This window comes from Hevea brasiliensis, chromosome 8, assembly GCF_030052815.1.
Source record: "Hevea brasiliensis isolate MT/VB/25A 57/8 chromosome 8, ASM3005281v1, whole genome shotgun sequence".
In the NCBI taxonomy this organism is placed as follows: domain Eukaryota; kingdom Viridiplantae; phylum Streptophyta; class Magnoliopsida; order Malpighiales; family Euphorbiaceae; genus Hevea; species Hevea brasiliensis.
In genome coordinates, this window is record NC_079500.1 from 1,890,245 (window position 1) to 1,952,443 (window position 62,199).

The 62,199-nt window shown below is 32.6% G+C and overlaps 5 protein-coding genes, 1 long non-coding RNA gene and 2 other non-coding genes across 17 annotated transcripts; 5 read left to right on the plus strand and 3 right to left on the minus strand.

Annotated features, from left to right (window-relative positions):
* Positions 1–954: 954 nt before the first annotated feature.
* LOC110635738 (E3 ubiquitin-protein ligase BIG BROTHER-like) lies at positions 955–5,877 on the plus strand. The gene is made up of 8 exons (XM_058150913.1): positions 955–1,251; positions 1,850–2,307; positions 2,838–3,066; positions 3,441–3,475; positions 3,680–3,733; positions 4,856–4,983; positions 5,345–5,453; positions 5,556–5,877. Exons 2-8 carry the CDS (start codon positions 2,167–2,169, stop codon positions 5,604–5,606), a joined length of 747 nt encoding a protein of 248 aa, XP_058006896.1. The 5' UTR covers positions 955–1,251; positions 1,850–2,166; the 3' UTR covers positions 5,607–5,877.
* A 100-nt stretch (positions 5,878–5,977) lies between these two features.
* On the plus strand, positions 5,978–9,480 carry LOC110635737 (uncharacterized). The gene is made up of 6 exons (XM_058150912.1): positions 5,978–6,789; positions 6,889–6,944; positions 7,265–7,317; positions 7,445–7,963; positions 8,346–8,520; positions 9,039–9,480. The coding sequence occupies exons 1-6, from the start codon at positions 6,642–6,644 to the stop codon at positions 9,189–9,191; spliced, it is 1,104 nt and encodes a 367-aa protein (XP_058006895.1). The 5' UTR covers positions 5,978–6,641; the 3' UTR covers positions 9,192–9,480.
* A 1,215-nt stretch (positions 9,481–10,695) lies between these two features.
* Positions 10,696–11,516, minus strand: LOC110635707 (uncharacterized). Its single transcript, XM_021785136.2, has one exon. It carries the CDS (start codon positions 11,139–11,141, stop codon positions 10,935–10,937), a length of 207 nt encoding a protein of 68 aa, XP_021640828.1. The 5' UTR covers positions 11,142–11,516; the 3' UTR covers positions 10,696–10,934.
* Positions 11,517–20,218: 8,702 nt separating this feature from the next.
* LOC110635702 (uncharacterized) lies at positions 20,219–25,772 on the plus strand. 10 transcript variants are annotated; one of them, XR_009150450.1, is made up of 7 exons: positions 20,223–22,203; positions 22,296–22,543; positions 22,663–22,858; positions 23,059–24,152; positions 24,507–24,621; positions 24,867–25,021; positions 25,106–25,772. It is a non-coding gene; the product is annotated as an uncharacterized LOC110635702 (long non-coding RNA). The 10 variants fall into 10 exon arrangements; XR_009150453.1 differs by having other exon boundaries at positions 20,223–21,905; XR_009150452.1 differs by having other exon boundaries at positions 20,224–22,203; positions 22,345–22,543.
* A 3,874-nt stretch (positions 25,773–29,646) lies between these two features.
* On the plus strand, positions 29,647–33,568 carry LOC110635714 (transcription factor MYB83-like). Its single transcript, XM_021785143.2, has 2 exons — positions 29,647–30,108; positions 32,257–33,568. The coding sequence occupies exons 1-2, from the start codon at positions 29,825–29,827 to the stop codon at positions 33,029–33,031; spliced, it is 1,059 nt and encodes a 352-aa protein (XP_021640835.2). The 5' UTR covers positions 29,647–29,824; the 3' UTR covers positions 33,032–33,568.
* Positions 33,569–34,590: 1,022 nt separating this feature from the next.
* TRNAS-GCU (transfer RNA serine (anticodon GCU)) lies at positions 34,591–34,672 on the minus strand. Its single transcript has one exon. It is a non-coding gene; the product is annotated as a tRNA-Ser (tRNA).
* A 3,962-nt stretch (positions 34,673–38,634) lies between these two features.
* On the minus strand, positions 38,635–38,741 carry LOC131182743 (small nucleolar RNA R71). Its single transcript, XR_009151003.1, has one exon. It is a non-coding gene; the product is annotated as a small nucleolar RNA R71 (small nucleolar RNA).
* A 9,034-nt stretch (positions 38,742–47,775) lies between these two features.
* Positions 47,776–50,241, plus strand: LOC110635729 (uncharacterized). Its single transcript, XM_021785155.2, has 3 exons — positions 47,776–48,738; positions 49,461–49,646; positions 49,738–50,241. Exons 1-3 carry the CDS (start codon positions 48,190–48,192, stop codon positions 50,023–50,025), a joined length of 1,023 nt encoding a protein of 340 aa, XP_021640847.2. The 5' UTR covers positions 47,776–48,189; the 3' UTR covers positions 50,026–50,241.
* Positions 50,242–62,199: the final 11,958 nt, after the last annotated feature.

A 62,199-nucleotide genomic window follows, 5' to 3' on the forward strand; every position in this document is an offset into this window, starting at 1 on the left:
CATCAAAGTTTATATTTTCGGAAAATCGAACCCGATTTTTAAAATCTGAAAAATCTAAAAAAATTCCTAAAATTTAAATAAAATTAAAATACTAAAATACTCATAAAAATTAAAATTTCGGGGTGTTACATTTTTAATTAGTTAATACATCAAATTTTTTCAACTAAAAAGAATAGAAGACAATAAAGTTGCACTACAACTTAGTATTAAAATCTTTAACATGGTTTCTGTGTTTTCTTGTCATTTATTTTCTTGCAAATTGATTTTCATGACATGAATCACTCATTATGTTTGGAAGATTAAGTCAGACACGTAAATGTTGAAGTAAATATATAGTTGCAGTACTCAATTTTATTAATTATTTTATTTTAATTAATATACTTTAATTTATTTTAATAAATCATTTGTTTTTTTTATATTTTTTTTTAATTAGTAGTCACCCAATCACATTCTGAATATCTAGCAAAACTTTTATCATTTATTTGGGATTTGAAAATAGAGATTAGTAAATGTAAAAAATGGTATGGAGTTAAAATCTATTTTTTTTCTCTAGTTTTTTGATATAATATAACAAGGAGATAAATTTTTTTATCAAATTTTATGGAGATTGTATTTAAATTTGGTCTAAGTGATTACTAATAAAAAAAATTAAAAAATGAATAATTTTATTAAAATAAATTTAAGTGTAATAACTAAAATGAAATAATTAACAAAGTTTAGTGATTGTCAGGGAAATTCATCCAAGCCATGAATGAGATTAGATTTAATGTTGAGAAAAAAAAAATGAAAGCCCTCTCTTCTCATTGTTATTTTTTTTATAATGAAAAAAATAACTAAGAAATTGACAAAAATAACTTATAAATGCTTTATTTTTTTATTAAATTAGTATTTAAAAAATTTTATATTATATATTAAAATTTCTAATTTCGGACATCATCATATGCATCAAAGTTAGCACCAGATCGAAGCACATGGTTTTGTGTAACAAGTGGAGTTTAGAGAAGATGGGTGAAATCTAACCGAAACTGTCTGCTTTCACTTTCACTTTCACTCTATGCTCTCTCTCTCTTTCTTTCAACGAAAAGGCTTCGCATACAAACACAAAGGGAGGGAGAGAGATAGAGAGTGAGCTTTCTTCCCATTGTCTGTTTCTCTCCTCTTTCAACCCTTTTCCTGTCATCCCTTCTCTTTTCTTCGTTCCAAATCTCTCCATTAATTCTAATGGAGGCATTACTTACAGTTTTCATTAATGTAAGTTCCAAATTCTCCTTACAATTTCTCTCTATTTCCCTCTCTCTCTGTGTTTTTTGCTCATTATTGCTGATTATGGCAGTTAATGGTGTTCTAGTATCCTCTTGCTGTAATGTTAACATTTTCTCATTTTAAGTCCTTTCTTCATTAGATTTTCTTGGAGAGTTTTTGCAGGTCTAAAGGTGGAGAGATTTTGCTGTCCGAAGTACAGATTTGTTAAAAAGATAAGGGGAAAAAAGTATCAGAAGTTCTGTTTTCTTTGTTTGGTTGGTTACTGAGAAAGAGGAAAAAAAAGTTAAATTTTCTTGTATTTTGCGGTTCATTTTAGTTGTCATGGAGTGAGAGATTAGCTGTGGTTAGTGAAGAATGTTGGTTTTAGGCTCACAAGTCCTTTATTTTCCCCGTCAATTAAATGTGGAAGTTCAAAGATTTTCTCTTGTTTTCTTTCTTTTTTTTGCCCTGCATTTTCATTTTTAGCCAAAGGGTGAGCAAGAAATTTGAAATTTTTGCGCATTCGGCTGAAATATGAGAATTTTTGCCCGTTTTATCTCCTAATCTCTTCCTATAGTTGGAATTATAATTCTTTGTTGTTTTGCAGGAGAATGGAATTTGGCTTGCATTCATAAGTTGCAAGAACTTCTAAAGTATGTCAAAGAAATGTCAGTAAGATTCAGTAAAGTAATTGGATTTTATAATAATAATTATTGTCATTATAAAAAGATGAATTCTGTTTTTCACCCTTTACCAGGGGCGGGAGAGAGAATTTCATCTCCCTATATCCCCATTATTGAGACATTATGAATTAAATACTGATATCATTTTGGTGGTCATTTGGTGATGTTAATTTTTGTGGAATTGCAGCCATCTTTCTTTTGTTTTGTTTCAGCTAGAAAAAAGTAGTGGGCTGCCTTCACAATGAACGGGAATAGACAAATGGAGGTGCATTTCATAAACACTGGCTTTCCTTATACTGTTACAGAAAGTTTCATGGACTTCTCTGAGGGACTGACACATGTGCCTGTACATTATGCTCACACTGGACCAGTGCATGATCAGGTATTAGTTCCAGTTCAAATAACCCCAAAAGTAATTGTCTGAAAGATTGTCAAAAATATCCAAAAGTAGTTAGATCCATGTTGCAGATGAATAGGAATGCAAACTGCTGTAGAGGGCACTATAGTGTAAAATAAGAAAAAGAAAAGGAAAAGAAAATATAAATTCAGTATGAAATGCATAAGAGTTGTGTAATGTGGGTACTTTTTGAACTGAGAATTCTGATTGCCAATTTCTTTTGAGATGGACTCATATATTTCATCAAGCTCTACTTCAAAAGCATAAGCTATTACCAAGGTGCTTATTCAACTATATTATATTCATCAACTTTAAAAGTAATTTAGATGCCCTGCAACGTTTCTCTATATCCCATGGTTATGTAACTATGCGATAGATGAATATTTGCTTAATTCTTTTATATGCTTAGGTGTTGTAACAATGTTTTAGGCTTGCTGTGTATATTTTGTTACTAGTTCACAGGTGACCTCATATTTGCCATCTTTCTATGACCTTTTTTCTCCCATTCTGTTCAGGGGAGTGCACATTGGATAATGAACATGAATGTGTATAAATATGGATTTTCTGGCCCAGGAAGTGCCTCTTATTACAATCCTTATGAGGTATATGATAATTTATCGAGAATGGATGTTGGTAGGGGAGCCTGGGAATACCCTTCAGTGGTGAACGTGCAAGAGCCCACATCTGCAGGTACACAGTCTGAGGGAGAGGCAGTTGCCAGTGTGCACACTCTACCAGAAGAATGTTAGTAAATTTCTGCTATTGTTATTTTTTTCCCCCTTCCTTACAACTTTGGCCAGTTGATTATCCAACTTGTGTGATTTTGAGGCCTTCCTTTGTTCATCAAGGATTTCTTACATTTTAGTTTTTTGGTAATTGGTAGATTTTCGATATGTTTTGAAAGCGAAAGGGCTTCTTCTTTTTTTTTTTTTTTAATTTAATTTATGTGAGAAGCCTGAATATAAATTACTTGCTTGATGGTAGAAAGAAGCTGTTTCCCCCTTGTCAATTTTTTATAAACATGTATATCAATTAAGAGTTTATAGGATTTCTTCTCCTTTTTGTCTACTTTTTAACCCTGTACTTCAGATCATTTCAAATTTTTTCTTATTTTGCAGGCATCACAAATCATTCAGGCAGTGATAGTCCTCAGGCATGAAACTCTCTTGCTGATGCATTTTTGCATATCAACTGATTTTTCTACTGAAATGTGATTAATGTTTTATTTTTTCTAATAATTTGTTATTTACAACCTGAAGTACCATTACACTAATACTTTGCATTTTCCAATTTTAGCGGTAAGGTCTGCTCTTCTCTAAAAATTAATTAAACGTTCAGGTTGTTTGTGCTTTTGCAGGGTGTTTGGCAAGATGATATCGATCCAGCTAACATGACCTATGAGATTTGCCTTGTGTAAATTGTCCTGTTCTCTTCCTGGCAATGAGTTGCATTTTATTTTGATAGTGGCGCTTGATATTGTCACCATGATGGTGTAAAATCTGGGGTTAAGTACAATCCAGTTTGGTAGGGCTGGTGTTGCTGGCCTGTTGGTTCTCACAACTTACTATTGTCCTCAAAAATACTTACTGAACTATCATTTATGACCTAGACCAAGCATTTGCGACCCATTGGATTATTATTGATGCTACTATGGATTCCGGGGTCACCCTTAATGGATAGCCTGTAGTCTGCACAAGAACAGTGAAGTCGGCAGCTCAATGGCAATCAATTAATCCTATGCTCAAGTTAGAGAGTGAAAGAGATCTCTGAATCAAGTAATGAAATGGGTGTATGTTGATGGATGTAAAAAGCAACTTCTCTGTCCCTTCTCATCTCTTTGTACTGTCTTGTTATAGCAACTGGCGTTATTTGTGGTAAGTGCTAAATGCTAATCAATCCTAAGGGTCCGGCGCTTATTATGGATATTGCTCCGTGATTTCAGCTGTGTACTTCTCTTTTAGTATCAATCGCTTCTTGCAGAGCCCAAGCTGTGCACACGGCCAAGCTCAAGGGATAGCTTCGTTCCGAGTGCCGAAGTCCATCAAAGGGATCTCCGTCGGTCATCGATGATTGGTGATCTTGATAGGGTCCAAGCGAGCTAGGGCCTGGGTTACAAAGCTCGTGGCAGTTTTGCTGTCATTTCGGGATGAGCTATATCATTTACCAACTTCTTTTAATTTGAAGTTGGTACACACTGTAAATGAAGAGCATCATGAGTATTCTCATTAACAGTTCAGTTTTCCATGCAAAGAAATAGATTAACGAATACTACTATCAAGGGGCATTTGCTTGGCTTTTAGAGTTGCACAAACATGTCAAAACTTGCCTATCTTGAGGGGCCAGCAGAACCTTTGTAAAATTTCTTTTGAGAATTTGTTATCTCCCTTTCAAATTGGATGTTGTCAATATTGATATATATGTGAATTTCTCAGTCCTTATCTTTCATTATTGAATTTTACCGAGAAATGACAGTATTTAATTGCCAAAGCTCACAGGGACGTTATGTATAAGCTATTTGTTTTTTGTTCCACAGGAATTACCTGATTTAGGTGAGACAGTAGAAGCACAAAGTAGAGGTCTGTCACAAGAACTTATTAGTTTGCTTCCAACCTCAGAATGCAAGTTTGGAAGTTTCTTCTCTAGAAAAAAGCCTGGGGAGAGGTAAACTTTTGCTTTTTTTTTTTTTATTGCAGCAGATTGTGAGATTTGGGGTAAACCTATAAGATTAGGATTTAGAGAGTAACTTACTCTGTTGAATTTTTTCTCGTGTCTTGTACCATGGATGTCAACTTTATATGAAGTTGAATCTGTTCAAGAACAATGTTAAAGAATGTTCTACCCTGGACTGGTTAGATTGTGTTCCATTTCATGCACTGATATTTTGTTTTTGTGTATGAAGAAACATCAATATTGAGTTGTTTTGGACTCATTTACGGACTCTTTGCCATTAATCTTTCATTCTTCTTCAATTCATTCCTAGGTTTTTACGGTTTTCTTGTTATTGTTTGTGCAATTGCAATAGATGTGTTATTTGCCAGATGAGGTACAAAAGAGGGGACAAGCAAATGAAGCTGCCATGTCGGCACGTGTACCATTCTGAATGCATCACCAAATGGCTTGGTATCAACAAGGTCAGTCAATGTCATCTTCAATGCAAGAACCATTCAGAAATCTGCATATGCAGCCTCTGATAAATGCATCCATCTCAAACTGTTTTTAACTTGTTTTATCAGGTATGTACAGTTTGCAACAATGAAGTATTTGGCGAGGAATCAAAACATTAAAAAGATCAAAACAGAAGAAATTCACCACTCTTTTTTCTACCTCTTCTGGTGATCTAGTTCTAGGGAAATAGCCTCTCTGCAAAATATAGGGATAAGGCTGCATACATCAACCCTCCACAAAATTTATAATTATGGGATGGTCACCTTTTTTCTGGTGGGTTAGTCAAGGACTAAGGTGATTCCCTCATTCTCCTTCGAAGTTTTTGTTTAGCAGAGAAAAACATATAGGCCGGTTTGGAACTGAAACCATCTGTTCAGTCTAGAACAAAAATTAATAAAATTGCTTTGATTTTGATCCCATTTAAACTTAAATTTTTTATAATTAAAAAATTTGAATTGTTAAATTTGATCCAACTAAAATCAAAAGTAAATCGAAATCGAAAAGGGTCGTATGATTTCAATAACGTGACATGATGATATCAATGTCATGCCTAATGTGATATGTTAATATTAGCGTCACATTGTGTAATATCAATGCTACACATAAACTAATACCTGAATTGTAAAAAATTTAAAATATAAATCTCTAAATTGAAAATAAAATAAAGTTTTAACTTTGAATGAATTTCAAAATAATATGAAAAAAAAAAAATCCATCCATCCATACGTCCGAAAGCTTCTAAACCCTTAATAACAATCTTGATCTTCAGTTTTCTTATATCTAAGCCACGTGTCACACAGCTTCATGGGTGCACTATAATCAGCTATGTGCTACCGCGTGGAACCATTACTTGCAAGACGGATCCACCTGCCCAAAGCAACCTAGCTAAAGTCTAAACTCCAAAACCAACACTAATTATTAATTTATTACAAAAATCCCCCAACGGTCACAAAACTAGTTAGACCCACCAACGTTCGGTCATTCTCCTCTCTGATTCTTTCCCACCAATCTACTAAACGTTACGTTCTGACACATGAACAGTATCTAGTAAATCTTGCCCTCGGTTTCAGAGTCTGTTTCTCTCTCAAAACCCTGCAATCTCATTTTAGATTTCTGGGTCTTCCGTTTTTTCTCGTAAAGTTCTTCTCTTTACAATGGAACCAGCAAAAATAGATTGGAAAAGAGTGGAGTCTATATTTGTTAAAGACAATTTATATGAGAATATAAACGCACCTAAATGGGTTGATTTCTTGAACCCTGGAGATGACTTCATAGACGATGATGCCTGGTTCTGTAGACCTGGTTTGTATCATTTTTTTTGTCCCTTCATTCATTTATCTAACTTTGGTAGTGTTTTTCTTCACTCTGTGGAGTGATTTACACTCTTTTTTATTGTTGCAGATTGTAACCATCCAAAGACAGCTGAGGATTTCTTTAGAACAACTCCAGCTTCAAAGGTTTCTATCCTCATCTTCTTTGATGTTTTTGTCTTTTCTTTAACAATGTTTGGTCACTGAGAAAACGTGGGAAGTTGAGGGAATTTTTCGGATAGACAAAGAAACTGATAGACATGGTACTCTTAATTATAGAAAAATCTTTCATTTGTTTGAGGATTCTGAAACAATATAGAACATGGGTCTCGAAATTTTGTTTGCTTTCTTTTTTCTTTTTTATTTTTTCTTTTTTTTCCATGCTATTCTCAGTTACCAAACAATGAATAAATCCAATTCAATTGAGGGATTGTCTCATATCTTTTTGTTGAATTGCTGTGTTGTAGCTTTTACGCTCAGCTGACAAATCTAAGAGCCCTTTTGGCTACGGGAACCCAAGGTACCAACAAAGAAATCCAGAACTAATTTTCAGCATTCCATTATAATCATTTAATTCATCAATAAGATGTTCAAGATTTATAAAAATCATTTAAAGTTCACTTCTTGTTTCTTCCTTTTGTATGTAGAGATGCAAAATTGAAGAGGAGAGGGCAAAGTCAATGTTCATTTACATATAGTGATAGATCCAAATTCAGCGAAGATAGTGAAAACAAGAACCCAAATTTATCAACACCACCAAATTACCAAGCTAAGTTCCTGAAAGAAATGACCAAATCCAGCGCTGAGAAGAAGAAACCAGTTGATGATATATTTCAAACCAATGAGGCACCAAGGCTAAAGAGCACGTTATCGGCCAGGAATTTGTTTGCAGGGAAGGAGATACTATGTCATATTAGTGAGTTCTGCAATGAATTGAAGAAGATAGCAAGGAGGGCAAGGGAGAGAGTGTGTGATGAGAAGTTGAATGAGAAGGAGAGTCAGTTGAGGCAGAAAAAAGATGTGGCAGTGGTGAACGGGAGTTCTAGAGAGGCTTTGGGGAAGGTGGATGTGAAGGAGAAAGAGAGGAAGCCATTGCTTGAATCAGGGAAGGACAAATCTGAAGGAATTGAGAAAGGAAGTGTCAAAGAGAAGCAAAGGAGGAAGAAGTAAGTTAAACATTCCTGGTCCTTCCATGCTTTTCTGTCAAGTTTTTGTTTGCACATGCATAAATACACTGATATTTGCTCATGTTAAGGATTCATGGATCTGGCCTTTATACTTTGTGGGGTTGAATCGGAATGAGCAAAATTTTCGGATTCTTCCAAAAGCTTTGAAATTTCAACAGTATACGCTAATAGTTCTTGAACAAAGCTATGATTGAATATTACTCAAGCGTGCATGTGTAAAGTGTTAGCTATTTGAAAATGGACACATTTGTTGTGCAGATTAAACTAGCTTTGAACTTTCCACCACGTAGCAATACGAAAAGGCCTTTCATTTAGGTAATTGTATGTGTGGCTAAACTTATGTTATTAAATTATTGTGTAGATTAAATGAAGATGCAGAGAACATTCCTGTCCCTCTAAATTTGGAAAATGTAAGGCACAAAGGAGAGGGGCGCTTGCTGCAAATTCGAACCAATCCTCCTTCTCCTCAATGCTTTTCTGCCACGCGCTCACCCACCAAAACCACCCCTTCAAAGGCTTCGAAATCCAGGCTTATGGTATGCGATGCAACTAGTTCATACTTCTTTGTGGTGTTGACAATATATTGATCTTTTTGTTTGTGGGCAATATAGATATAGGTGGACCCAGGAAGGTTAGAAGGAATTTAAAGGTAGAAGAGTTCAATGCATTTGCTAAACATTATGTAGTTAGTGAAGAGCATGGAAGATTCTCATACAACCACATTTTCATTGGTTTCAACCTGAAACTCATCCTTGCATCCAAATATGTAGTAATGTAGTAGATCCAAGCTATATATCAGTTCAGTTCATGTTGCAATTTTTCACTCTTATACTGCAGAGTGGACATAGTCTGGTGGTTAAGTCGACTGTACTTCTTTCTTTCATATGATACCTAGTTGTCCCCTAATGTGTGATGATGATCTTCAGCTTGGAAAAACGAGAGGAAACTTAATTCACACATTACTAACAAAAATGATTTTCTAGTCCAGTCTGCATTTCTGCTTCTATGAAAGTTTGCTTGACAGCATATTAACATTGTTGTGAACTGTGCATAGGAGAGGGGCATTCTTCAAGAAGTGAAGCAGAGTAAGGAAGTGGCAAAGGAGGAAACTGAGGACAAAGGCAGAAACTTTTCCATTGTGGATGGAAGAGAAACAAAAGCTTTGGATGTATTCTGGTTCCTGAAGCCCTGCACAATGTCCAGCTAAAATGATTTGATTTAGCAATTATTTGAAATTCATTCATTCATTCTTTCCATTCTTTCATTATCCTCCAGTTGAAACTCATCACATTTCATTTATTTTCTTATTCATAGACCCAAACCTTAAGATCCTAGGTCCCTACTCAGATTCTTTTGATGTCAATGAGAGAAACTGTAATTAATCATCCAATTGTACTGGAATTCATTTGAGCAAATAAATTAGTGTATTTTTTACCTACAAATTTTACAACTAAAGCAAATCACAAGTGAAAGAAATCATCAGCCTTTTTCTTTTATCTTCTTGTTTAATGGTCCTTTCTGCTTTTATATTGGATATTATTTTTATTTGTTGCTTTCCATGAACACGTTTATTGAGGGAATGTAGTACTCTTCTATGCAAAAACGAGATGCTTGTAGCTGTGGATTAATAATTTAATGATCGAGTGCTTGTCTACATTACCAGCTATCGGTTGAACTTATGCAAGCAATTTTGTTTCTTGGTGATGAAATTCACATCTTGAAATGACAAATCCTTATTTGGAAATGACAGAACTAAATGACATTTGCCATAACAGTTCCAAAGCAAAATCTCAATTGAAAACCTTAATGCGGTGTGCTTTTTGTTTTAGGAAATCTTAGGTTGTAAGTTTTTTTTTTTTTTTTTTGTCTTCATCCCTTTTCTTTGTCTTGATATCAACAATTTGGATAGGATGCAACAATAGCTAAATGCCAAATGTTACAACCCACATAGAGATACATATGAGTTTATGTAGACAAATATGAGGGAAGCAATCAGATAAATTTGACAGCACAATGCATAAAATATTAAAAAAGAACAAACCCAGATGCATATCCATATATCCTCTATTGCTTGTATCTGTCCTCACTAGAAAAGAAGATACAAGATACCTTAATGCTATCTCCATTTTGTTTTTAGTTTTTGTAGTTTTGCTCGTTTGGATGATTGCAAACATTGCTTGCATGCTAATCACATAACATATCCATTTTCTCTTAAAAAAAATTGAAAATTAACAAGTAAAAAACAAGCTTTCCCAATCTTTCACTTGTTTAACTCACAAAACCCATCTGTAAAATAGTTTCTCATCTCATTCATTTATCATTGCTATTAGGACAAATTATTACCCTTGTTACTATGATTTTTATATATAAAAATACACATATGTTTCACTTTTCCCTGTCAAAAAGGGCAACAATACACCTGTAGAGAGAGAGAGAGAGCTACAAGCAGCACCTTTTTCTACCTTTTTTGCTCATAATGTATTAAAGTTGGAAACTTTAGGTATGGGTTCTCGCAAAATTGTGGATAGAATGATGCAAATATTGACAAAATGGCCATGTAATGTGCTTGCAAATGGCACTACTTTTGCGGCCAATATTGAGGCAGAAATACCAAAACTAAAACTGTATGAAAAAAAAAAAAATCTAAAGTTTTAAAATTCTGCATCATGTTCATTCATCTCCTAAAATCAAATCTGATCTCTGCAAACTCCTAATTTCACATGGAATTCTATAGAGAGAGAAAATACTATCCTTTATTGATACAATAACATCTCCACTCTCCAGGCAAAGCTCACAGATTTCTGCAGAAATATAAGCCCGCAATAACAAGAAAATTACACAACCAAGAAAAACAAACAACTCCTGGCACAGGTACCCAGGAATCAACCATCAAATTTAAACCAAAGAGAAGAAGAAAAAAGAGAATGTATACTGAAGAGATCCTTCCTAATTAATCTAACCTCAAATTGCAGAGCAAGAGATCCAAGAACCTAGACCAAAAGTGCCTTGCACGTGGATAAACTCTATTAGTATATTCTCTAGACTCCCTGTACAGATCTTCCATGGTCTCCACAAAATGATTCAAGCTCCTAACTGGTGGTATATAAAGAGTCAAAGGCACTGCAGAGAAAGCCACCGTAAAGAACAGCTGCAACATAATTTAACCAAAACCCAGAAACGAAAAAACCAAAGAACAGATTTTTGTGGGTTTTTTGCCCCTGATCTGAGATATTACAGGCAGAGAATGAGAGGGGGGAGGTGAGATATAAAGGGTTTATATGGGTTGCTGATGAAATCTTGGAAAAGTAAAAGGGAAGATTTGGGAATACAAAGGGTAAGCATAAATGAGAAAAGAAGAAGAAAATGGAAGATAAAGAGAGAGAAGAATTCTAGAAATTGAAGGAAGTTTAAGGCAAAATTGTAGATTTATGCTAATATATACAGAGATAATGGTAAGATGTAGACAGAAATATTTATAAGAAAGAACAGAAACATGTGTTTGTACGGGACTAGTAGTTGGTGAGGATCGGTAGACTTGCTAAGGATTGGTTCTTGGAGATTTTTTTTTCTTTAAATTTTATTGTAAATGGAATTTCAAGTCAGTTTCTTCCATCTTATTTGACTATTTTTTCTTTTATTAATAAAAATTTCATTTTCTGATTTTCATTTATCCCATTAATTTTTAAAAGGTTATGTTAAACTCTTAAGGAAAAAAATTTATGTATTTTTTACTTAATTTTTTATATTTAAAAAAATAAAAAAAAAATTATGAAAAGAAAAGCATTCATCTCTAGCTCATTGTTGACTTAATGACCAGTGAATTTCTGTGCTGTTTCCTTTTATTTTTCTTGGCAGCGTGGGGAGAAGGCTCAATGTTGACAGGCGAGAGAGTTGGTCTCTGGTTTCTTCGAAATTGTTGCAAATTAATGTAATCTCTTGTACTATTTGATGTTTTCACCTCCACAAACTCCACCAATTCTAGTGGAACACAGTGTACCTTATGGCTCCGATCATCCCCAACCCTAATTCTCAAATAAAAACAACATACTTCCACAGCTTTAATTTCACCCTTTTGTCCCTGAATTTTGATTTCTGTAATGCATAAAAATTCTTCTTACTTGAGGTCAAATGTTCTCAGATTAAATTATAAGAGTTTTAAGATTCCGTTTATTTAATAAAAAATATAGATTTTTTTAAAATAATTTTATGTTTTCTATTATTTATGAGTAAAAAATAAAAATATTATACGAAAATTATTTTTCTAATCATAAAAAATGCTCCTCAAATTTTGAAAAAAATAATCTATGTATCCACTTGGTTGCTTGTAATGATACGAAAAAATAATGATAATCACCGTGTGAGTATAGGCCACTTAAGTAAAATTTACCGCTGAAAATTAACTTGTAAGGAGAGGGTGTCTAGAGTAGGGGTGTGTAAAAGGTCGGTTCGGTTTCGAATCGAACTGTTAAAATCAAAAATAAAAAATTTTAAAAATCGAATCAAACTGATTATTAAGAGAAAATCGAATCGAATCAAATCGATAAATATTGATTCGGTTCAGTTTAAAACCGATCAAACTGAATTTTATAAAATTTTATATTTTCAATATTAAATCTCAATAACAAAAACATAAAAAAAAAACTTAGAAATTAAAACTAAAAAATCTTAAGGTATATATATATTAGTAATTTTGGTTCGATTCAGTTTTTTTTTTTATTTTTTTATAAAAATAAAAGATCTGAACCAATTAACTAAAATTATTAAAATTTATAAATCGAATCGAACAGATTAAATTTTAAAATCAAATTGATTGAACCGAATTAACTCAGTTCGACTTAATTTTTTAGTTTAAACCAAAATCTACTGTTTCTCTAGAGATTATTAATCTTTTACCAATATTATTTTTTTTAATGATGTAGAATTATAAAAATAATAAAAAAAATTAATATATATTTTTTAAATTTTATTTTTTATGAAAAATGTTTTTTTACAGATAAATTATTTTATATGAAATAAATGAAAAATAAAATAATTATAAAAAAAATCAAAATTCAATGAATACATGAGAAAAAAGATTAAACTCATCACATGATTTTTATTTTTTATTTCAACCCATCACATGAAATTCTTTTATTTTCTTCAACCCATCACATGAATTTTGATTGATCCTTAATATAGACGTAACCTTCCCTCACATCTTGGCTTCATATAGCTAATTAGGGATTGCATTAGCATAGTGTTTCCTTTCAATTGGGTTGCTGAATTTTTTAACTTTAAATTACTTTATATACATTTTTTATTTGATGAAATTATAGTATTATTTATTCTTTATTTTAATTGGCTAAAAAAAGAAAGTGTGATGAAATTGATTTTTTTTATAATATTAAAATTATTTTTATAAATATAAAATTTTAAATTTAATTCAAGTTTAATAAAATTTATTTATTTATTTATTTTTATTAAATTTAAAAATTTAAAGTTCTGAAAATTATTTTAATTGCAAACTAACATTCTCAAAGGACTATATTTGGCTTTTGGAGAGTTGAAATTACACGCGCCTATAAAATTTGAGGCAACAAATTATACCAGGTGTCGCATATGGATACAATAAATAAGTGTGGACCTCTACCTCTACGTCTGATAGACATATGGACGACAATGCAAGTGTTAGCCACGCTCTTCAATATGTGAAAATATTTTATTTTAGGTTTATTTATTTTGTGAAAAATATTTTATATAAAAAATATTTTTTTAATAAAATATGTTTATTTTTTTAATATTAAATTAATATTATATATTTATATTATACATATATTAATATTTATATATTTTAATAAAATTATTAAAATTTAAAAAATAATTTTTTTATTTAAAAAAAATAAATCAATTAAAGAAGAATGATTTAATTTTTGTTTACCATTTTTTAAATGCTTCAAACTCTAGAAAATAAGCACAAAATAAATGAAGTCTTAATTTTAATTTTATGTATTTAAATAAGGAGAGATGATTATATATATAACTGGGTACAGTTATTTTAAGCTCAAATTTATATTATAATTATATATTTTTAAATTTTTATCATTATTAATATTTTTATTCCATGTTAATTAACTTTTTAATTTAATTCATTAATTAACCATTAAATTGACAAAAAAATAATAAATTGACCAAATTATTAACAAAATTAAATGTAAAAAACAGAATCATATAATTTTTAACAGTTTTTTTCTAATAGATGTAAATTGATTACATTAAATAAGTCTTAATAAATACATATTTACACTCATTAATTTTTTTAAAATACAAAAATTAAATTATTAATTTAACATTGTTAAGAAATTAAATAGTAATTTATCCCTTTTTTTTATTTTAGTGTAATTGTAACGTTTAGCTGGCGATTAGGTGTAAAAGAATGATTACACTTACCACCCAAAAAAGGGGAAAGAAGAAAGCCAAACTTGGTTAATTACTCATCTCAAATTGATAAGAAATTAAAACCACACACAATAATTAAAAAAGATCAAAATTTTCTTTCATTATTGCCAATTAACTTAAGATAACATAAAATATTAGCAATCATTTCAAAGATTTATGCAATGATTGTGGCTAATTTAGTGCATAATTGTGGAATTGAATTGGGCAATCTTGATAATTCAAGACAATTATTTGTTTTGACTTTTGGGTCTCTTTTTTCCCTCTTGATATTTGGTTTAAACAAAAGATTATACATATAATTTGTAACACCCCTAATTTTTAAATTTATTATTTTATGGATAAATATTAAAATTTTATTTTATTTAAATTTAAGGAAATTATTTGAAATTTTTCGAGTTTTAGAAATCAGGTTCGATTTTTCGAAAATAAAAACTTTAATTATTTCTAAAAATTAATTTAAAGATCACGTGGTAAAACTAAAAATATATTTGGAGTCTACGAATTTTTCTGAATTTTCTATAATTTTTTTGGAATTTTTGGGCTTCATTTTTGGTCCCAAGGAAGAGTAAAAATTTAAAATTTTGTATCCTGAATCGAATCGGCCGAATCGAACCAACCGGATTGGACCGACGGAATCAGGCCGGCTCCTTTTTCTTCTTCTTCTCCTCTTCCCGCGCGCGTTCTCCGCCCCCCCCCCCCTCTCTCTCTCTCTCTCTCTCTCTCTCTCTCCCGCTCTCCCGTTTTCTCTCTCCTCCCTCCTCTCCTCGCCGACCCGTCGCCACCCCAGCTCGCCGGCGCGCCGTCCCACCAACTCCCCACAACCGACCGGCGCCCTAGGCAGCCGAAAAACGCGCGCAAACCCCTCCCCTACACGCATGTGACGCTTCGTCGCTGAAATCCGGCCGATCCGGCCACCGATTGGGTCGGGTCTTGTGTCAAACAACATCTTCTCGTCAAGAGCTTTCCATAGACACCAAGAACACAGAAATCCATCGAGCGGTTTGTCCAATTTTTGTCCGGGAAGTTTTAACCCATTTTGATTTTTGGGCTAGATTTCTCGCAAACCGTGAACCCCACGAGAAAATCGAGAATACCAGAGCGCTCCACTCGTCGAGAGCTTTGTGGCAATATAAATTTCAAATTTTTTCGACACCATTTTTCGGTGGGTCCCACGGAACTTCGTAGTGTTTTTCCGAGCATTAAATGAGCTTAGAAAATTTCGTAAAATTTATGTGCTAACCCCCGTGTTGTTGGCTTCGTGTAGGTATCTTCAATTCGTAGAAATTTGACAGCTGTCCGGGTCTGTGAATTTCCGGCCAGACAGGCCAACTACCGAAAAATTCTTCGAATTGGATCGAGATTTTGGCTACCCCACCATTTTCAGATGTCCCGAGCGCGTCCTCGAAGTCGGAATCGGCATAGGTAAACCCGAACCTTGCTTTTTCATAATTTTCTAGTACTTAAATGGGATTAAAAATTCATAAAATATTCCTGGTAGCTCAGAAAATTATGATTCTTTTTGCAATAGCCTAATAATATTGCTAAGGACCGCGGGGCAAAGTTTTAGAATTTTTAGAGCTTATTTGGGCAGTTTTTTACAAAAATGATCAATTATAAGGACTAAACTGTAAATTTATATATTGTGATTGATGACTGTTTGGATGGGCCCATGAGGGACTGTGTGATATGATTGAGTTGTGGGTGTATGGTTGGTGAATATAGAAGTGCGTTTTGAGCCCTTTTGCAGGTTGGGTAGGTCCTAGGTACAGGGGAGACTCTGTCGGATTTTCGGCACGACTTAGGATGTATTTGGTCTTTTCTTAGTTTGTATTGAGTCAAATTTATTTAATAATTATAATAAAATTGTCAGATGAGCCGGGACAGCCTTCTTCCTCCGCCTAGCCGCCACGGTGACTGTTGTCAAGTCTGTGAGTAAAATATTAATTTTAATTGTAATTTTGATATTATTATATGTTCAAGCATGCCCATGCATCACTTATATGTATATATCTATGTAGTTAAACTCTAGGCACGTTTTATGTTGCATTCACAACTATTAAAATGCCATGTATGTTGTTGTGGTAATTTGGAGCAGTGTGCGTGCGTGTAATGTGGTGTTGACTATGGACAGGACGAGTAGACACGGCTTGAGATCTTCGCTGGGATCCAATCCTTCGGGGGTAGTCACGGCTTGAGTTCTTCGCTAGGACCCCGATTTGGTTTATTAAGCGAAAGTCCGCCTTGAATTCTTCGCTGGCACAGGTTGGATTTAAGAGAGCTGTATAGGGGATCAGCTCTCATATATTATGATTGATATTACTGAGTGTGTGAGTGCTCCAAATTTACCTTTTTGCTGTTATGATGTGAAAATATTGTTGATGTTGCATTTCACTCTACATGGTGCATTAGCTTTAGATAGCTATAGAGATTATGGTTAAAATTGATATTTTACTCTCTGAGTCGAACGCTCACTCCTGTTCAATATTTTTCCAGGCCACAGGAGGATATTTGTGAGGTTAACCTGCTTTTCTCCCTCGCAGGTTGTTTATTAATGTTTGTATAAACCTGTTAATTCTAGAATTTCCGCATGTGTTAGAAAATATTTATTTGATTTGGGTCTGTAATATAAAATGTTATCTTGGACCTGTAAACTTATTATTTTATACATGTTGATGGACTGGATGAGAGAGCTGAGCTCCCATTTATTTTTATGACATTTGAATATGTGGAAGGTGAGCTGAGCTCCCCAATTGATTACATATTATGTTTATAGGTTGGGTGAGTCAAAAACTCCTCGTTGAAATATCCATTTTATGGCCGGACTCTGTCCGGTTGAATTCTTGAAATTGGGCCCAAATGGGCCTTAGAGTTGGGATAAGGAATAGTTAAGCTTACTACGGGCCTTGGGGGCTTTAGGCTGGCCTAGATCCTAGTGTTGATCCGGCCCATAAGTTGGGTCATGACTAATTTCTTAATTAAACCCCAATTATCTTCCTATCATATGTTTTTTTGGAGTAAATATGACCACATGAGATATGACTGTTAGTTTAACTAGGGCATTTGCTTGATTATTAGGGACTTAGCTTGATTAACTTTGTATTTATACTTTATATTACATCATTATAAAAAAAAAATCAAAGAAAAGGCTCCAATTTCTCATTTAATTGACAGATTTTTGTCCATTTATAACTGATTAATCATTCAACTATATCAAATGATTGAGGAAATTATAGTAGATATTAGCCTCTTTTCTGAAATATATTTTCTACATTTTTTTGTGCTCGAACACTAAAAAAATGAATTAAAAGAAAATATTTTTCTAATTAAAAGAAAAATTAAGTTATTTTTAAGAAAAATGACTTTCTCTGTTATTTTTTATTTTATAAATTTTAATAATTTTACTAAAATGTGAAAATACTTATACAAATATGATATAGATATATTTCATTAGTTTAATATTGCAACTAAATAACGAAAAATATTTTAATAAAAAATATTTTTTTATAAAATATTTTTCATATATAAATTATTTTCTACGAAATAGACGGAGCTTAAATGAGAGAAAAAAAATAAATTAACTAAATCAAAATCATTTTTTTAGCTTCTTTTGAATAGATTTTAGACATAACTTCATTTATATTTCATATTTTTTATTTTAATTTTAGATTCATAAAATTAATTTAAAAAAATAAACTATTCATTTCAATTATTTTTATTGACTATTAAAAAAAATTATAATAAACCAAAATTTTTAAGTTTAAAAATCAAATCGAATCGATTTATTAAAAAATCTAATTACATTTTACCATTAAATCAGTTTGATTTTTTTTTTTTTTTAGTTTGAACTGAATTTTATTAGGATGACTTCATAATTTGTGTTTCAAGGCATATAATGATTTTATTTAATATATTTTTTTTATTTCATTGTAACAAAACAATAATAGGAATAAATTCACTTAAAAATGACCATTGGTTCAATTTAGATTGATTCTAATTTAAATGTTCAAATCTTAAAATTAGAAGATATAGTCGCTCAATTTTAATTTTAGTTCGATTTTAATTTTAATTTAATTTAAATACTGAAATTGTGATTTAATCTAATTTAATAGAACTTAATTATAGTTTGAATAAGTGTCCCTATGAAATTTTGATTTTAATTTACTTTTTGAAAAAAGCATCATATTATTGAGAAAATTAAAAAAATTATTATTTTAGAATTTTATGATTAAAATATATTAAATTTAATTTAAAAGTAATTTTTATTTAACATGTTTGAGATAAACAGCAGCATAAACATTAATAGCAAACACAAAGTACCCGTAATTTCAAGCCCACCCAAAAGCCGAAAGTAGTACTGTGGTGTGGAACTCTGAATTCTCATTTCGAGTTCGGCCCAACAACCCCAAACCATCTTCGGTTCCAGTATCGACAACTTTCTCAAGAACCCCACTCTCAAATCTCTCTCGCTCTCTCAAGTCTATTGCTGCAACCTGCAAGCTAGAGGTGGCCACGGTCCGGTTTTGAATCGGAATAAAATCGGATCAAAATCTATCAAAATCAGAACCGATTTCGAACCGAATCGAAACCGTCTTTATGTGGTTTGGTTCAGGTTCATATTTTTTAAGAACTATGAATCGGCGGTTCCAAATCGGATTGAATTGACGATTTCGAACAGAATTAAACCGGTGATTTAAATATAAAAAATTTAATAAATATGTTACCTCACTTCTAATTTATTTATATATATCATTAATTCTCTACATAAGTATTCTCTGCATTTTCTTCAATTCTTAATATTTTTTCAATTTTTCTCAAATTCTCTAAATAATTATTTTCTACACTCATTTTAATTTCCAATACTCTCTTAATTTTTCTACTTTATTATTTTATATATTTATTGAAATTTTCAATATTATCTCAATTACTTTGTTATTACTTTAAATCCTTAATAAAATTTCCAATACCCTCTATTTTATTTTTTTTTCTATTTTATTTTTTTTTTCTATTTTATACTTTTTAATTATTAATTATTATGTAATTAAAAAAAAAGACAAGTAATAGAACTAGAAATTTTTATTCCTCTAAATCCTAAAGGGATATTTAGGCAAAATTAAGTTCCTACACTTTTTGCTAATTTCTTTAAAAAAAATTAATTTTATCTCTAATTTTTTAATCAGGTTCAAGTCTATATTTATTAAATTTTTCTTAAAGATAAATTATTTTATTCCTTTTTTTTCTTATTTTATTTTGATTGAAAGATTTCTAAGAAAAATTAAAATATTTTTACAAATATAACTTAAATTTTGAATCAATAAAATTTTTCTCTAATTTTTTTTGTCTAAACTACTCTTAAACCATACCTAAATCGCTTCCAAACCGTCCTCCAAACTGTCTTGAACCGTTCTTTTTCGAACGGCCTTCAAAACATTTTGAACCGAGGCTCAAACCAGAACCGGCAGTTCAGGGAACCGTCTTCCAAACCATACCCTGACGGTTTAGTTCAGGTTCATGATTTCATTGAACCTAAACCGGCGGTTCAGGAATTGTAACCGGCGATTCCTGAACTGTGGGCACCCCTGCTGCAAGCTGCTCAATCACTGCTTCCTCTTGCATAAATGTTTTTTTTCTGTACAATGTTTTTTTAGTGAATATTGCTTGCATGTTTTTTAATATGTGCTTCTTGCCCTTTTATTCTTTCCAGATTGTACTGAGAAAGCGAGAGAGCAACCATTTTGTCTTCTGATGCAATGTGCAGTGTTTATTAGCTAAGGCAAGTAATCGTTTTTCTCGATTAATTTGTGCGTATCTGCATGTGTGTGTAAGAGTTATATTAGATCTTCACTGTTTGTTTATATGTGTATACGATATTCCAATAACCCATAAAAGATTTGGCGCAAGTAGAATTGAATGCAGGAAGGAATCCATATTGTGAACTCCATCTAGTTCTGAGTGGAGGCTTGATTGAGTTTGGTTGAATTTTGGAGTCCTAATTGGGTAATACAACAAAAATTAATATTACTATATTATGCATTTGAACCTGAGTAGCTTCTTTTTGATAGATTTTGACAATTTATTTATTTATTTTTTTTCCCTTTTCCGTTTGTGACATAAACATTCCAGTCTCAACTTGAAGCTTCTGACTTTTATGGGATAGATTTTTCCATTTAAAAGGGTATGAAGCGGTTCAAGTATATTTAATGATACGCATATCAATTTATGTGGGTGGCGTGCGAATTGCATATATTCAGGTAGGGGATGACTTCATTATTTATCTTCTGAAACATACATTGATGTTTTTGCTGCTTCCTCTATCTATCAGTACTCAGTAATATGGTCCTTAAATTGATGAAGGCCAAGATGCTTTAGTTTCTGTCATCTGTCATCCACATTGGTAATCAGGAGTTGAAATTAACACTTTTCATGTTTTTGCATAATGTTGCTTGAAGCAGCAGCATTGCTTCTCATGCTGGTGCAATTGATTTGCTATTATTTCTGGGAATGTAATTGAAAAAAAAATCTTATATTTGAAAAAAAAAAATGTTACTTGACCAACTTGTTTCTATATCCAAAATTTTCCTGTAATATTATGATTAGATCAATTACTATTACTGATGTAATCTAATAAGCACAACTCGAATTATGTGGAGCTAAAAAAGAGGAAATTATATGTTACCTAATGGGGAAGTTGAAATGCACTTCTTGAAAAATGCTAGCAAAATTTTGTTAGTGGTAATGGGAGGCATGCCAGTTATTTACATGACTACCAAATGGCTTTTGCATTAATTAATTCTTTTTGAAGTCTCTTAAGTTTGAAGCACAATAGTTGGACTTTTACCTTTTTGTCTGTTTAAAATTTTATTTTACCCATATGTGCTTTGTTAACTGGTTTTAAGTATATGCATGTGCTTTCAAAGAAAAGGATGCATCCTTTTATGTACTAGTTCTTACTACTGTCTAGCTCTTCATTTGGAGTTGGGAGAAGTTGAGTGGCTTTGTTCAAGTATTGAAGAGAAACCAATCAGAGCATTAAAAATTACTTTCTTTGTTGAGGTCAAAGTTGTTACCATGAAATATAATTGAGATGTGCATCTTCTCATTCACAACTAGTATGAAGTTGATTGCTTAGTTCCTCATTGATTTTGAGATCAAATATTATATGCTTAAAGGCTCAGTTAGTGGACCCCAGTCTGTAGCTAAGCATATGCACGTAATGGAAGAAACTAAATGGAATGCAAGGAGAGAGAATAGAAAAGGAAACAAATTTGTTTCATGGTGACAGGAGACGTGTCTAATTTGGGGTTACGTGTTTGATTGAAGGGAGGGAATCTAGGTGGTGGAGATTTATTTGGCTTTTTGCTAATTTTGCTTGCTTCTTTTTCTGAGATTGATGATGGAATGAGTCTTGGTCTTTTGGTACAATCATTCTGTGGGCAATTCATTTCTCTGTGTCTTTCTGTCAAGGCCATAGAAGCCATTCGCAAAAGTGGTTCGCATTATTCTCAACTTCTACTTCCACAGATTGAAAAGAAGGCTTTCTCGCTTTGCTATAGAATGTGCTCTTTAAATTCAAAATCTCTTGTTAAATCACCAATTTTTTTATCGAGTTTTCTATGATTTTGTTCATGCTTTGGTACTATTCAGTGGTGTTTTACTTTCGAAGTGTGTAAGTTTTGTGTCTCACCAGTGAAATGTGATTTGGTCTACTTATTTGTATGTATTTCATCTGGGTCGTTGTTGATATGTTCTGCTAGAACAATGCATCTGGAATCTGCATTCGAGTATGAGTATGTTTTCCTTGGTCAATGAAAGAAATGTTTCTGTTGTATTGTGATAATATCATAAGATGAAGATGTTGATTTGTATTTCATGTTTGAAGTTGTGACTGTTTAAAAGAGTGGCATGCACCAACACTTCTTCAAATACAGGAGAAAGAAAACCCCCCGTGGCGCAATGGGAGACAAGTTAGTAAGGCAGGCAACCGATGAGAATTGAAGTCTTTAAGTGATATTTGGCTAGTCTTTGTTAAAAGAAACAGAGATCAGGTCCTTTCTGCTCACCTTGTATGGAATATGAGGTTGATAATAACCCTGGTGCATTTGAATTTGTGAGGATATTATCTATCAGGTGCTTCACACCAAATGAAGTTCTTAATTTATTACAATAATTTATTACAATAATTAATTTTATTATTATAAAGAGAGTAAATAATAATTTTCGTCAAAAATTTCTATTTTTTTCTGTAGCCTGTATCAGCTCGCCCAGTCGAACTGTGTCATTGCTCAGTAAGCATAGAAAACAAAAACAGCAAAGCTCCAGACAATGAATGGGCGTCTCAGATCGCGTCTCCCTCTTCTCACCAGGATTATGAGATCCGATTCCCTCTCTGCTTCCTGATCGGCGTTTCAATGCTTCGTTCTCCGCCCTGCTTTCTTATCTGAGGTAGCCCTGCAAAACCCAATAACTCTTGAAATCTTAACACAACTAAAGTGAAATAGTAATTTAGGGCTGAGTTGAGCAACGATTGTGCCTTTTTTTTATCAGGTCTTACAATGATGGCTGTTCCCTGTTCTATAATCTCGTTTCACTATAATTGATTTGATTTTGCACCGTAGTTCTTACATTTTCTATACAAACTGTAGGAATCATTATTAATTTTCGAGAGCAAGTTGTTTCTGCCTACTCTCTTCTTGTGCACTGAGTAATGACTAATTATGCTACTGCATAGGGACAAAAGGAGGAGAAGGTTAAGTTAAGTAAACTTATTGTTTTGATGGTGCTTATTGGACATATGAATGTGTGTCTGTTTGCGTGTGTATGCGCGCGCGCATGCAAAAGTATGGTTGTGACCATTCTTTAGGCATTGATGAACAAAAGATGTCCTTTTGGCTTAGATGAATAAAAATTGGATTCGGTTATATTAAATAAATTTCCACTGGTTTTCTTGAAAACTCCATGATAGAGATTAAGTGGGACAAAATGCATCTTCTTATAGCATGGCTATTTCATGTAGCATTTTCAAGTGACCCTTGATTGTATTTGTTCTTTAAAGAAATAGAAAAACTTTTTTATTAGAGAAGACTAAAGAAAAGGTGCTTATCATTCATTTTACATGATAATATCGAAGCTATAACTTGTATTGTGATTTTTGAAGATTGTCATATCAGACATTACATGTTTGTAAACCTTTTGGTTAACAGTGAACATTTTGTTCTCTTTTTTCTGATATTTTTCTTACTTTATGGTGCTATAAGACACTGGATTATTATTTGATGCTGATACAACAGTGTGATTAACTTTGTTTTAGACCTGACTGGGAAATGTGATTTGGCATGTAATCATTGAATTGTTAAATGTTTTTTTTTAAATGTCATATGAATTCAAAACTAGGAAATGAAGTTTGAACTTGCAATATGTCTTTATTTACAGAGGGGCACTAAACATTAAAATTGATTATCTTTATTTGTTTTAATCCTGCTTTGATGGTTCTGTCTACTTGCTCTGTTTGGGGATCTGGAAACTATGCTTTTGCTTTGTACCTTGCTGGCAAAAATGCTAATGCATAGGAAAAAGTTGAGTCTGACTGAAATTCTTGACTTTGTGGAGGCTTCAAAGAAAAACCCTACATTTGCTGAGTTCACAAAGGACTTGACAGTGCCTTCTGATACAAGAGTCAAGGCCATTTTCGAAATTTGTGCCCAAGCTAAATTTTCAGATGTTACAAAGAACTTTTTAGGTAAGATACAGTTCTGAAAACTGATATTTCATGCACCTAACTAAAAGTTTCTACTTTGAATGCCTGCATATCTTTGTTGAGGGTGGAGGGATGAGGGCTACCTCTGATTGTGAAGCTCTATTATGAGTTTACTTTGTTGCAGATTTATTTCTTTTCTTAAAAAGTTGAAAACAGAGTTGATGTTGCATCTTAGTATGTGTTTCAGAATGGTTCCAAGTATCACTCCTTTCTCCACCACCCCACCAACCCCCACCCCCCCGTGTTCTTTACATTTTGCAGCTTTAATTTTTTTTCTTTCCTGATAGCTGATTCATATTTGTACTGAGTGTTAGTCGTAAAATTTCATTTTTGTAGCAATGTAGCTATGTTGGCTGAGAAGGGAAGGTACATTGATAGCATTGTTAAGAAATTTGTGGCGTTGACCATGGAAGATAAGGAAGTATTGAAAGCTATAGTCACAACTGTCGTTGTAAGTTTGACACTTTGGTTCACTATCAAACCTATATTGTTAATATCTGTTGCAGTTCTGTCTCTTATCTATTGTATTTTTTTATACATCAGGATATCTCCTTGTGGAATTGAATTTTGAAACTATTTGATATCGATGTAATTTTTACTTTAGTCAGATGCATAGTGCCTGTAGCTTGAATTATATTCAAATCTATATTATCTTCTTGTCACCTAACGTATTTAGCTGATCCTTGCAATTTATAGGAGTAATGTTGCAGTTGCCTAGTTGCCTGCTGCTTTGTTTTGTGAATTAGCTGTTGCAATTTCACTCCCAGCCCTTGCCTCCGTAAGAGAAGAAAGAATAGGAGACTTTGCAGGATATACATTGGCAGGGGAAGATAGTTAAGCTAGAACAGAAGGTATGAATTGTAAACCTTATTAGTTATTCAATGCCCTCGTTATTTTACAAGGGAGTGAATCTAATTATCTCCAAGTTACATCAGATTGATCCAGGTATTCTTGGGGATCTTGTGCTAGAGTTTGGGCAGAAGGTGTTTTGATGTGTCCATTAAGACAAGGGCGAAGCAGATGGAGGGGTTCCTGCATGAGCCTATAAACGTTGGCACCCTTTAAAAAGTGCTGCACCTCTTGGGGATACCTCTGCAACAACTTCCATCAATGCTCTAGGAAGGAAAATGATAGGGATAGAACCAGGAGGAATGGATCAAGACCCAAAGCCATTGTGTTATATTACATGAAGCAATGAAAAAAGAAAATATGAAGGGCAGTCTCTACAAGCCATTGAGGTTCTATCGTAGAGACTGCCTCTTCTGTTTTCTTCTTTCATTGCTTCGTCTAATACACCCTCAATGGCACTGGCCTTGATCCATTTCTTTTAGTTCTATCGCTATCACAAAATTACTCTGAACCCCATTTTCATATGATGGGAAAGCATCTCTTCACAAATAAAAATTTGTTCGGGTCAGGGCAACCGCTAGCAGACCTCTAGTTATCCTACATATATAGAGTTTTACGCCCATTTTTGTGATGCATATCAGCTTTTTCTCTTTTTTTTTTTAATTATTTAATAAAACACTATAGTCCCTCAAAATTAAGGGTATGTACAGTTTTTGAGGACTTGAATTGAATCTAAGAATCCTATCACACTAACTTAGAACTGTAATATATATAAGTTCTCAAAAAAAAAAAATCAGTTATATATTTGTAATATAGTTATATATATTTATATGTAATTAAAATTGTAATATGTATATACATATATATATATATATATATATATATATACACACACACATAGTAACTATAATTGTAGACTATATAAATTAATATTGTCATTCATTCCTTTAATTTTTTAAAAAATAATTTTAGCTATAAATATATTAAATTATCCTATAGTCTAATTATAATTGCATTAATATATTATATAATATACTTTTTAGTCTTTAGTCTTTATATATATACACACACACACATAGTAACTATAATTGTAGACTATATAAATTAATACTGTCATTCATTCCTTTAATTTTTTAAAAAATAATTTTAGTTATAAATATATTAAATTATCCTATAGTCTAATTATAATTGCATTAATATATTATATAATATACTTTTTAGTCTTTATATATTTATATAAAGATTATATAAATAAGAAATAACTATAAGATATAGTTATATAATATATTATGTATTAAAAATAAAATTTAAATTTTAAATGATGATTTATATTTGACTTTTTATGGCAGTAATTGTATAAAGTTGTTTTAAGAATCAAAATTAAATTGAATTAAAACTAAAACATTGAAATTTTAAAGAATCAAATTAAATTAGACCTACATCCTACTTTTTGAAACTGCAAAGACCAAAATATAGATTAAGGTCTTAGTAATTATTCCAATAATAAATCCCAAACCTAAAATTTATGAATCAAAGCTTTATTATTTGATTTTATTTTTATCTAAAAATGAAAAAAAAAGGTAATCTGATTCTAGGCTCAGGGGTGCTGTCAATTTATTAGGATTCTATTTTTCTTAAATTCAATGAGGAATTCCTACCTACTAAAGATACTAGGGTAAAGATGAAGTCAAATCAAAATGTGTATCTTATAATTATATAAACAATAAAAATAAACTATTGCTCAATATGTTTGGTATTTACATATAATAATAATAATAATAATAATGACCACGTATTTTTAACAATTTATCAAAAAATATAAAAATAAAAGGATAATATCTCTTTCCTCACCCGAGTCCCAAATTTTTCCTCATCTACCAATTGGAGATAGCCTAATTGATATTCCTTCAAGGTTTGGGGAGTGGAGAGATATTGAATTTGAGTCTCTCCCTCTACCTATTAGATAATTCATCTTTATGATGACTACTTTTCATTAAAAAAAAAAATTCCCATTTGTTCCAAACTTGATTTTCTTTTCATTAAAAAAAAAAAAAATCCCATTTGTTCCAAACTTGATTTTCCAATGAGATGGGAAGGGAATAGCAAAATTCCTCTGGCCAACTCCAAAAATCACAGATACTCCAAGCTGAATCAATAGGGTTATTGATGCCACAAAAAGGGAGAGAACTTTCTTGTCTTTACCACTTTTGGCTTGCCTGTTTATCTGCTTTAAAGATGATGAATATGTTCCTCACATGAAGCAAAAAGGGTTGAAAGAGTAGAAAATAAATGGAGTTGACATGCTTATCCTCTTCCCTTTTTTCCTTGCATGGTTCTCATGACTTCTTTTTTAGCTTTTTAAGTCATAATTTATGATAAAAGATACTATAGAAGCTCCATCTCTCTCTCTGCAATATCTTCATACATCAAGATTCAAGACTAGACAATGATGTGCATTTCTGGGTAGTGGGTACCAAGTTCTTAACTACGATTTTAGGCTACGTGGTCTTTCTTGTCTTCTTAACTAAGTAGACCAAACCTATTTACGTTGCTTGGGACAGCCTCATAAGACAGATTTTTTTCAGTACAGCTGTGGGATACAGGAAAGAGAGAGAGAGAGATATATATGTGTAAGAGAATTAAAGCTTTTGATGCATTTGAGTAACTTGAGAGTTTTCCACTCTCATCTCACTTTTTCCCTGGAAATCTGCTTCTGTCTTAATCAAAAAACAGGATAAGCTTTGAACAACTGTATTAATTCCCTTGTATATTTTTCAAGAATTGACCAAGACTAGCTTATAATGCTCATTTGGATTGGAAAATGACTTGGAATTTGCTGATAGTATTTTCCATGGTACATGAAATTTCTTTTTTCCCTGGGATTTAGTAGGGAGTGGAGGTGGAGGGTTAGGTAGGGAAAGGGAATTGGAATGGAAGATAACTATGACAACACATAAAGAAAATGAAAGATCTCTGGCTATAATTCTTGATTTTTTTTTAATTATTGGTCTAATAATCTAATTGTGAGCTTGCATTACCAGAATTCTGAACCTGCCGCCAAGGTCTTTAATTACTCATAATAAAAGAAATACATGTGTCTAGATCATTGCCTTGGATTGATTGAATTTGGAGCATTTGAACCTATCAAACAGTTTTCTGATTTATGGTATTGAATTAAAGACCCTATTACCTTTAATTACTAGCAGGTGTACCAATTCATTGATCCAATCCTAATTAGTGTATTTCGAAAATTTTTTATATGGAAATTATATAAGAAGAGATTTATCTGTAATGATGTGGGAGTTTTTGAGAAACAGAAAGCAAAGTACAAAAGAAGAAACAAGAAATATTCTCTGTATCTACATGTACAAGACAGGAAATTTCAGGACAACTTTCAGAGAAATTGACAGATATATATAGGAAATTGATTACTAATATTTTATGATGAATAACGTTTTAAGCCTTAGAAGACAAGCAGAGGTCCTAATTGGAAATGAAAAAGAAACCTCCTAAACATTATATATATATATATATATATATATATAGAGAGAGAGAGAGAGAGAGAGAGAGAGAGAGAGAGGATCATGCCAATCTACATGTCATGATGTTACCATTATCTACTAATCTTTGCCATTTATTTTAACTGCTAATAACAAATTTAACATGAAATGGACATATTTAACATGAATATATGACTGCATTTACATAGAATTTTGGTCCTCTGTTTACTGGTTCAGCTACATCGGTATCAAAGAGATATTACCATTCATATATGGTTTTGCTGAAACAAACTTCAAAATTTTTTTTATTGGATCTTACAGTGTTGGAACAGCTTCGATTTCAGTATCAAAACTCATAGGTGATATGCTTTCATTTTAATCCTTCATTTTCTTTCCCCGTCCTCTTTATTTTCTTCATTTATGGCAAGTAATTTAGCTAAAATTTGGTTAAAAAGATAAGGGTATTGTAAAAAGTTTCAGATTCTGCGTTTTCTTACCCTTTTTTCTTAGCAGGAAAATTAAAGAGAGGCTATGATTTGCTTGTAAAGCATGCTAGCTAGGCTGTTAGCTCAGAATGAGAAATAGAGAGACATGCTTGAATATTATTCAAGCTAGTCATCTTTAATTAACAAATGTAGTAACAGACAAGCATGTAACTAATATATGCAACTTTTTGCCATAGAGAAGGAGAAGAAGAGTATTGAAATTACTTATTGCACTTTCTCTCCTTCTCAAGCCACATGAGTTTCTAAAGTATAAGCTATGAAGCTAGAGAGAGAGAGAGAGAGAGAGAGAGAGAGAGAGAGAGAGAGAGAGAGAGAGGCATTATCATTTATGTGAAGTGGAAGCAAAATTGTTTGTGTCTCATATACACATGATGATTATCTTATGAGTGAAGAAAAATGCATCGAAAAAGACAAGATAGAGTCAAAGACAAGAAGACCAACCATCTCCTCTCTCTCTCTCTCTGTGATCTCTCTCAATCTCTCAAAGGAGGAGGTCCCCCTCCAATCCGTTTTCCACTCTACCCATGAACCGACAACAAACACAAATATTCCTCTCTCTCTCTCTCTCCCTCTCACACCCCCCCCCTCCCCCCCCCCCCAACAATTTTCATATTCTAAGCAAACCCCACAACCATCACCATCATCATCACTCTTACCACCACATGAAGCCTCCCCTCTCTCTCTCTTGGATGCAAACATATCATTTAGCTATATAGCTTTCTCTTATCTCCATCAAGCAAGTTAAAAAAAGAACAAAGGCTCCACTAGATCAAATCCAAAAGTAGCTATTCTAATAGCGATGAGAAAGCCGGATCTAATGGGGAAAGAGAAAGTGAGCAATAACAAGGCTAAGCTTAGAAAAGGTTTGTGGTCACCAGAGGAAGATGAGAAGCTCATCAAGTACATGTTAACTAATGGACAAGGTTGCTGGAGTGATATTGCTAGGAATGCTGGCTTGCAGAGGTGTGGAAAGAGTTGCCGTCTTCGTTGGATTAACTATTTGAGACCTGACCTAAAGAGAGGTGCTTTTTCCCCTCAAGAAGAAGAACTTATCATCCATTTGCACTCCATTCTTGGCAACAGGTCCTTTCTCTATTCCTCTTTTAAGATTATGATATGAAAACTCTAGCTATGTAATACAATATGAGACTCCAACACTTATATTTTAGGTCACCTTTCTAGCTTTTGAATATTATTGTGATGAAGATGCTAGTCTTGGATTGAGAGAGAGAGAGAGAGAGAGAGAGAGAGCTACTCCATTAAACAAATTAACTTCCTGCTCTTAGCTCATTGTCCCAAGAAAATTAGTGATATTAACAATAATTCATGTGCTTATAGTGACATGATATAAGGGTAAGAATGAAATGGAGATGAAAAGAGAGTGGATACGTAGAATGTCAATAACAAAGCAAATTCTTGAAATTTCTATTGGTTATTTTTACTTTTCTTCGCCTAGGGACCTGGAGCAATTGTCACAATTAGTGTTCATTTTCCTGCTCGCTTTATCTCTTAGGTTGTAGCATGTAATGGGCAATGAATGATCAATTCCATATTCAATCCACATACATACAGGCTTAGACAAACCTTAACCTTCAAGAAAATCGTATTTCAGGCTACATTTTATGTCCTTCTTAGATTTTGGCTTCATAGATTTCATACCGCAGACCAAATAGTTGAACAGCCATTGATTCATGTGCTCTTCTTCTTCTTCTTTTCTTCTTATTATTTTTTATAACGAAGACTAAGAAATTTTGTTAATTTGGAAGTCATGAGTACAAGAAGATCAAAGATTGGCAAAGTCCTCGAAACTTAGCCTCTCATTAGTCTATATGCTTAAATTGAATATAATTTTGATTCAGAAAATGCATCATGTCCAGTCCCAACCCGAATCTTCCACATCTCTTGCCTTTTCCATGGCAAAAGTTTCTCAGTCAACCTTGGAAAATAGCCATTTGTGTCTTTCGATTGTTTAATTTACTTTGAAACTTCCACGTATATACATGCTACAGATTAAATTTCCATTTCACAACTTTTTAACTTATTTTTTCCATAAGCATTCAAAACTTTTTAATTAATTAGGTAGCTAATATTTTCCATACCGCTATTCTGTTATTATATGTTACAACATCCCACATTGGTGGGAAATGGGCTGTTGGAGGGGTCTATGAAGTCCAACTATTAAGGGTGAGCAGATTTCGGTTCAAATCGAAAAATGAACAGAATCGAATCAATTTGGTTCAATCGATTTGATTTTAAAATTTAATCGGTTCTGTTCGGTTTTATATTATAAAAATTTCGATTATTTCAGTTCAGTTTTGAAGAGAAAAAAATCGATTAAACCGAACCGAATAGTAATTTATATGTTCAAATTGAATCAAATCAAACCGAATCGATTTTTGAATTGATTTATTTTTATGGAAAATTTATGAATTATATTTAATTTTATATATATTAATTGTTTAATTTCATTGATTAATGGTTATTAGGTTCAAACCAAAGTCAAAATTTGATCAAATAATTTGAAAATCAAGTCTAAATTAAAAATTAATTAAAAATCAAAGTCGATCGGTTTAAATCGAATAGAACCGAAATAGAGCGGTTCGGTTTGATTGGTTTTTCACCTATTTCGGTTCGGTTCGATTTTTAAAATACATAATTTGATTTTTATAATTTAATTCGATTCGATTTGGTTCGAACCGAATGCTCACCCCTATGACTATCAATAAATAATTTAGGTTAAAAATTTTGATCTATTTGATTAAAAATTTAAAAATTATTGTGTTACAATTGAAATAAAGTCGCTATAATTTATAATTGGAATCGAATTCCAAAGGAATTAATTTTCTTTGAACTCTAAAACAAATATAAGGAGCAAAGTTCAGATTCAATTCTTGAAAAAAAAAAACATTATTAGAAGGGTTAACACAAAACTCGAAAGGAATTAATTTTCTATAAATATATATAGGTGTATTACATTTATTCTATTTTATATCTATATATGCAAGTTGCTTGACAATCTCACGTTGAATTTTGTGTCTAGGACATTTTTAGGGCACGGAAAATTGCCTAATGGTCAGAAATAGAAATGGGTGTGCTTATTGACCTTTCCTATTCATTTTTCTATACCGTAACTCTATCCATGCATCTGAAATTCATAAAATATGATTAGTTATTATATATAAAATAAGGTATATAAAATTCATATTTTATCTTGAATAATATATATTTCAGGTGGTCTCAAATTGCGGCTCGTCTTCCTGGAAGGACAGACAACGAAATAAAGAATTTTTGGAACTCTGCCTTGAAGAAAAGACTCAAGATTATTAGCAATAACAATAATAACAATCCTTCGACGACCTCACCAAATGAAAGTGATTCTTCAGAGCCTAGAGATAATGTCATAGGAAATGTCATGTCCATGCATGATCATGACCTTATGGCAATGTGCATGGACTCATCTTCCTCATCAGCTTCCATCCAAGCCATGGTCGCCGGCAGCGGCAACCAGTTCGATCCTTTCTCTATCCTTAATAATAACCGGTTCGATGGGACTGCGGCTGCTGGTATATTCGACGTGCCTACATGCTTAACTCAGGTGGGTATGGGGGGAGATGGATTTTACAGTGAATATGGGATTTTAGAGAATTATCATAATAAAATTGGGTTAGAAAGGGACCTTTGTCTTCCTCCACTAGAGAGTAGTAGAAGTATTGAAGAGGAGAAGGAGAATAATAATAATAATAATGCTGTAACTAATCACAGCTTTATTAGCATGAAAAGCAATATCAACCACAACGATAACATCAACAACCACTTGAACGATAATAATTCTTGCTTCAATAACACTGATCATCAGCATCATCATCATCATCAGAGAAAAGTAGAGGACATGTTTGGGTTTGAAAATCATTGGCAAGGTGACAACTTAAGAATGGGAGAATGGGATTTGGAGGGTTTGATGGAAAACATTTCTTCCTTTCCTTGCCTTGATTTCCAAGTTGGATAAACTGTCCACCCTTTGAACTCTCTCTCTCTGTCCCTCTCTCTCTCTCTCTCTCTCTCTCTCTCTCTCTCAAAGCTACCCCAACCCAAGAATGTCCTAGGAAATTTTGGGCATACATCTTTTTCCAAATTCTCTGAAACTTTTCTTTTTCAGCCATATACTTTTATCTTGTTTCTTTCTATATATATACTATTTCTTTCTTTATTGTTGAAGTGATGAATCTGCAATAAGTATTGCGAAGTGGAGATTATATACAAGTAGGGTGGGCACAGATTCTTGTATACGATGGAGTAGTTTCAGTTTCTTCGCGAGAGGCAAGACAATTTGGGTTCATTTCTTGGAACTGATTGGTGCAATAATCATCGCTCCAAGGAAGAGAAATGTGAATAGTATATAGAAGAGAAAGTGGATCAGCAAAATAAAAAGATTAGTTGGTGAGCCAAATTGTAGTTAATTTCATGTACAAACAAGGAAATAATGAGGAGGTCGATGGTGTTCTTAGTTGCAAGATGACAATGATATACAATTCACACTTTGTAAGCACTTGTTAATAAGAAATTTCATGCAATCTCTCTCTCTCTCTCTCTCTCTCTCTCTCTCTCTCTCTCTCTCTCTCTCTATATATATATATATATATATACATTGTTAGTGTGTAAATATAAAATCATACCCCCCATTCCTCCCTCCATTTGTATCTAATCTAATGCATAAATTTAGCTGTTTGTTTAGGAAAACATGCATATTTGAAACAATTAATATTTTCTATTTTCATTGGATAAAATCAACATTAAATTTGATTACATTCACATATTTAATTTCACGTATGAATATTATTTCAAATTCAAGTTTTCACTTTCAATTCCCTACTAAAAAATAAAACTTCTCATAAAAATTCTTTACTCTATAGTTAGGATTTTTTTTTTGGAAATTTGTTTAAATTAACATTTAATAAAGAAAATTTAGCTTTGATGATAAATTCTTATGGTATTTTTTCAAGAAAAAAAAAAAACAATTACACTATATAGAGTGAGATGTCCTTCTCTATTTCATAAACCCATTAGTAATTAATTTGAAATCTAACACTACATTATCACAAGAATTTTTTTTTTCTTGTTTCATTTAATCCAAAAAGAAGCAAGTCAAAATAAAGAGATTTAGCTATAATGAGGGTTTGATAAGTTAAGCTTACCAATCCATGTCTTGGTCAATTGGTTAGAGTACAAGTTAGTATATCTTATTAAGCATTTGAATTATGGCTTATACTTCTTAATTAATTGTTTAGCATTTAACTTATATATATAATTGTCCACATATATTATTTGTTATATATTCAGTCATTAATTAATTTGTACAATTGCCCTTAGGGGCTTGCAATGCTAATGCAATGTTATTGAGCTAAAAATAAATTAGACCCATACGATCAAAAACAAAAATAGATCGAACTAAGCTAATGATTGAAAGAAATAAAAAAAAATAAACATATTCAAATTGAATAAAACTAAAAGAAAATGAGTTTAAATAAAGAATAAATTGGGGGAAAGATTTTAAAAAGAAAAAGCTACCGACGCCTGAGAGATTCGAACTCTCGCGGGGAAACCCCATGTACTTAGCAGGCACACGCCTTAACCACTCGGCCAAAGCGTCCAATTTATGAGACTGATGACAAATATATTCCCTTAACCCAGCCCAAAGTCGTAGATTTTTGCTTGGCTGCTACTGCTTGCTGGCGTACCTGGGCTTCCTCAGTTGTGGCCTCCAAGAGTCCAAAAACTTCAAAGTAATTAAGCAGATTGAAACAGCTAATAAATGATCACTTTTGCTGCAATTTGGAATCAAGTATTGCCTGAATATAAATCAAACTTGGGAAGACTGTCCAGGAAATGCTGCCTAGTTCTGAAATATTTAAATTATAGTCATCAATAAACAACCCAAGAATCTAGTAATTGTTGGATTTGTTTATAGGATCTGATTATACATTTTCTTGCTTCAAGAAATTGTTTGATTATTCATCCTATCCTATTTTGTCCAACAGACAGAAAGACATGTAGAGAACAATCTGAAATTGTTTCATCATGGTGAAATCTACAAGCCCTGGCCTTTCTTGCAAAGAGACATTTCAATACTGTGTATTCCTTCGAGACTTCAGGACCCCATACCCTTAAAAAAGAGGATAAGTACATAACATTACAAGAGTATTTTGTAACAGTGAGATCTAGTTTTGGGCAGGGCAAGAAAGTTTATATATGTATATTTGGTAATGATGGTAATAATGAGATGTGGTATTCATAATGTCTTTGTATAAAAGCAAATAAAGCTGCTCCCATTAGATTATTTATCAATGTTCTCACTATTACCTGCAATCATGACTACCATCTTTATATGGATCTACACTTGTGTTTCAATCTATCATCTCTTCAAAAGAAAGGGATATATATGCAATTAAATCTCTCTCTCTCCCTCTCTCCCTCTCTCATTAACTATTTTCTCATCAACAATGGTTTACTATAATGTACCATATATGTGTATCAATTAAAGCATTTAATCATGTGCTCAGTTTCATCTATCAACGGGCAGTCTTCTTGTTCTCTTTCCTCATCAAAAACCTTCTTTGGGTAGCCATGTTGAAAATATTAACACTTCTATCAAACCCAACTAAAATCGTGGGAGTTTCTATGGCAATTTTGAAACTTTTCTTTAAAAAAAAAAAAAGGGCAATTTTGAAACTTTTGAAAGAGAGGCAATCAATCTTTCCCATCAATTTATTCTAAAATTTATTATCTTTCTGTTAAAATTTATTATCTTTATTATGAGAAAAATATATTATTATTTTTCATTATATAACTTATAATTATTATTTAAGTTGATTAAATTTGTATATATAAAAATTACTATTTAATTCTTATCTTTTAACCAATAATTATATAGTCTCTCTATTTTAACAAATATATTATTTAATATTTTATTTTTAATTCATGAATTGTTTAATCCCTTTCATTATTTTAAAGTAAATATTTTTCAACTCAATTATTCAATTATTTCAATTTAAATAATAAAACTATTGAGTCCTGTAATATTAAATCAATTAGCTATTAATTTTTCCATTAATTTTATTATTTTTACTATCATTTTCATTTTTCTAAAAATTTTAAAAAAGAAATTGGGTTTTGAATTAAAGACATCACAAATCAACGATGACTATAATTCCTAACCTTTAAGTTAACAATGCAATAATTTGAATAATACAACTATTCTCTCTTCAAACTAAATTAACTTTTGATGCATGCATTTTATATCATCATTTAGGTATAATTTTTGCACATAATTTACCCTTATTCATAGCTATTATTTTAGATATTAGTATATATTTAGTCAATTTTATAATTTTCACATTTCTTAGTTTAATTTTTGGAATTTATTTGCTTTGTAGGTTAAATCTGGAGAAATTTGATGAATTTTGATCAGAGTAGCCATTTGGAGGAGATTAAAGTCGAATTGCAAAAATTTTGAAGTTGAGTTAAAATGGCAGAGCGACACAACTGCAAAGACAACCGAATTAGCTTATGTCGCAGTTGTGTCGATCGCGTCGATATTCACGCCGAGAGCGACACAATCCGCGACACAACTGACTCGGCTTTTGTCGTTTTTACTGGAAAATAATTGACGTGGCAGTTCCGTTACTACAGCTTTTTACCTCACTTTCTCTGGATCCGTCCCCTTTTACCCATTCTAGAACAGTCCTCGCCTATATAAAGTGCCCTTTATCACTTTCTTTCCATATAGAGAGCAAGGGAGTCATTTTCTAAAAGTTAGAAAGAGAGAAGGAGGAGCACCTTCGCATTTTCTTCCAAAGCAGCAAGGATCACGTTTACGCACTTTTCTGCAGAGATCCTTCTGCAATTTGCTGGGTTTTTCTACCCTTTAGCTTACATTTCCATTATTTCTTCATTTCTTCATTTGGGTTTGTCTTTAAACAATGATTTTTGAGTAGTTTATTGAGATTCTAGAGATGGGTTTGTAAATATTGATTTGTTTTGTGGTTTTGAACTGATTTGGCCATTTAAATGAGGATTGTTATATTTTGATTTATTGCTTGTGTGCTTATTGCCTTGCTTGATGAATGGGCCCTCATTAAGTTAAGTTTTAATCCTTAATAGATGGACTGAAAAGTGAATATTGGGAATGGATAATCTTGCAATAAACTTTATTTTCTTGGTATTAGAAATAAGCTAAGAAGATTAAGGGGAACTTTCCAAAAATCAATTAGAGCTTTAAATGGGTTTTTGTTAGGTTTGAAATACCATGAAAACAGGGTTTGATTTAATGAAAACCAATTTTGAGATGCTTGAAAAAGGTTTCAAAAATTTAAGAATTGATTTCCCTCAAAATTGCAATTCTCATGTGTTTGGCTAAATTAGGGATAAACCACATGCAAACAATATTGAAAATCCAATCTCTAGAATCAATTTAATTTTCATTGAATTTAGATTTAAATCCTCCAAATCTCATAAATAGCAATTTCAATTTAAATCCAATATCTAGAATTACTTTATATTTTTTTAGATTTAATTCTTCTTAATTTCATAAATAGAAATTTCAAATTAATTTTTGGTAATCTAGTCTAATTAATTTTAGTTAATTGTTTGATTTAGCATTAATTCCTTAAATACCAATTTTAATTCCAAATTTCATTTTACATCTTTAATTTTTGTCTTAATTTTAATTTTTAGATTTTATTTTTAATATCTTTTAATTTTTGTCATTCTAATTAGCTTATACTTTTATTTCCAATTTAAGCACAATTCCCTGTGGGATCGATATCATTTTTTTAAAAACTATACTACTATGACCCGTGCACTTGCGGACACACCGTACCAAGTTTTTGGCGCCGTCGCCGGGGAATTGTTTGTTTTTAAGTTGGATTTTAATTGTTTTAAGCTAATTAGAATTTTTATTTTTCTTTTATTTTCACTATTGTTCCTTGTGTTTTTCAGGTACTTTTCTTGTTTATGAGACGATCGAAAAGCACAAGTGACACTGAATTGCTGTTCAATCCTGAAATTGAAAAATTCTGTCGAGCCAATAAAAAGGAATACAAGAGAAGAAAGGAAGCAGAAAAAGAAGAACAACAAATATTTGAGCAAGAGGAGACAATAGAAAATATGGAGAATCAAAATAGAGTTATTGGTGGAAACAATGGAGGAAATGAGCAAAACGGGCAAAATGCTGTGGTTAATCAAAATGATCCTCAAAGAAGATCCATGTTAGACTATGCTTTTCCTAGATGTACTGATGTGAGAGATAACAGACCTATTATTGGAGCTAATCAATTTGAATTAAAAACTGGTCTTATTCAAATGGTTCAGAATTCACAATTTGGAGGTAGCCCACTTGAAAATCCTCATTCTCATTTGAAGAAATTTTTGATGATATGTGGTACACAAAGACAACTGAGTTTCGATGAAGTTATTCGGCTCACCTTATTTCCATTCTCTCTTCGGGATTCAGCATTGGAGTGGTATGACTCACTTCCACAAGCTATTATAGCTACTTGGGAGCAGCTATCTCAAGCTTTTCTATCTCAATTTTTCCCACCTGGGAAGACCACTCATTTGAGGAATTTGATGGTAGCTTTTAAACCAAGAGATGATGAAACTTTGTATGAATCTTGGATGAGATTTAAGGAGCTTGAAAGGCAATGTCCTTATCATGAAATACCCAAATGGATGATTGTTCAAAATTTCTACACCAGAGTTACTCCAGCCATAAGAAACACAATTGATTCACAAGCAGGAGGAGATTTCATGAGAATGACAAGTGAAGAATGCTATGATCTATTAGAGAAGATTGCTCATAATACCCATTTGTGGGGAAATCCTAGAACACTTGAGCCAAAGAAGGCTGGGATCTATGAACTTGACTCAGTTAACTACATGAATGCAAGATTTGACCAGTTGACTCAGCTTCTTAGTGATTTTTGCACAAAAGCAACAACCTCAACTCCTACAACTATGCAACAAGTTGCCTTCACAGATGGAACTCAAAGTTATGGAGTTGATTACTCTTCTTATGGTGATGATTATTTGCAGGAGCAAGCTGCTTATGCAGGAGGTTATCAACAGAAACCTATGGGAAATGCTTACTCTAATGTGAACAACTCAACATGGAGACCACAAGCAACTTTTGCTCAACAAGGCCAAAGCTCAAATTATGCTCATAACCAGCAGTATGTGCAGCAGAATAGGCCTCAATTTCAGCCTCAATTTCAGCCCACAAGGCAGCCACCACCGGGATATCAAGCAAGAGCACAACAATCCCTTCCACCTCATGAACCGAAGCCATCTTTGGAGAACATGATGGAGAAATTTTTTTCTGAACAAAGCAAGATGAATAGCAAATTGGAGGAAGAAATGCAACACATGAGACAAACCATGGATCAATTACAAGTCCACAACCGCATGTTGGAGACTCAATTGGCGCAACAAGCAAGCTCATCGGGAAGCAATTCCTATGGGAAACTACCTAGCCAACCACAAAACCCTCATGAACAATGTAAGTTAGTGACCTTGAGAAGTGGTAAAAAAGTTGGTCAAGAGAGTGAAAACAAGAGAGAAGAAAAAGAGAGCACAAAAGAAGAAAATTCAGTTGAGAGCAAGAAAAATGAAAAAGAAGAAGAAAGCAAAAGTGAGCAAGATGAGGGAGAGAAACCATACATCCCACCTGAACCTTACAAGCCCACCCTTCCCTACCCTCAAAGATTCATCAAGCATAAGCTAGACAAACAATTTGGCAAATTCCTTGAAGTGCTAAAGAAGTTGTATATCAATGTGCCATTCACTGAGGCACTATCCCAAATGCCAAGTTATGCCAAATTTTTGAAGGAGATTCTTTCCAACAAGAGAAGGCTAGAAGATTATGACACCATCAACTTGGGAGAGCAATGCAGTGCTATAATCCAGAAGAAGTTACCTCCCAAACTCAAAGATCCAGGTGTGTTTTCCATTCCTTGTCATATTGGTGATAATTGTGTGGCAAATGCCTTATGTGACCTTGGAGCTAGTGTCAGCCTAATGCCTCTTTCAATTTATGAGAAGTTGAATATGGGAGAGTTGAAGCCCACAAACATGTATCTTTCATTGGCTGACCGTTCAATTAAGTATCCAGAAGGCATTCTTGAAAATGTGCCTATCAAGGTTGGGAAATTCTATATTCCGTTGGACTTTGTCATTTTAGATATGGAAGAAGACACAAAAGTTCCTATCTTATTGGGAAGACCCTTTTTGGCAACAGCTGGTGCATTAATTGATGTAAAGGGTGAGCAATTGACACTTAGAGTCGGAGATGATCAAATGATATTCAACATCAATCCAGCCATGAAAAGGAAACATGAAGAAGTTGAGTCTTGTTTGCGGATAGACATTATTGATGAGATTGTTCAAGAGCATTTCAGACAAAGCTATCCACAAGACCCACTTGAAAATTGCTTAGTCCATGGTGGGAGCATTGATGATGATAATCACAACATAGCTGCTTTTGCACAACACTTGGAGAGTTCTCCACCACATCCTGAAGCCACAATTTTTCAACTTGAAGGAGTGCAAAATTTGGAAATCAAACCACCATCATTAAAGGTAGAGGATGCCCCAAAGGTAGATCTTAAACCTCTTCCTTCCAACCTCAGGTATGCTTTTCTTGGACCAAATGAAACATATCCTGTTATAATTAATGCATCATTGACTAATATTGAGATTGACAAATTGTTGAGAGTTTTGAGAGAATATAGAAGAGTTTTGGGTTATGCAATTGATGATATAAAGGGAATTAGCCCAACAGTTTGTATGCATAGGATTTTCCTTGAGCCAAATAGTAAACCTTCCATTGAACACCAAAGAAGATTGAATCCTACAATGAAGGATGTTGTGAAAAAGGAAATCCTAAAATTACTAGCTGCTGGAATTATTTACCCTATTTCTGACAGTGAGTGGGTTAGTCCTGTGCATGTTGTACCAAAGAAAGGTGGGGTGACAGTTGTTAAAAATGAGAATAATGAATTGATACCCACTAGAACTGTTACAGGTTGGAGAATGTGCATAGACTATAGGAAGTTGAACAATGCTACAAGAAAAGACCATTTTCCCCTTCCTTTTATGGATCAAATGTTAGAGAGATTAGCCAAGCATTCATTCTTTTGTTACTTAGATGGATATTCTGGTTTCTTTCAAATTCCAATACATCCTGATGACTAAGAAAAAACTACCTTTACCTGTCCCTATGGCACCTTTGCCTATCGAAGGATGCCATTCGGATTGTGTAATGCACCTGGCACATTTCAAAGGTGCATGATGGCCATTTTTTCTGATTTTATTGAAGAAATTATGGAGGTCTTCATGGATGACTTTTCAGTTTATGGCACTAATTTTGATTCATGCTTGACTAATTTGTCTAAAATCTTGCAGAGGTGTGCTGATAATGATTTGGTGTTGAATTGGGAGAAATGCCACTTTATGGTCCAAGAGGGGATCGTTTTAGGGCATTTGATCTCAAATAGGGGAATTGAAGTGGATAGAGCTAAAATAGAAATTATTGAAAAAATGCCCTCCAACCATCACAAAGGTGTGCGGAGTTTCCTTGGACATGCTGGGTTTTACCGGCGATTTATTCAGGATTTTTCTAAACTTGCTAAACCCTTAACAAATCTTTTGAATCATGATGTTAAATTTGATTTTAATCAGGATTGTATGGTTGCTTTTTGCAGGTTAAAGACGGCCTTAACAACAGCTCCTATCATGCAACCCCCGGATTGGACTTTGCCATTCGAAATCATGTGTGATGCAAGCGAGTTTGCTGTTGGAGCTGTCCTTGGCCAGCGAAAAGATAGAAAACCTTATGCCATTTACTATGCAAGCCGAACCCTTGATGAAGCCCAAGTCAATTACGCTACAACTGAAAAGGAGTTCCTTGCGGTAGTATTTGCACTCAATAAATTCCGTTCTTATTTGGTCAACTCAAAGGTAATTGTTTTCACTGATCATGCAGCAATAAAGTATTTAATGAGCAAGAAAGAAGCTAAATCTAGGTTGATTAGATGGATATTGTTACTTCAAGAATTTGATTTGGAAATAAGAGATAAAAAGGGTGTTGAGAATGTGGTGGCTGATCACCTTTCTAGGATAAAAACTGAAAATAAAGATGATGAAATTGTGCCAATTGATGAATTTTTCATGAATGAGCAGTTGTATATGTTGAATTCTGCACTTCCATGGTTTGCTGATATTGTGAATTTCTTGTCTTGTGGTGTCTTGCCACCTGATTTATCTTGGCAGCAAAAGAAAAGATTCTTGCATGATGTTAAATTTTATTCCTGGGAAGAACCTCTTTTGTTTAGAAGATGCAATGATGGAATAATTAGGAGATGTATACCAGAGGAAGAAATAAATGATGTTATTTACCATTGTCATTCCTCTGAATATGGTGGTCATTTTAGTGTCTCAAAAACTGTTGAAAAAGTCTTGACATCAGGTTTCTATTGGCCTAAAATGTTTAAACATGTGAGAGATTTTGTAAGCAAGTGTGATAGGTGCCAAAGGGTAGGCAACATTTCCAAAAGAGATGAGATGCCCCAACAATCCATATTAGAAGTTGAATTATTTGATGTGTGGGGAATTGATTTCATGGGGCCATTTCCATCTTCTTATGGGAATAAATATATCTTGGTAGGGGTGGACTATGTATCTAAATGGGTAGAAGCTATTGCTACACCTACCAATGATGCAAAAGTTGTGGTGAAATTTCTGAAAAAATTTGTTTTGACCAGGTTTGGTGCCCCACGTGCCATAATCAGTGATGGTGGTAGCCATTTTTGCAACCACCAATTTGAAAAATTGATGAGAAAGTATGGGGTAAAGCATAGGATTGCCACACCATATCACCCTCAAACCAATGGCCAAGTAGAAATCATAAATAGAGAAATCAAGCAAATCTTGGAGAAAACTGTTAATAAGTCCAGAAAAGATTGGTCCCTTAAATTAGATGACACTCTTTGGGCATATAGAACAGCATTCAAAACCCCCATAGGAACTACACCTTATAGGTTAGTTTTTGGGAAATCATGCCACTTGCCCGTAGAGTTAGAACATAAAGCTTATTGGGCCATTAGAGCAATCAATTTTGATTTACAAGCTGCTGGACACAAAAGATTTTTGCAACTTGATGAATTAGAAGAGTTGAGACTTGATGCTTATGAAAATGCTAGGATCTATAAAGAAAGAACAAAAAAATGGCATGATAAGCATATCAAGAAAAAGGACTTTAAAGAAGGAGATTTGGTTCTCTTATTCAATTCAAGGTTGAAATTTTTTCCAGGAAAATTAAAATCAAGGTGGTCCGGTCCATTCAAAATTGTGAAAGTTTTACCTCATGGTGCTGTGGAAATTTTTGGTGAAAAATCTGGTAATTTCAAGGTAAATGGACAAAGGTTGAGGCATTATTTAGCTGGTGAGCCAATTGAGAAAATAGCAACTTGCTATCTTTCTCATTCTCCATGAAATTTTGAGTGAGTATGGTCAAGCTAAAGACCTAAACTTAGCATTTTTGTACATAACTCATAATTTTCCATTAATTCTTTATTTCTTTTATATATTTGTTTTAAGCTTTTCTATACTCCTTACTCAGAATCTAACATTGTTCTAATTTCCTTGTGCAGATGGGATGCAATTCATTGCAAGCAAATGAGCATAAAAAAAAATTGTTTTTGTGTTAGCTCCCCATGCTAAAAAAAAAAAAAAAAAAAAAAAAGCCCACTAAACCATAAAAAAAAAAAAAAATTCATGTATTTATTTTAGTTGCTTAATTCATTAGTGTTTTTAACTTGTTTAGTTAATATTCTGCTTGTGTTGTTTTTCCTTTACTTGAACCATTTACTTATTCAGTTTTTTTAGTTCCTCATAAAATACATTTTTCTTTTATGTTTTTAGTACATTGCTCACTTGCTTTGATTTGCTACTTTGGATTTACACTTGATGGCTATATTTTTGAGCTTAACCTCTCTATTTCAACTTTTTGAGTTTAATTGATTTAATGAATTCCATTGCACTGTTTCTTTTGCAATGAGTGCAGCAGCTGTCCAAATTTTATTTAATTAAATTGGCTGTACTTCAATGAGGTAACAATTCTCATCTCCGCTTGTGTCACTTTCAACACAAGTTGTGCTATCGCTTATGCAACAGGGTAATAATTCTTTATGCACATATAGCCAAATTATCCCATTCCTTGCACTCTTTTAACATTGAGGACAATGTTCATTCTAAGTATGGGGGAGAGGGTAAATTTTTTGCAAAATTACTTTTTCCTTTTTCATTTAGCGACACACTCATACTTGTACATATTCACATACATACACTTGCATATAGCTTCATACACTTAGTTATGCATACTTAGTTACATATAGGTTGACTATACATTTACACTCATGCATTTCATTCATTCATTTAAAATTTTTGGATTTTTAAACCAGTTTTTGAATTCCATAAGTTGCTTATTCAAGCAATCCAACTTGCCTTTAGATGGTTAGTGGAATGAAAGTTCCAGCTGGGTACAAAGTCTTAAGCATTATTCTTTCTCTTACTTAATAGCTGAAAATTAATACATTCATCTAGGTATGCAGATTCTGATTAGTTATTTTGAGTTTTGAGTGTCTGGATAAGCCTTTAAGAAAGAAAATGGTCATTGTCGTCTCACCATTCCTAGAACAAGCATCTTAGATCTTTCAAAGCGAAATTTTTAACCTGCATTTGATAAGAATATGATTTAGGCATTTCTTCATATTTTAAACCTCACATTTAGCCTTAACCTACCTTAATTTCATTTTAACCCTTGCAAACCCCCTTGAACCTTAATTCCCTAATTTCTTTGGAACCCAAATCATTTACCTAGCCATAAAACCTAAACACTACCACCTATCTATGAGAATAATATTTTAGTAATTAAGTGCATAAAAAAATATATAAAAAAAAAATCTCGGAGGATTGAAACATCTTGAAAAGTGCTAGAGTAATTGTGAAAAGTTGAAAAGGTCACCAAAATATCCCAAAGGTAATTTTGGGTGTGACATGAAATAGGGACACATACAAAATCAAAATAAAATAAAATAAATAAGCATAAAAAGTAGTCCCTTTGTATAATCATTGTGATAGCACTTGAGATTCATTGTGAATTTCTTTCCTCTTGACTTGATAAAAAAAAAAAAAAAAAAAATGGATGCACTTTGAGTTTCATGATTAATATTATTCTCATATTTTGTTTACCTTATTCCCTTTCTTTGTTAACCACAATCTTACCCTATTAGACCCCATTACAACCCTTAAAAAGACCTAATGATTCTTTGAAAAATGCTTGTTACATTAGTAGAGTTAGATCTTTTATGCTTGCATATGGGTTTGGCAATAAAATCTTCCATACATTACTCACCATCTATTTGAGACACATTGGCTATCTATTTCATTTAGGTTTGTTTTGGCACAATTGACTCTTGTAGCTGGTTGGTATTTGTTGCTTGGGTTGATTGGTTAATTCTTAGCTATTCTGTAATTGTTGAGAGTGCTTGCTTCATTCTTTGTGCTTTTGCTGGTGGCAACTTGGAATGTTGGTGGCTAGAGGTAAGTTGGTGGTTTGGATTAGTGAATTTTGTGTTTTCAAAGACTGATTCTATTCCCTTCCAAATGAGTTTCAATGAAATTTTTGCTTGAGGACAAGCAAGAGTTTGAGTATGGGGGAATTTGATGCATGCATTTTATATCATCATTTAGGTATAATTTTTGCACATAATTTACCCTTATTCATAGCTATTATTTTAGATATTAGTATATATTTAGTCAATTTTACAATTTTCACATTTCTTAGTTTAATTTTTGGAATTTATTTGCTTTGTAGGTTAAATCTGGAGAAATTTGATGAATTTTGATCAGAGTAGCCATTTGGAGGAGATTAAAGTCGAATTGCAAAAATTTTGAAGTTGAGTTAAAAATGGCCGAGAGCGACACAACCTGCAGCACAACCGAATTAGCTTATGTCGCAGGTTGTGTCGATCGTCAGATATTCACGCCGAGAGCGACACAACCCGCGACACAACTGACTCGGCTTATGTCGTTTTTACTGGAAAATAATTGACGTGGCATTTCCGTTACTCCAGCTTTTTACCTCACTTTCTCTGGATCTTTCCCCCTTTTACCCATTCTAGAACAGTCCCCTCGCCTATATAAAGTGCCCTTTATCACTTTCTTTCCATATAGAGAGCAAGGGAGTCATTTTCGGAAAAGTTAGAAAGAGAGAAGAAGGAGCACCTTCTGCATTTTCTTCCAGCAGCAGCAAGGATCACGTTTCTGCACTTTTCTGCAGAGATCCTTCTGCAATTTGCTGGGTTTTTCTACCCTTTAGCTTACATTTCCATTATTTCTTCATTTCTTCATTTGGGTTTGTCTTTAAACAATGATTTTTGAGTAGTTTATTGAGATTCTAGAGATGGGTTTATAAATATTGATTTGTTTTGTGGTTTTGAACTGATTTGGCCATTTAAATGAGGATTGTTATATTTTGATTTATTGCTTGTGTGCTTATTGCCTTGCTTGATGAATGGGCCCTCATTAAGTTAAGTTTTAATCCTTAATAGATGGACTGAAAAGTGAATATTGGGGATGGATAATCTTGCAATAAACTTTATTTTCTTGGTGTTAGAAATAAGCTAAGAAGATTAAGGGGAACTTTCCAAAAATCAATTAGAGCTTTAAATGGGTTTTTGTTAGGTTTGAAATACCATGAAAACAAGGTTTGATTTAATGAAAACCAATTTTGAGATGCTTGAAAAAGGTTTCAAAAATTTAAGAATTGATTTCCCTCAAAATTGCAATTCTCATGTGTTTGGCTAAATTAGGGATAAACCACATGCAAACAATATTGAAAATCCAATCTCTAGAATCAATTTAATTTTCATTGAATTTAGATTTAAATCCTCCAAATCTCATAAATAGCAATTTCAATTTAAATCCAATATCTAGAATTACTTTATATTTTTTTAGATTTAATTCTTCTTAATTTCATAAATAGAAATTTCAAATTAATTTTTGGTAATCTAGTCTAATTAATTTTAGTTAATTGTTTGATTTAGCATTAATTCCTTAAATACCAATTTTAATTCCAAATTTCATTTTACATCTTTAATTTTTGTCTTAATTTTAATTTTTAGATTTTATTTTTAATATCTTTTAATTTTTGTCATTCTAATTAGCTTATACTTTTATTTCCAATTTAAGCACAATTCCCTGTGGGATCGATATCATTTTTTTTAAAACTATACTACTGTGACCCGTGCACTTGCGGACACACCGTACCAACTTTAAAAAAATTATTTTAAAATAATAGAAAAAACTAAATAGTTTATGAATTAAAAAATAAAAAATTAAATAATATATTTTTTAAAATAGAAGAATTAAAATGCAGCGTAAATAATAATTTTTCCATAGTGTGTGCACAAAGCATTTGGATTTGATAGATATCGTTAATTCTTGTTCAAAAATGCCTTTATGGCTCATGGATGATGATTTTCCCCATAAAAAGATGAAAACAAAATCAAAGAGAGAGAAAAGAAATGGTAAAGCGTGCTTACTGTGTCATCATTCCTAACCCATAGGGTATATCAAAGACACAGGCAAATCGGTGGAAAGCAAATTCTACAAAGTGCCCCCCGTAATTCTCGCTTCATGATTTCTTTCACAATTTGGCTCCCAAAAACTTTATTAAAATCTCTATCTGTTCTTCCTGGGAGAAAAAAGAAACATGAAATTTAATTACCCTTTGTGCTTAAATACCTGGAAATTGGCCACCTTATGCTAATAAAAATTGTTAGCCTGGAGGTATGGTGGTCAACATAGGCTTTTGTTTCAAGCATTATGATTATCAACATTCATCACATTTCCAAAAGCAGCATTGCTTTTCCCTAATTTACTGTATCACAAATCCAAACCCACCATCATATTATTTTGTCTAAGCTTTTCATCAACCCAAAGCAACCTCTCTGCTCTCTGCTCTGCTATTTCCATTTTAAAAACCCAGCAAAGCTACCCTTTTCCCTGTCAGAAACACCCATCCCTCTCTCTCTCTCTCTGAACAAAACAATGACTACCCACAGAAAAATGGATAGTGAAGACCAAGAAACCTTGTTTCACTCTTACCCATGTGCTTACTACGTGCAGAGCCCATCCACCATTTCTCATGCAAACAGTGCAGACCTCAAGACCCACAATCTTGAATCCACATTTCACTCTCCATCAAGATCCGATACCAATATTCTCCTCAATAAAAACCCAGAGGTTTCAAGATTCACTCTCTCCCGCTACTCCTCCTCTCGTGGCTCCAACAACTCTTTCTTGAATGAGAAGAAGATTAGTGGAGATGAGAATGGTGTCAACCGTTTGATCATTGTTGATGGGCATGGACTTGGTGAAGGTGGTTATGGGGTGGAGGAGGTGGAGGAGGATGAGGATGAAGAGTATTATTATGGGAGGAAAGGTGAGCTGTGGTGGAGGTATTGTTCTTTTAGAAGGAGCTCTTCTTGTGCTTGGGTTTCTTTGCAAATAAGTTGGAGATTTTTGGCGAGTTTGGGAACTGCCTTGCTTGTTTTCTACATTGCTACTAGGCCACCACCACCCAAGTTGTCAATCAAGGTACACGATCTATAGCTCTTTTATCTGCTCATAGGTATCATTAAACTTTGAAGTTGCATTTCTTCTAGTGACAAGTGATAACCGATGAACAAATTAAATAGAGTATGTGAACGTGATCCAGCTCAAAATCTTAGGCTGAATGGGCAGCCTGCAAGCTACTAATGGGCCCAAAGTGGTCTCAAAATAGTGAACTGAGACTGGTCTTACAATAGATGGGTTTGTCGTTTAATGCCTAAAAGCCCATAAAATTCTTTGACAGTTTGATAGAATTTTTTTTTTAATTTAATAGAAAATCCACGAGGTATAACAAAACCCATTATTAGTTTCTGATATATTTCCTAGTACCAAGTGACCAGTAAAACAGCTAAAGTTTTATTTTATTAATAAAATAATCTATAAAATTTTATTTTATTATAAAATAGTCCCTACATCTAAACATTGTATTCAAGTATTATTTATTTTATATTTGAATAATTAAATAAAATTATTTTTAATTCTAAATTGTTTTAAATTGAAAAGTAATTAATAACAGTAAAATTAATTTATTGATAAAATTTAAATTTAAGGACTAAATTATAATTAAAAACAAACAAAAAACTAACTTGTGAGTTTTGCTATACTTAAGGACTTAGTTGTAAATTATTATTATTATTATTATTATTATTATTATTATTATTATTATTATTATTAATTTGATTGAAAGTGAGAAAATTGTGATGCAGATGGCAGGCATCCAGCAATTCGGACTGGGGGAGGGAGTAGATGGGACAGGTGTTACAACTAAGATCCTCACCTGTAATTGTTCAATGGATCTTCTGATAGAAAACAAGTCTAAACTCTTTGGCCTTCACATTCAACCTCCTTTAATGGAAATGTTCTTCGGTCGCCTTCCTTTTGCAACGTCAAGAGTAAGCTTATGTTATCCCTTTTAAATTTTACTTTCAAATTCCTCATATAGCTATAATTTGTTTTATATGAGATGTGATCTCAACTAAGCAGGGTCCAAAACTATATGCTGATACCCACGGCTCAACATTGTTCCAATTGTCCGTGGGAACAAGGAACAAACCCATGTATGGAGCCGGAAGAAACATGCAGGACATGTTAGAGTCTGGAAATGGATTGCCAATTCTGATTCGAGTTAGCTTGAGCTCTCATTTTCGAGTGCTTTCGAACCTTATCGACCCAAAATACCATCACCAAGCAGAATGCCTGTTATTCTTGGATAGCAAATATGATAACAAACATCGAACTCAAGCTTATAACAGCACCTGCACAATGTCTTAACCCTTCTAGCTTCTTGTGTATTACAGAGAGAATGATTAGAACTCTTCTTTTTTAATTTGTTTCAGCATATATATGTATGAGAGATCAAGAACAGTGAGGATTATACATAAATTGTAAGAAAGGTTCAAAGAAATTATGTGCTTATAAGTATAACAAGGGTGGTCTATGTAAAATTTTAGATTATATTTATAATACGTTTATTATGACAATTAATTATAGTAAATCTCATACAGATTCTATCATAATTAATGATCAGAATATGTTTATTGCACATAAATCTTTAGTTTCAATTCGCAAGCTAGAAATAAGCAACAAAATCATACACACAATCCATTCCTAATTTCACTAACTGGTCTGCAAAACTATTAGCCCCACGAAGTGTGTGAATATATGACCAAAAACTAGTCCTTTACATTAAAAGTTTAATTGAGGGTTAACCAAAAACTCATATGACCCGACTCGAAGCTAACTCGATCATTTGATTTGATTCTATCAATATAAATTTTAATATGATAGCCCTTATCAACAAGAGATAATTAAGAGAGGAAGGACCACCATATTAAGTCAGTGAAGCACGGACAAGTTTATATATTTATTATCCAAATTATTGTGCAATTACAAGCATTACAAAACAAAACATACCTAAATGATGATAGAAGCCCAACACCGATCTAATTTAATGCAGCACATTAATTATAAATCCAATTAAAAGCTTGAAAATTACAGGATTCTAATTAATTTTCTGTCTTTATTCATGGAGAAGATAAACTTTACAGCTTTAGCTTTAAGGAATATTAATTATTGTGGGTTTCAATTCTGCATATTGATTGCAGTGATGAAAAGCAGTATTCCTTATAAAGATGATCTTTTTGAATAGAAAGCCCTTATCAATTTTAAGAAGCCACTAATAATTAGTAGACACTAGTGAAATCTTAATTAGGTCATCTCCAAGAACCAAGAAATAAGGGATAGGGATACAATTTATTTAATTTTGGGAATTTTTTTTAATATATGTGAACCAATTTATAGAAACCAAAACTAAATCCTCTTTTCTTAGGTAGCATATTTTATAAACGTATTTTTAATTTAATGGAGGTACGACAGGTTGAGTAAAATTAATGAGCTAATATCAAAAGTAGTCGTCTTTCTTTTTCAGATAAAAAAATTTAAACTCGAGAGTTTTCCACTTTTTGCATGATAATAAAAATACTTTTAATTGATTTAATGGTCCATATATTTAAACATGCCTATGCACTTATAACAGATAAAGTTAAAATGACTACGTTTTGAAGCTAATTTTATTTTCTAATTCCAGACAAGCTAATTAAACCTAGACATTGACCTAATATCCCACTTAAAGTTGAATTGTGTTTTAGCACTATTCATTGAAGCCTAGCTTAAAAGAAAAATCCTAGCATTAATTGCCATTACTTTATCAGCAACATTCACTAATCTTGAAGTCAGGTCACACCTATGGTGCAATTAAGTGATTATTAATCCCTAATGCAATGAGATATTATCTTGCTAAGTATAAATTAATATAAGAATTTGGAGTGATGTCTACTTCCTTGTAAGATACTTCTTTCTTATGCAAACCACTTTATTTTTATTATATTTTATACAAAATTTTTTAAATAAATTAATATAAGAATTATTTAGGTGTATGCCCGAGTTAGGATATTACAAGATTCAAGCTTGTAGGTGATCCATTAATTTAGACTAGATTTTATACCCAACAAAATTAGTTAAATCGGCAAGAATACTAACTCCTTTTCCTTATCAACAAAAATTTGACTATAATTATTTAGGTTCTATTCAACAAAATCTTTTAATATAGTATTTAATATTTTGATTATAGTCAAAACACTACCTCTTATTTATACTATTTGGTAATATAGTGTTTATACTAGTATTTAGTGGTTGAGGGAGTAGTTTATAAAAAGTTACCCCTCCTAAAGTTTAGAGGTTGAGGAAGTGGTTTATGAAAAGTTACTCTCAACTTTTAGAGATTGAAAGAGCATTTTGACTAAAATTAACAAGCTGATACCATTATTTTTATATTTAACAGCTAATCTAATAATTATTTTTGCTAAATATTTTTTCTTTAAATTACTATATAAATAATTAACCACTAATAGCTAATATCTAACAACTGACAGCAATTAAAACAGTTAATAGCTACTAGAACAATTAATATTGTCGAACAAGAACCTATTCTAAATGTATTAACTTATATGCACTCTTAAAATTGCCTAGGAGCCTAGGAAAGAGATTTAGTAGGACAATTAATTAGTATTTAAAAATGAAGTGAGCAACAATGGAAAATGTTCGTTCGCACATTGGAAATTAAAGTAAAGCTTCTCCATGCACTAGGGGGGCACCTGGTTTTCAAGATATCTATAAATTTTTTTGCTTCATATGAATATTGCATTTTGCTAGCAAGCAATTATCATCATACTCTCCTATTGTTCAAGTAGATTTATACATTAATTGATCAAGTGGGTTAGTTAAGTCTAAACTTTCTGATAGAAAATATTAATTGTGGGCGACACTAGAAATTGATCATCAATCATTAAGAAAAAGAGCAATATCTATGATATCTAGAATTCCTTAAGCAGTACTCATTTTAGATGCAAATAAATGTTATTTTAACGTGGTCTATATATATGCAAAAAAAAAAAAAAAAAAAAAAAAGAAGAGGATTTCGTAATGGAAATAAAGACTCTAGATCAAAAGCAGAATGATTAGTGTACATACTACAACAAATATGAGAATTAGCAGTAAAAATTTTGTAATAATATTAATTTTGTTGTCTATAAAGTTAATACATAATAACAAAATGAACAACTACTGCTAATGATATATAAAAAAAGATATAATAGTAATTCATTAATAGTATATTGCAGTTATGATTGTTGCTACTAATAAGTTTTTTTTTAGCAACTATAATTTTGTAAAAATCTAAAATGACCTTGATACAAAAGATAAAAATGAAAATAAGAGCCAACAAAAACAAATAGAGTTTTGCTTTGAAAGGAACATCCAAAAACTTCAAAAGATTATTAGAGCATTAATTAGTTAATGTAAAAATTTCATTAGCATGCATGTTCCTAAACATAGAAATTAATTAAAGAAACTTATCATGTAAAGATGGAGGGAGCAACAATGGTGGACTAGGGAAGTTCTCTCCTAGTCGTAGGCCTCTCTAATCACTAATGGTGCACTTAACTAATAGTTTATGTATATAAATTTTTGCTGTTAAGCATTATTAGAAATCACTTATGCACTTCATGATCTATCACACTACCAAATATTGCCAACATTAATTTTGTAACACCACTCTCTTATTAATCACCATTTATAATAATATTTCTTATTTTTTAAAAATAATTATTATACATCGATCAATTCTTCTATATGCATGCCTGCCAAAATTGGAAGTTCCACTACTATATATGAACCTCATCTTCTTATGTGGGAAAAGACAGCATATAGTTGGAATTTTTGTTCAACTTCATAAAACATTCGTTTGATTCAAGTTTGTTGAAGCAAGTGAGATCGTACATTATTTAATTTTTTTCCTACTGAAATTAAAATTTAATAAATATTTAATTTAATTAATTTCTTTTTTTTATCAATTCTCATATTTTTATTGAAAAAAAATTTAATTCTTTTAATTTTTAAAAAATAATTTTAAAAGAAATCGAAATTCAACCTGATTATATTAGAATTCAATTGAAATTTTTTTTTTTTACAATTATTTCAAAGAAGACTTTATAAAAGTTAACAAAATAAAGTGATACAATCGTTTGTGATGGAAAATGTTAAGAAAAAAAATAGTATTTGAAAAGTACGTTGTGATTTAGACATTTTTAAGTAAGATTTTATAATTTAAATTTTATAATAAAATGGTATTTTATGTTCACATTGATTAACTAAAAGAATAAGGCGGTCTCAAATTTAAGTTTCCATCTATTTATTTTAGAATTCCACTATTTCCGCCATATCTTTATCCTGGCTGAAATTTAGAATTCCTCCACATACGAGGGGCCAATCTTAACTTGAAATCTTATCGCTTGAGATTGCATTGCATGTGTCTTCCACACGAAAGTAGATTCCAAGATTTCCATAGTGGCTTTATGATATGGCAAAACTTATCCTCACCACATGTTCATATATTAAATATCTATATTTTTGCTTTATTGCTTAAGAATTTTATCATGAAAAGAAAACAAAGGGACAATCATTAGATCAAAATTTTGTTTTTGAGTTAGGGTATGCACATGCATTCTTAATACATATAATCTATAGTGCATAAGAAAAAGCTTGATGACTAGAATCCAATTCATATTGAAATTGGCATGGCATGCGATAATAATGTGGTTGCCACACGAAAGTGGATTCCATTGTATTAGTTTAATCGAACTTGACATCGTGGCATCCAAGGCTTCCACACGAAAGTGGATTTCTTTTTTTCTTTTCTTTATGTGAACAGAGTTTCCTCCGTATAAGTAAGGGTTTATAATAAAAATTACATATCAGTCACTAAGAAAATCGATTGATAAGACTCAAATTCTCAACCTTACGAGAGCGTGATTAAGTCTTGTCAACTAAACCGACCTTCGATGACCATAAAGATGTACTTCATCTTTATATCATTTATTCTTGTATGATATATGCTTGATGAGTTGCCTCAAGATTATGTCTTCACCTTTTAGAAACCATTTTTGGGTTTTTTTTTTATATATAAATTTAAACAAAATGCAATTTTCGATTGTGAGAAGATATATATTTCACCTAAATAATTTGAGAAGACATAATATCTTCATAATCTACCTAAACAATGTTTATCAATCCATTCTTTTTATTAGCATAATTACAGCAATTAGCATGATTATAGGAGATTTATGTAGCATAATCACAGCAATTATTATTCTTGTCTAAATTAGCTCATATTCTCATGTATAAATAGATGTAATATCTCTGTAAATAAGACATAGATAAATACACAATCCTTTTCTTCATTACTTGTATTCTTTATTCTAACATGGTATCAGAGCCGTAAAACTTTTATTTCTAGTTTCTAGGGTCTCTCTTCTCTCTCTACAACCTGTTCTGGTTCATTCTTTCATTCTTGTTATTATACCATTTTTTTTTCTCCTCATCTTATTATCAATGGAGAAATATGATATTTCAAAACCTATTGCAACAGTTCTGACTGGTTCCAACTATAATCTTTGGGTTCAAGGAATGAAAAGTTTTTTGATAAGTCTCAAGCTTTGGCGTATTGTTACCGAAGATATCACTACGCCGACAAGAGAGAACGATGAAACTGATGCAAAATTTGCTGACCGTCTTGAGGATTGGGATAGTAAAAATCATCAGATCATCACCTGGTTTCATAATACCTCTGTCTCGTCCATCCACATCCAATTTGCTAATTATGACTCTACAAAAGAAATCTGAGATTTTTTTGCTAATCGATATCAGACCACTGGACTTGCCCACTATTATCAGTTGTGGACTACTCTCATAATCTGAAACAAGAAGCAGGTCAATCTGTAAATGATTTTCTTGCCCAGGTCTAACCTATTTGGAATCAAATATCTCAGGCCAAAATCAGTTAAAATCATCTTCATCTCATTCAAGTTCTAATGGCTCTTCGATTAGAATATGAGGCCGTTCGAGTGTCCCTGCTACATCAAAATCCACTCCCATCATTGGATACTGCTATTCAAGAGATTATTTTTGAAGAGACTCGTCTCAGTTTGGATAAAACTCCTCAATTTGAAACTGCTCTTGCAACTACTCGATCCTCACATCAGAAATCTGGCAATCAACTCTTTAAGAATTGTAATCAAATTGATCATGCTTTTGCATATTGTCCTACTATAGAATGCAGATATTGTCATGGTTACGGTCATATTCTTGAACATTGTTCCACACGCCCTCCAAGACTAAAAGGAGGGCATTCTAAATTCAAGAATGACTCAAAGCCTGGATCTTCATCTGTCACTGCTGTTGCTGCTACTGAGGGTTCTACTGCCATCACCATGAGTGATCTTGAGGAACTATTCAAATAGGTTATCTCTTCTAATTCTTCTGCTGCCATGTCTGCCACTCTAGGTAATTTTTATTGGCTTTTTGATTCTGCATGTTGTAATCATATGACCACTAATCTTAAATTTTTATCTTCTGCAAAATCTGTATCTTCTTTACCACCAATCCATACTGCAAATGATACTAAAATGAACATCACACATACTGGTCATGTGTCTACCTCAAATCTTCATCTCCCTGATACCTATTATATTCCTAATTTGGCACTCAATCTTATTTCTGTTGGTCAGTTGTGTGAAAAAGGACTAAATGTTATTTTTTCTCCCCATGGTGTCCAGGTACAGGATCCACAAACAGGACAGATTCTTGGGAAGGGTCACAGAGTGGGTCGATTATTTGAGCTTGCACTTTTACATCTTCCTCAGAGATTTGTGTTTGCAGCTACAATCCCTAATTCCTCCATTCACCAATGGCATTTTTGTCTTGGTCATGCTTCTGCCAGTAAAATTCAACCTTTAATTTCTCGTGGATTATTAGGATCTACTAAGTTTGAGTCATTTAATTGTTTAAATTGTCACCTTGCAAAACAACCTGCATTATCTTTTTCTCATAATAATACTACTTCAGACACTCCTTTTGGTTTAATTCATTCTGACATTTGGGGTCCTTCTCCTATTTCTTCAATAAATGGTTTTCGTTATTTTGTGATATTTATTGATGATTATTCTCTGTTTACTTGGATATATTTTTTGAAACATCGATCTGAGTTATCACAAAGTTACATCACATTTGCAAAAATGATTAAAACTCAGTTCTCTTGTGACATTAAAATTCTCCGAACAGACAATGCCATGGAATATCGGGATACTACTATACTTCATTTCTTAGTCAACAAGGCACCGTTGTTCAACGTTCTTGTCCTCACACCTCTCAACAGAATGGGCGAGCTGAGCATAAGCATCGCCATATTCTTGATTCATGCGTACTCTTCTTCTTTCTGCCTCATGTCCAGAAAAATTTTGGGGAGAAGTAGCTCTTCATGCTGTTTATATTATTAACCGTCTTCCTACCTTGGTTCTTCATAATTTATCTCCTTTTGAAAAGTTGTTTGGACAACCTCCTGACTATTCCATCCTTAAACCTTTTGGATGTGTTTTTTTTGTTCTTTTACAACCTCATGAACATACCAAATTAGAACCCCGTGCTCGTCTATATTGTTTTCTTGGTTATGGAATTGAACACAAAGGGTATTGTTGTTGGGATCCTATTTCTAATAAGTTACGCATCTCTCGTCATGTTTCCTTTTAGGACAATATTATGTTCTCTTCTCTTTCCAAATTTTACTACTCTGTCAATACTGACTCTCTATTTTTCACTGGCTTCTCCAAAGAGTTGTTTCCAAGTCCTGATCCAGGTGATTGTGATGTGCTCAATATTAGCCCAACTACACCTACCCCTGTTGAATCTGCACCAGTTGTTGATCTAGTACCTGTGCCTGCATCTCCTCCTAGCACTACTCTTCGTCGTTCTACCCGTGTAAGAGAAACTCCTCATTATCTTTCTGATTTTCACTGTTACTCTACTATTGCAACCCTTCATAAGCTTCGTTCTTATCGTGAGGCAAGTACTGACCCTCTTTGGTAGCAAGCTATGACTGACGAACTTCAGTTTTTAGAGAAAACTCATACTTCGGATTTAGTTGATATTCCACCAAACAAGACCCCCATTAGTTGCAAATGGATTTACAAAATCAAGACCTATTCTGATGGAACTATTGAACGCTACAAAGCTCGCTTGATAGCCAAAGGGTACACTCAAGAGTATGGTATTGACTATGAAGAAACTTTTGCTCCAGTGGCCCGATTAACATCTATTCGCAGTCTCTTAGCTATTGCTATAGTTCGTAAATGGAAACTTTTCCAGATGAATGTCAAAAATGCTTTTCTTCATGGTGATTTAACAAAAGAGGTTTATATGCATCCTCCTCCTAGTTATCATTCTCCTCATAAGGTTTGCAAACTTCGGCGAGCCTTATATGGATTAAAACAAGCTCCTAGGGCCTGGTTTGCCAAATTTAGTTCCACTCTTGCTCAACTTGGTTTTCTCTCTAGTTCACATGATTCTGCATTATTCACTCACCGAACAAACAGTGGTATTGTTCCTCTGTTGCTTTATGTTGATGATATGATAATAACAGGAAATGATTCATCTGGTATTTCAGAGTTACAATATTATCTCAATCAACATTTTGAAATGAAAGACCTGGGTTCTCTCAGCTATTTTTTGGGTCTTGAAGTTTCTCAAAATTCTGATGGCTATTATCTATCTCAAGTCAAGTATACATCCGACTTACTTTCTCGAGCAAGCATCACTGATAGCAAAACAGTATCAACCCCATTGGAGCTCAACTGCAAACTTACACCTCTTGATGGCACTCTTCTTGATGATCCTACTTTATATCGACAGCTTGTCGGGAGTCTTATTTATCTCACAGTTACTCGACCTGATATTTAATATGTTGTTCATCTGGTTAGCCAGTTTATGTCTGCTCCTCACTTAACTCATTTCTCTGCAGTACTTCGAATCATTCGTTATATCAAAGGCACTCTTTTTTATGGTTTGCACTTTTTCGCTACCTCCTTCCTAGTATTATCTGGCTACTCTAATGCTGATTGGGCTAGTGATCTGACAGATCATCGCTCTACAACTGGTTATTGTTTCTTCTTGGGTAATTCTCTTATCTCTTGGCGTAGCAACAAGCAAACTGTTGTTGCACGTTCTAGCATAGAATCTGAATATCGTGCTTTTGCTGATGCTACATCTGAATTACTTTGGTTATGGTGGTTATTAACTGATTTGAATGTCACTCATTCTTCTGCCACAATGCTTCATTGTGATAATAGAAGTGCCATACAGATTTCTCATAATGATGTATTTCATGAGCGTACCAAACACATCGAAATTGATTGTCATTTTGTACGTCATCATGTTGCTCATGGCACCATATACTTGATTTCTGTCTTCTCTGTCAGCCAAACTGTTGATATATTCACTGATACGGTGTGTCCGCAAGTGCACGGGTCACAGTAGTATAGTTTTAAAAAAAAAATGATATCGATCCCACAGGGAATTGTGCTTAAATTGGAAATAAAAGTATAAGCTAATTAGAATGACAAAAATAAAAGATGTAAAATGAAATTTGGAATTAAAATTGGTATTTGAGGAATTAAAACTAAATCAATCAATTAACTAAAATTAATTAAACTAGATTACCAAAAATTAATTTGAAATTTCTATTTATGAAATTTGAGAGGAATTAAATCTAAATTCAATAAAAATAAAGTGATTCTAGAGATTGGATTTAAATTTGGATTTAAATTTAAATTGGATTTAAATTGAAATTGCTATTTATGAGATTTGGAGGATTTAAATCTAAATTCAATGAAAATTAAATTGATTCTAGAGATTGGATTTTCAATATTGTTTGCATGTAGTTTATCCTTAATTTAGCCAAACACATGAGAATTGCAATTTTGAGGGAAATCAATTCTTAAATTTTTTTTGAAACCTTTTTCAAGCATTTCAAAGTTGGTTTTCATTAAATCAAACCCTGTTTTCACGGTATTTCAAACCTAACAAAAACCCATTTAAAGCTCTAATTGATTTTTGGAAAGTTCCCCTTAATCCTCTTAGCTTATCTCTAACACCAAGAAAATAAAGTTTATTGCAAGATTATATATCCCTAATATTCACTTTTCAGTCCATCTATTAAGGATTAAAGCTTAACTTAATGAGGGCCCATTCATCAAGCAAGGCAACAAGCTCACAAGCAATAAATCAAAATGTAACAAATCCCATTTAAATGGCTAAATCAGTTTAAAACCACAATACAAATCAATATTTACAAACCCATCTCTAGAATCTCAATCAACTACTCACAAATCATTGTTTAAAGACAAACCCAAATGTATAAATGAAGAAATAATGGAAGTGTAAGCTAAGGGGTAGAAAAACCCAGAAATATGCAGCAGATTCTGCTGCAGAAAAGTGCAGAAAACGAGTTCTGCAGGCTGTTGAAAAAGAAATGCAGAAAGTGCTCCCTCCTTCTCTTTCTAATCTTGCCAAAAATTCCTCTCTTGCTCTCTATGGAAAGAAAATGATAAAATGGGTCTTTATATAGGCTAAGGGTCTGCCCTAGAATGGGTAAAAGGGGGAAGGTTCCAGAGAAAGTGAGGTAAAAAGCTGGAGTAACGGAAATGCCACGTCAATTATTTCCAGTAAAAATAACATAAGCCGAGTCAGTTGTGTCGTGGGTTGTGTTGCGGGTTGTGTCGCTCTCGGCGTGAATATCTGACGATCGACACAACCTGCGACATAAGCTAATTCGGTTGTGCTGCAGGTTGTGTCGCTCTCGGCCATTTTTTACTCAACTTCAAAATTTTTGCAATTCGACTTTAATCTCCTTCAAATGGCTACTCTGATCAAAATACATCAAATTTCTCCAAATTTAACCTACAAAACAAATAAATTCCAAAAATTAAACTAAGAAGTGTGAAATTTGTAAAATTGACTAAATATATACTAATATCTATAATAATAGCTATGAACAAGGGTAAATTATGTGCAAAAATTACATCTAAATGATGATATAAAATGCATGCATCAAATTCCCCCATACTCAAACTCTTGCTTGTCCTCAAGCAAAATTTCATTAAAACTCATTTGGAAGGGAATAGAATCAGTCTTTGAAAACACAAAAATCACTAATCCAAACCACCAACATTCCAAATTCCCACCAGCAAAAGCACAAAGAATGAAGCAAGCACTCTCAACTATTACAGAATAGCTAAGAATTAACCAATCAACCCAAGCAACAAATACCAACCAGCTACAAGAGTCAATTGTGCCAAAACAAACCTAAATGAAATAGATAGCCAATGTGTCTCAAATAGATGGTGAGTAATGTATGGAAGATTATATTGCCAAACCCATATGCAAGCATAAAAGATCTAACTCTACTAATGTAACAAGCATTTTTCAAAGAATCATTAGGTCTTTTTAAGGGTTGTAGTGGGGTCTAATAGGGTAAGATTGTGGTTAACAAAGAAAGGGAATAAGGTAAACAAAATATGAGAATAATATTAATCATGAAACTCAAAGTGCATCCTTTTTTTTTTTTATAATAATAGAATTTATCAAGAGGAAAGAAATTCACAATGAATCTCAAGTGCTATCACAATAAAGGGACTACTTTTATAATATTTTTATATTTTATTGTGTACTTGTCCCTATTTCATGTCACACCCAAAATTACCTTTGGGATATTTTGGTGACCATTTTTTTTTTTTATCAACTTTTCACAATTACTCTAGCACTTTTGAAGATGTTTCAATCCTCCATGTTTGTTGTTTTTTTTTTTTATATATATCATTATTTATTTTATTTTTTTATGCACTTAATTGCTAAAATATTATTCTCATAAATGGGTGGTAGTGTTTAGGTTTAATGGCTAGGTAAATGATTTGGGTTCCAAAGAAATTAGGGAATTAAGGTTCAAGGGGGTTTGCAAGGGTTAAAATGAAATTAAGGTAGGTTAAGGCTAAATGTGAGGTTTAAAATATGAAGGAATGCCTAAATCATATTCTTATCAAATGCAAGTTAAAAATTTCGCTTTGAAAGATCTAGGATGCTTGTTCTAGGAATGGTGAGACGACAAGGACCATTTTCTTCCTTAAAGGTTTATCCAGACACTCAAAACTCAAAATAACTAATCAGAATCTGCATACCTAGATGAATGTATTAATTTTCAGCTATTAAGTAAGAGAAAGAATAATGCTTAAGACTTTGTACCCAGCTGGAACTTTCATTCCACTAACCATCTAAAGGCAAGTTGGATTGCTTGAATAAGTGGTTTATGGAATTCAAAGACTGGTTTAAAAATCCAAAAATTTTAAATGAATGAATGAAATGCATGAGTGTAAATGTATAGTCAACCTATATGCAACTAAGTATGCGTAACTAAGTATATGAGGCTATATGCAAGTGTATGTATGTGAATATGTACAAGTATGAAGTAATGAGTGTGTCGCTATATGCAAATGAAAAAGGAAAAAG

Excerpts from the sequence above, each read along its gene's own strand:
- LOC110635737 (XM_058150912.1), top strand. The coding sequence starts at position 6,642 with ATGGAACCAGCAAAAATAGATTGGAAAAGAGTGGAGTCTATATTTGTT. Across the intron at positions 7,318-7,444 it reads TTTGGCTACGGGAACCCAAG|AGATGCAAAATTGAAGAGGA; the intron begins GTACCAACAAAG and ends TTTTGTATGTAG. Across the intron at positions 8,521-9,038 it reads CTTCGAAATCCAGGCTTATG|GAGAGGGGCATTCTTCAAGA; the intron begins GTATGCGATGCA and ends AACTGTGCATAG.
- LOC110635707 (XM_021785136.2), bottom strand. The coding sequence starts at position 11,141 with ATGTTGCAGCTGTTCTTTACGGTGGCTTTCTCTGCAGTGCCTTTGACT.
- LOC110635714 (XM_021785143.2), top strand. The coding sequence starts at position 29,825 with ATGAGAAAGCCGGATCTAATGGGGAAAGAGAAAGTGAGCAATAACAAG. Across the intron at positions 30,109-32,256 it reads CACTCCATTCTTGGCAACAG|GTGGTCTCAAATTGCGGCTC; the intron begins GTCCTTTCTCTA and ends TATATATTTCAG.
- LOC110635738 (XM_058150913.1), top strand. The coding sequence starts at position 2,167 with ATGAACGGGAATAGACAAATGGAGGTGCATTTCATAAACACTGGCTTT. Across the intron at positions 3,067-3,440 it reads GCACACTCTACCAGAAGAAT|GCATCACAAATCATTCAGGC; the intron begins GTTAGTAAATTT and ends CTTATTTTGCAG. Across the intron at positions 4,984-5,344 it reads AGAAAAAAGCCTGGGGAGAG|ATGTGTTATTTGCCAGATGA; the intron begins GTAAACTTTTGC and ends CAATTGCAATAG.
- LOC110635729 (XM_021785155.2), top strand. The coding sequence starts at position 48,190 with ATGACTACCCACAGAAAAATGGATAGTGAAGACCAAGAAACCTTGTTT. Across the intron at positions 48,739-49,460 it reads CACCCAAGTTGTCAATCAAG|ATGGCAGGCATCCAGCAATT; the intron begins GTACACGATCTA and ends ATTGTGATGCAG. Across the intron at positions 49,647-49,737 it reads TTCCTTTTGCAACGTCAAGA|GGTCCAAAACTATATGCTGA; the intron begins GTAAGCTTATGT and ends TCAACTAAGCAG.